The sequence below is a fragment of the Malaclemys terrapin genome, chromosome 1, assembly GCF_027887155.1.
Source record: "Malaclemys terrapin pileata isolate rMalTer1 chromosome 1, rMalTer1.hap1, whole genome shotgun sequence".
NCBI lineage: Eukaryota > Metazoa > Chordata > Testudines > Emydidae > Malaclemys > Malaclemys terrapin.
The window spans coordinates 209,031,075-209,103,163 of NC_071505.1; positions in this window are offsets into that span (position 1 = coordinate 209,031,075).

The window sequence follows — 72,089 nt, forward strand, 5'->3', positions numbered from 1 at the left end:
GTCAAGTGTCATATTTAGAGAAGCAGTTTCTCAATGTCTTAAGTGACTAATTCTTGGAAGAGTAAGTCATGAGAGAGGAGGCGCTTTTCTTGACTTAGTTCTAAGTACCACTTAGGAGTTAGGTCAAGACTACATTTGAGTCACTGAGTAATAGTGACCACCATATAATTACGTTCTATTTCCTATGGAGAAGAAACACACCAAAAACGAACAGTGACACAAAACTTCAGAAAGGGGAATTTAAAACTAAATGAGAAAGTCAGTCAAAAAAGATCCTGCAGTGAAACATAAGGTAATTTACATTGTTAGACTTAAAATAGAGGCTCTTTAAGATGTGAAGACATAAAATGAAGTCACAGAAGGCATGTATTCCCCTAAACAAAAGGTTTGTTAAATGAGGTTATTGAGCCAAATAGATATCCTTCAAATAAATGGAAAATGTAGCCCAAGTGAAACCACTAGGAAGGAACATGAACTATGGCAGGAAAAAATTTAAGATGAAAACTGGGAAGCAGAAGAAGCAATTTGAATATGAAATAGCTGGCTAGAGACATTAAAACAAATAATAATAAACTGTTTAATTATATCAGAAGTAGGAAGCCTGCAAGACAATTGCTGGGTCCACTGGACTGCAAGGCAGTGAAATAAGCATTGGATTTTACACTGAAGTTAAATGATTTCTTTGCCTCAGTATTCACTAGTAGAGAGGATGCTGGGGAAGAAACTTATCCCAGACCCTTTCTATTCAGGTAATAACAAGGAACTTGAGATATCAAAAGAGGAGGTGCTGTATCAAACTGACACACTTAAGAGCAACAAGTCACTAGGAATTAATGGGATTTATTTAAGAGTTCATATAAATGCCACTCCACCTTTGCAAGAATGTTATGCTCCATTCAGAGTATAGCACAGCAGCATTAACATCCCTGCTACCCATGCAACCCAAGGCTCCCCAAACCAAACAAAAAGCCAGACAAACAAAAATAATCAATCAAACAAACAAACCAACCAACTGATGCACAACAATGAATGCCCCGAGTCCCAAGCAGAGGTTTTATACTTAAAAGAGAGAATAGTCTTTGTGATGTCTTCTAGGGAATTCTCTCCCCTCCCCCACCCCCCACCCCCACACGTTGCCTCTGGTTAGAGTTCCCTTGGATCTCACCAGGGATTCCATGGAGGGTGACACTGAAGTGGAGGAGAAACCAGTGTCTGAATGTGTACAGAAGTTTAGAAAGGAGTTAAAGTACGTGATGGAGTAGTTCAAGTGAGCCTCACTAAAAGCTAAGCTGCACTGAAAGCATGGTATAACCAGGATGCCAATGAATACTCATTTGAAGTGCAGGGTGTGGTACTGATGTGACTCCCTGTAAAAAGCCACAAAAGGCAGAAGTTATGGGATGGACCTTATGAGGTTGTAGAAAAGCTTAATGAGGTTACTTTCAATATACGGTGACCCTGCAGCAAGGTTGCTCCATGAACTGTGCATGTTTGCATGCTGAAAGCCTCCCACAATAGATAAGTCAGTTGTAAGCATTGTACATTGTGCTGAGAACATAAGAACAGCCATACTGGGTCAGACCAAAGGCCCATCTAGCCCAGTATTCTGTCTTCCGTCAGTGGCCAATGCCAGGTGCCCAACAGGAATGAACAGAACAGGTAATCATCAAGTGATCCATCCCCTGACACCCATTCTGAGCTTCTGGCAAACAGAGGCTAGGGAGACCATCCCTGCCCATCTGAGCTAATAATGGACCTATCCTCCAGGAATTTATCTAGTTCAGGGGTCGGCAACCTCTGGCACGTGGCTCACCAGGGTAAGCTCCCTGGCGGGCCGGGCCAGTTTGTTTACCTGCCACGTCTACAGGTTCGGCCAATTGCGGCTCCCACTGGCTGTGGTTCGCCTTTCCAGGCCAATGGGGGCTGCGGGAAGCAACGCGGGCCGAGGGATGTGCTGGCCGCGGCTTCTCAAAGCCCCCGTGGGACTGCAGCGGCGAACCACGGCCAGTGGGAGCCACGATCGGCCAAACCTGCAGACGTGGCAGGTAAACAAACTGGCTAGGCCCACTAGGGTGCTTCCTCTGGCGAGCCATGTGCCAGAGGTTGCTGACCCCTGATCAACTTATTGTTTGAACCCTGCTTTAATCTTGGCCTTCACAGCATCCTCTGACAAGAAGTTCCACAGGTTGACTGTGCATTGTGTGAAAAAAATACTTCCTTTTGTTTGTTTTAAACCTGCTGCCTATAAATTTCATTTGGTGGCCCCTAGATCTTGAGTTATGAGAAGGAGTAAATAACACTTCCTTATTTACTTTCTCTACACCAGTCCATTTTATAGACCTCTATCATATCCCCTCTTAGTCATCTCTTTTCCAAGATGAAAAGTCCCAGTCTTATTAATCTTTCCTCATATGGCAGCCGTTCCATACCCCTAATCGTTGTTGCCCTTTTCTGATCCTTTTCCAATTCCGATGCATATTTTTCAGATAGGGCAATCACATCTGCACGCAGTATTCAAGATGTGGGCATACCATGGATTTATACAGAGGCAATGTGATATTTTCTGTTTTATCATCTATCCCTTTCTTAATGATTCCCAACATTCTGCTTGCTTTTTTTGACTGCTGCGGCACACTAAGAAGATGTTTTCAGAGAACTGTCCACAATGATTCCAAGATCTCTTTCTTGAGTGGTAACAGCTAATTTAGACCCCATCATTTTATGCGTGTAGTTGGGGTTGTGTTTCCCAGTGAGCATTTATCAACATTGAATTTCATCTGCCATTTTGTTGCCAAGTCACCCAGTTTTGAGAGATCCTTTTGTAGTTCTTCACAGTCTGCCTAGGACTTAACTATCTTGAATAGTTTTGTATCATCTGCAATGTTTGCCACCTCACTGTTTACCCCTTTGTCTAGATCATTTATGAATATATTAAATAGGGCTGGGCCCAGTACAGACCCCTGGGGGACTCCACTATTTACATCTCCCCATTCTGAAAAAATGACCATTTATTCCTACTCTTTGTTTCTTATCTTTTAACCAGTTATCAATTCATGAGAGAACCTTCCCTCTTACCCCATTACTGCTACTTTGCTTAAGAGGCTTTGGTGAGAGATCTTGTCAAAGGCTTACTGAAAATCTAAATATGCTCTATCCACTGGATCCACCTTGTCCACATGCTTGTTGACCCCCTCAAAGAATTCTAGTAGGTTGGCATGATTTCCCTTTACAAAAATCATGTTGACTATTCCCCAATAAATTATGTTCATCTATGTGTCTGATAATTTTGTTCTTTACAATAGTTTCAACCAATTTGCCCGCTACTGAAGTCAGCCTTACTGGCCTGTAATTGCCGGGGACTCCTCTGGATCCCTTTTTAAAAATTGGTGTCACATTAGCTATCCTCCAGTCATTTGGTACAGAAGCTGATTTAAATGATAGGTTACAGTTGACAGTTTGTAGTCCTGCAATTTTACATTTGAGTTCCTTCAGACCTCTTGGGTGACTATAATCTGATCCTGGTGACTTACTACTGTTTAGTTTATCAATTTGTTCCAATACCTCCTCTAATGACACCTCAATCTGGAACAATTCCTCAGATTTGTCCCCTAAAAAGAATGGCTCAGGTTTGAGAATCTCTCTCACATCCTCAATTGTGAAGACCGATGCAAAGAATTCATTCAGTTTCTCCGCAGTGGCCTTATCGTCCTTGAGTGCTCCTTTATCATCTTGATCGTCTAGTGGCCCCACTGGTTGTTTAGCAGGCTTCTGGTTAATTGTATATTGTGCTGAGGAGGGTTCTAAAACAGCTTTTCTCATTGATTTGATAGCTGAATGCCATAATGTTACATCACTAGGGAGCAATGAGATAAGTAAAGAGTTAATAGACTGAAAAGGCAGAAATTCTGGCTGTGCTGCAGAAACACCCGTGGGTATTTTCCAGCAAGCTAGAGTTAACTCATAAGAGGGTCCATAAAATTAACACTGTAGAACCAGAGCTTGCTCCTAGCAGAGCTTACCAAAATACATAATATGCTGGAAATGGAGATAATTAAAAAGTCTGACAGTCCCTGTGCCTCACCAGTCATTATGGTTCCTAAATGAAATGGGACTATAAGGTTTTGTCTTGATTATAGAAAACTTAACACTGTCACAACAATTGAGGCTGTTAAGGAAATTAGCAAGAATCCCTCATAGTCATCATGTGAGCAATAAAGAGGTTGAGTTTTGCAATTGACTTAAATGGATACAGGCTTTCACCCAAAATTCTATCATGGATTAAAAAGTAAGTAAGAGACAGAAGATGAAGGATGGGAATCCATGACTAATTTTCCACATGAGAAGAGGATTCTCCAAGGAACCGTAAAAGGACTGGTGGTGATGATCTAGAGAAGAGGGTAATCAAATAGGTGGCGAAATTTGCAGAGGATACAAAAATTATTTAGATTATTTAGATTCTCTACACTAGAGAAGAGTTGTCACTAGGCTGTGACTACTTTAGAGGGACTTAAATAGGCAGGTGTGCAGTCTGATGGCAGGTGAAATGCCATAGACAAAGGCAATGCAATGCACATTGATGGGTCTTAAATTAACTGAAACAATTTAAGAAAAATACAAGGGCATCATTGTGGAAAGCTTAATTAAAACTTCTACTCAATGATCAGCAGTGGTCAAAAGAGCAAACTAAATAATATGATACAAAATGAGAGATAACATTAAAATATTATGCACTTATATTCATGTATGTTTAAAAGTATTATTGTGCTTAATTCTGTTCACCCCATCTCAAATATGACATCATACCAACAGATAGGGTCCAGAAACAGGTGGCAGAAGACACATAAATGAAGTGTGATAGAGGCATTTAAATTAATGAATAGAATATAGAAGGTCTTTTCTCTTACTACACTACAAAAGGAAGTAGATATTCAGTGAAACTGAAAGGCAACAAGTTTGAAACTCTTAAAAGGAAATACTTTTTTTTTATATGATGCTTAATCAACCTGTAGAAATTGCAGCGAGTGCTAAAGTAACATGTATCAGTGAGGCCAAGATTTTAGTAGGATTTAAAAGAGAATTAGACAGTTGCATGGATAACAAGGACATCCACAGAAACAAAGGACAGCACAAAAGTATCCCAGGGATATTAATCATCATGATTAACCCCACTAACTACCTTAGATTTGACAGAAACTTTTCCCATGGATAGATTACCCCATAATTTTACATTACAGGAATTTTTATATCTTCCTCTGAAGCATCATGTATTAACCACCGTCAGGGATGGGATACCAGACTAGATAGACCATTGGTCTGGATCTAGTGTGGTAAATACTATGGAGAAAAACAACAAAAGGGAAACATGCTGTTACTTCCTCAGAGATCACATTAAAGAGTCATCTATGTTTGGTTTGTCAATTTTTTTCTACCTTCAAAGAGGTGGACCCATCCTGGGCAAACTTTTGCAATAACATATTAGTCAAATTTATTAAGGCTCCATTGTCTAGTCATCTGCCCATCTTCACTTTTAGGCACCATTTGCTAATAGTGCATCCTCTGAAATATCCTGCTTGCTTCCAATTTTAGAAAGCTAAGGATATTACTAAAATAGCACTAACGAGCCTACTGTCTTTTCATCCTTCTCCAATGAACACTTATTTATGAAACAAATCTGTCATTTAACTAACAGAAAACATCCTCTGCAGGTGCCTATGCAGGACACTAAGAGCAGATGTCAGGCCAGATTTGAACAATTTGTATGTGACACTAAAAATTTGGAGGAGGAGATACTGGAAAGGACATATGCTGCTGAGCATTCCATGTAGAAGGAAAAAAGCTTTGAAAACCATCTTTTTATAACAATGGGGAGAAGGGAGAGGAAGTTCACACTTGATCTGACAAATCACTTGCAGCTGGTGGCAAAAGCACCAGGATGTTACGGACTAATCTGATAGTGTAACTTGCTACATCTTCACACAGTGGATATGTCTGAAGATATTTCCTGCATTTGCAATAAGAGAGTAAGTTATGGCAAGCTTCCAGCCTACCTTGGCACGTTTAAAGTTAGATGCTATGCAAAATGCTACTGGTGGCTAGCTGAAGAATGACAGGGCCGTGTTTCTCTACCCTTCCGCACAATAGGTAGTACCTTATTCTATGAGTAGTTCTTGGAGATCAATGGGTCTACTGGAAGAGTAAGATATTACTCACTGTGGGAAAGGTGGCAGAATCTAGCCCTTAGCGATTGCTTTGTTCAACACCAGGAACTCTTTTTCTTCCTGCCTTCTCCTCCTCCACTTAACCAGTTGTTTCAAATCAAAGAGTTTGATTTATGAATGAAAATCACTAGGTATTGTAGAGCAGGTATTCTATGTGACAAGTTTAATGTGTGTGTTAGCAGTGGTCACCATTAAAATCTTTACAATTTCCAAGCTAGGTTCATCCACCTGAACTCATGCTGACTGGGACTCCAGGAGTTATCCCATTGGAATAAATGGGACTACTAATGGAGAAAGGCACGATTCAGCACAAGAGTGACAGAATGTGGCCCTCTGCTTGACAGTCATATTATGGTGGTATTCAGAGACCACATGATCCCTAAGCTAAGGGAACATCACAAACACCACATTGCATTTAATTAGGAGAAGGGTAACATCGTACCCATTATAGTGGTAGACACTGTGCTAAGTCTCAGTCACAAAAGTAACTTGGTCAGTTGTGGTGAAGACTAAATAACTTGATTGGAACGTCAGTGCTCTCTCTGTTGTAAAGGAAGTTAATTAGTGCCAGCAGGCTCCTTTCTGAATGCAGAAACCTGAGTCATCTGAACAATATCTGGTGGCTACTCCTGGTAGCTAGTGAGTATAAGAACATCACTTACAGCCGCCAGGTATGCCACTGCTGCCCTATCTACACCATGCAACACATCAATCAATGGCGTTATGAGCAGTTTAGAAAGGGGGATTTTTTAGGGAAGAAATTCATACACAGTAAGAAACAAGAAAAAATTTTCATTTTTGGCTCTGTTTTTAAAAATATCTTCTCTTTCCCCAATGTCACAGGGAGTGTAGGGAGAAGGGGCTTCTCTTTCCTGTGTACTAATACGCTGAATATTGCAGATATAATATTCGGTCCAAACCCAGACAGTCATTTTCAAGTAATTACTTGGCATCATGATGGATATTAAGAGCTCTGCATTCAGTGCTGGTAGACGGCTAAAAAACAAAACGAACAAACACAGACTTTAATGTATTATTCCATAGTCAGTAAAACAACAGACTTAAGTTGTTTTATTAAGGGAAATCATTTAAATGATAGTATAACTAGACTTGGGATGAAAAGGAAAACAATCAAACACCATAACTCTCAGTGCAGGGGACACAGCAGAAGGTCATGCAATGCAGAGGGAGAAATAAGAGCTAATGATAATTACTTCTGAACTTCAACCACTTATGCCAGAGAGCAATGAACAATTTGGGGGAAAACAGACGATAGAAGATACCACATACTGCAAAGATTAGATGCTATGGGAACACTTGTTGTATCCGGTGGGTGGCCCACTCTTTTGACATCAGTGGTAGATGGAATGTTTTCTCAGGCTGGAAAATGTTTTTCTCCTTTATAATTCTCCATTTATGTTTATTAAATTTGTTTAGGCTGCTGAAATTGCCACAACTAAAGACAGAACACTGTTTCAAAATCACATCCCTGGGTTCAAGACCCCACTTACCACTCCATACTCCTCAAAAAACCAAACAAACAACCCATCTCAGAACAAAACCAAACAAACAAAAAAACATCCTTTGCGGAAGGTTAGCGCCATAATCCACCATCACAGCAAGTTCCAATAGGTCAACCCCCCAAAGCTGATATTTGTGAATGTTAGAGGATATTGGATCAGAGCCTAGTTCTGAAGCCTGTTCCTATTCTACATAAAATATGAAAACCTGGCTTCCTTCATACCAAGTAATTTCTTTCAGGGTGGGTATAGGTTTCACAGGAGTGTCAGCATTGAAGCTTTCACAATCACAGACATGATAGCAGCATTTTAAATTGAAGGTTTCAGAAGCTAATGTGGATAAAATTCAGAAACAGAGAGTTCTAGGGGTCAGGAAGAGGTTCTGGGATGGAAAATACTGGGAGCTATAGAGCTGAGATAAAGAAAAGGAATGTGTCAATCGCTGTAAGAATATGTTTTTCAGTAAAGAGAGGTACTGTCTTTTCTAGTCCTTTCTGGGATTCCAGCTGACAAGTTATCCACCATGGTTACTCCAGCCAGTTTCTCTATACCACAGATTTAGAAGGGGGTCTTCTTTAATATTTGAAACAGTTTTAGAAGCCATTTTATTTCAAAAGAGAGGCAGAAAGCTGGCTAATATGACAGAAAGGAAGTTACAAGTATGTGGTATTAAAAAAAAAAGTATCAACTGAATTTCCAGAAATCTAGTGATTATAGTTAACACAAATGCAATGCCACTGGAATTACCCAGATAATTCTCTTCCTACCACAGCTATATATTTTTTTCTTAAAAAAAAAAAAAAAGAATTAGCTTGTTTGGCAAAATAATCTTATCTTTATCTGAGCAGAGAGAGTTTCAAAAGGTTCTGATAAAAGTTCCCTCTAAAACTAGCTGCTGTTCTTCTGCTTTTTCCCACTTGCTTGATCCCGCGTGGCATTTGGTTTTGGGGCCCTGCTGAGTGCCGTCAAACATCCTGTCAATTAGATTTTGCTACACATAGTTTATGTTTCTGTTTCAGGAAGAAGAAAGAGCCCAATGGTATTTTTCAACCTGAGACTATGTATTCTAGTCTACGTTGGTTCATATACTGTGCTCATCACTAGTATCTGAGAATCTTTCAGTTGTACATTAGGCAACACGAGTGCACATCTGTCCATAACCACAATATATTGCTCCATCTTGTGCAAAAGAGGATAGTATAGTTTCTTGAAATTTCTGGAAATCCTCTCCTCAACAACCCTCTCTATCTATATCTCTCTTCCTTTCCCTTTCCCTCAATTCACTCTTCCTGGGGAGAAAAAAAAAAAAAGCCCCAGTGATATGTTCAAGCATTTCTCTTATCAATATGGTTTAGGTTATGCAATCAGGGAGCACAAACAGTAGCATGTGACTTAGCTAGCAAACCACATGTAGTGAATTATAATGAGTAACATAGCATAACATCCACTGGAGGAGGCCATATGGCCTGACCTGTTGCTGGTGCTGCAGCAAATTCTTCATCTGCTGCTTCCTAGGGTAATTTCATGGGATGAGACTCCTCTGGGTTAATTCATCAATGCAGAGTCTTAGCTCATAGAATACAGAGGGGACATGAGATGCACCACAGCCAACATACAGGAGGACACCGTAGACCAGACAGAAAGAAATGAAAAGCTCATTGAGAATTGATTGAATTGACTTGTGCAATGCTGGTGAGGCCCATAAGGGTAATATACACATGCTAGCAGTACATTGAGAGCTTCCTTCAATGCCAGCATCCCTAAAGGATGGTATGAAATTAGCCAGTATCTTTATAATTATATACAGCATATATGTAACAGACTAACATGTGCTGGCCCATACAAAGTGATTTTTCCATTGCTATGCTCTGTTCATAGACATAGGTATGGTACTGGGAAAGACCTAAACCTTCAAAAGTCCTGGTTGCTATGTATCACTTTATCCAGGTTGTCCCTAAGCTGATCACACAAATCTATGAGGGCTTGTGGGGTGAATTTGTATTGTCACATAACCCATGTCTGTGAGTTAAAGGAAGGTCTGCTTTAGGTTTTTTTAAATATGTTTAGGAAAATTTCAAAGCAAAATGTCATTTCAAAAAGTAAAAACAAATCCAAACATTTGAATTAAAAAAAGTCAAAATGTCAAAACTTTTTCAAAATTTCTTTTTTCAGGCTGAAACAATTTGCCGAATTCAGCATGAAGTCACAAATAGTTTCAGTTGATGTGAAACCTGCATTTTGGGCGACTATAATATTTGTCTGAAATTTCATTGAGCTTTAGTTGTAAAAAGACTGGCTGAAAGGCTTACCTTGAAACTCTGATTTAATTATGCCATGGTAACACTAGACCAGCTACCTCGGTCTGCAGGTGAAGTATCTGACACTTGAAAATCCCAGCTGAATAGACAGCACTTCATTATGTGTATCATAGCATTTAGGACCCCCATTAATGAAACAGGACCCTATTTTACTAGTCCACCATCACTCCTCTTCCAAATAGTGTCACAACCAAGTTTCCTGAGCTCAATCCCTGTACTGAAAACCCATGAGTGGGCACATATATCTTTAGCCACATTTGGGTCATAGAAGAGACCATTTGCACCCACTCACATTTCTGACTATTTCCAGAATTTTAAGGTCAGTCAAAGAATCATTGGAGCTAACAGCTGAGTGTATAATTGGTAACAGCTCTAAGGAAAACAACAATGATGAGCAAGACAATGAATCTATTAAAATTTTAATCAGGAATGGGAAATCAGAGGTCAGCTGTAAGGAAACTGTCAGAACAGATCATGCATAAATGAATGGCTCCTCAGTACTAACTGATCCTTTAAAATATATAAAGTTGCATCAAAGGATAAATGGAACAGCCCCCCCCCCCTTTCCCCATCCCACCCCCAAAAAAGTGAGTCTCTGTGCATGAAGTCTTTGTCCTGCTATGAGAGTGTGTAGTTGAGTACACGATTGAAAGTCAGGCTTGACAATTGAGAAAGAGAACCTTTCTGGGTCTATTTCTGCAGTTTCCAGTGCAGGGGTCGGCAACGTTGGCATGCGGCTCGCCAGGGTAACCACCCTAGCGGGCTGGGCCAGTTTATTTACCTGCTGATGCTGCAGGTTCGGCTGATCGCGGCCCCCACTGGACGCAGTTCGTCGTCCTGGGCCAATGGGGGCGGCAGGAAGCCGCGGCCAGCACATCCCTTGGCCCACGCCACTTCCCGCCGCCCCCATTGGCCCGGGACGGCGAACCGTAGTGAGTCGGGGCCACAATCGGCCGAACCTGCCGCGTCAGCAGGTAAATAAACTGGCCCGGCCCGGTAGGGTGCTTACCCTGGCGAGCCGCGTGCCGAACGTTGCCAACCCCTGTTCCAGTGTATAGTTCCGTGGTCTCTCTTATATAATAACTTCTGAAATTCTGATCCTGCAATGCAGGATATGCACATTAGTACTAATAATGAACAATCTCAAAATTTTTGAGAGGCAAATTCATCAATAGTGTTATCTGAATCAACACCAGTTTCAGAGCACTCCTAAAAGGAACCCAGGTGAGTTAAGAAATACTGTGATCAAGTGAAGACTGTTCTTTTTATCTTCAAAACATTTGTTCTCAATACTCAAATTTGTAATCTTGTATAGATTATACTTTTAAAAAAAACTGTTGAAAATAATTGGAAAAGAAAACTTTTTTGGAAAAAGTCTTGCATCAAATAGAGCAAATGTGAGATTTAATAATAGTGAAGGATGCAATTGACTGGAAGTCTACCACCTTTATTTGGGAGTACTACAGTCAAATATCTTATCCGCTGCTCAAACTGATCAGAGAACAGGCCAGACCAAAATGACACAATCAGAAAGTCTAAGGCACAAAATGAATTACACCTAGCAATGGACATAAAATACAAGAAGAGGAGGTCTTTAAATACATTAAAGGAAAAGAAAGAGGATGGAAAAATAAGTGGTAAAGGAGAGCTAATGACATCCAGAAAGCGGAAGTTTTTAATGCCTATTTTGCTTCAGTCGTCACTAAAAAGGTTAATGACAACCACATGCTCAACACAATTAATACTAAAAGCAAGGAGGAAGAAATGCAAGCCAAATGCAAGGGAAAAAACAAGTTAAAGAATATTTAAGAAAGTAAATTAGCAGGGCCTGACAAAATTCATCCTAGGGTACTTAAGGAACTAGCTGAAGCAATCTTGGAACCGTTACCAATTATCTTTGCAAATTGCTGAAGGATGAGTGAAGTCCCAGAAAACCAGAAAAAGGGCAAATGTAGCACCTATCCTTAAAGCAGGGTGGGGAGGGGCGGGGGAAAGGGGGAAGTATAGACCAGTCAACCTAACTTAGAGACCTGGAAAGATACTGTCACAAGTTATTAAACAATCATTTGTAAGTATCTAGCGGGTAATAGGGCTATAAGGAATAGCCAGCATGGATGTCAAGAACAAATCATGACAAACCATGCTAATTTCTTTCTTTGACAGGGTTACTGGCCTAATGGATGGGGGGGAAGCAGTAGACATGTTATATCTTGATTTTAGTAAGGCCTTTGACACAGTCCCACATGACATTCTCATAAGCAAACTAAGGAAATGTGGTTTGGCTGGAATTACTATAAGATGGATGCACAATTACTATAAGTTGGGTGCACCATACTCGAAGAATATTTATCAATAGTTTGCTGTCAGACTGGGAGGGTATATCTAGTAGGGTCCTGCAGGGGTCAGTCCTGGCTCCCCCAGTATTCAATATTTTTATTAATGACTTGGATAATGTGTTGGAGAGTATGCTTATAAAATGTGCAGATGACACCAAGATAGGAGGGGTTGCAAGGACTTTGGAGGATTCAAAAGGATCTTGACAAATTGGAGAACTAGTCTGTATTCAACAAGATGAAATTCAGTAAAGACAAGTGTATAGTACTTCACTTAGGAATGAAAAATCAAACGCATAGTCACAAAATGGGGAATAACTGGATAGGTGGTGATACTGCTGAAAAGGATCTGGGAATTACAGGGGATCACATATTGAATATTAGTCAACAATGTGATACAGTTGCAAAAAAGACTAATATTCTAATGTGTGTTAACAGGAGTGTCATATGTAAGACATGGGAAGCAACTGTCCTGCTCTACTCGGCACTGGTGAGGCCTCAGCTGGTACTACATTTGAGGAAAAATGTGGACAAATTGGAGAGAGTGCAGAGGAGAGCAACAAAAGTGATAAAAGGTTTAGAAAATATGACCTCTGAGGAAAGATTTAAAAAAAAAAAACCTAGTCATGTTTAGTCTTGAGGGGAAAAAAAGGCTGAGGGGGGACCTGAGAATAGTGTTCAAATATGCTAAGGACTGTTACAAAGATGACACTGGTCAATTGTTCTCCATATCCACCAAAGATGAGACAAGAAGTAATGGTCTTAATCTTCAGCAAGGGAGATTTAGGTGTGACATAAGAAAAAACTTTCTAATTACAAAGGAAGTTAGGCACTGGAATATGCTTCCAAGGGAGGTGGTGGAATATGCATCATTAGAGGTTTTTAAGAACAGGTTGGACAACCACCTGTCAGGGATGGTCTAGGTTTACTTGATCCTGCCTCTGCACAAGGGGTTGGACATAATGAATTTGAGGTCCCTTCCATTTCTATGTTTCCATGCCTTTCAGTAGATAGTGACAAATCTTACCTGGAATGTATAAAAAGGCTGGACCTATGGCTTATTCTTATCCAGTTGTGAAATGGAAAATTACTTATGTATCCAATGAAAACTACTCAGATTTTCAATTAAAAATGTCAAATTTGGAACCAACTGCTTGTCAGCAACCACTAGTTATTCCCAGAAATTATAAGGCAAATAATTGTGTAAAAATGAACACTTAAGAAAATTATGTTTTACTCATGAATAGTTTGTGAACAGAAAAAGAGACATTTGTTGAATAACGTGTTGCAACTGAGTTTGTTCTTTTTACAAAAATAAAAATAATTTTGCTTGATAGTCTTTTAACCTTACTGAACTAAAGTCTTGTCCGTATTTTTTAGCTACTTTTCCAATGTGAAGTTTATCTATATCTATACCTCAGTCTGAAAACAAAACAACATTATGTGAAGGGACTTGATTTGGGCAGTTACTACAACCACGATTACATCCAAAGATAACAAAACAGTCTGGCTTTATTTTTCCATGACTGCACCATCAACAGACAGTAGAAAAGTACATGCAGCTCTAAAGGGATTTAGTCCTCCTGTCTTTTGTTCAGGCTCATTTTTCCATCTGGCCATCTTAGCTTTTTCAATATTTTTCTGCACAGTACCATTCCATTTATAAATTTAATTTCCAATCTGCCACAGAAATGTCAATTGTTGTCCTGCCTCAAGGGTGTAGGAATGGCTTTAAAGTTGGAGATACAGGCATCTGAAGGGAGAGTAAACAGTAACTTGGTAATCATTATTCTATTTGTTTTTCTTCAATTTATTCTAAAAAAAACCAACAACCCAGGATCTTATTTCTTTAGAGTCAGTAGATAACACCTGTCTAGAAAACAGAATGCAAAAAAAGTCCATTCAATACCTACTTCCACAAGAAGTGAACCTATTTTGTTCCAAAAGGCCTGGGCACCTCATTAAGACACTTCCATGCTGTGTGGTGTGATGAGCTTCACACCTCAGACCTCTCACTGAGATGAATAGGATCCAACCATTCAGTTGGGATGGTAAGAAGTTCCTTCAAGTTCTCATTTTAATTTGTATTTCCTACATAACAAATCTTTGCTATGTTTCTCTCTATTATAATTATTGAAATAAAGACAGAAAATTATCAAACTATTGTCTTTTCTTGTAGTTACCTTGTGATAAATCTCTGACTTGTCCCTCCTTATAAGGCATGTCCCTTATTCCTCATTTTAAGTTTGGCTCTATCCCAGGGTGATCATACTTTTATTATTGAAAATAAATTGAGTTTCATATTGCATAATTGTGACACCATTCAGGTTAAAAAATAATTCTCCATCAATATAAGCCTCCTGCAGTACTATTTATTTTTCTATCGCACTTTGACCCTCTTTCCCATATTACAGTATATCCCACATTTGTGTGTTTGGTTAACCAGTTTGGTCAAAATAAGTCAGTTTTGTCCCAAACTTTCATCCACCTATCAAACGATTTCTGATGTTCAGGAATGAGCTATTTATAAACAAACTCTATATGCATTTACAAACAACATTAGAATGACCAAAATGTGTCCAAGTCTAATATTAGCATATACAAACAAGATCTCCCCTGCCTAACTCAAGAATTTTCTGAGCACCCTCAGTGGACCTTCAGAAAATGTCTGGCTAAGCAGATAGGCCTTACAGTATGCTGTGAAGATGAAGAAATTCAAGCTCTGTGAGGCTAATGGAGAAGAAAGCTACAGAGATGATGGTCCTATACTGAGAATTTGGTGTCCCCCGGCACTGAAGTCTAAAGTTTCTCAGAATGAGGTTACAACTGATCTTAATTTATACCTACTATAAAGCTCTATTACACTGCCAGAGTCCTGTAAAATTGCCTTAATATAAATCAAGAAATTCAGGCCCAATAAGTGGATCAGAAGAAAAAGTAGGTTACACCAAACATGATTCATTAAAGTTTTTGTTTGTTTGTTTGTTTGCTTCACTTCCTCGGACTTCAAAGTTGGGCTAGGGATATAAGATATACTAACCATTAAAGTTTTTGTTGGTCAAAAACAATATTCTGAATTGCATTCAAAAATGAAGCATAAGTCTACACAGTCCTTGGAGCAATGGTGTAATGTACTTCCAACAATAAACACCACTAAAGCCTGGTCTACACTAGGAGATTATGTCGAATTTAGCAGCGTTAAATTGAATTAACCCTGCACCCGTCCACACAACGAAGCTATTTAGTTCGACGTAGAGGTCTCTTTAAATCGATTTCTGTACTCCTCCCTGACGAGGGGAGTAGTGCTAAATTCAACATGGCCATGTCGAATTATGGTAGGTGTGGATGGAATTTGACGCTAATAGCTCCGGGAGCTATCCCACAGTGCACCACTCTGTTGACGCTCTGGACAGCAGTCCGAGCTCGGATGCTCTGACCAGCCACACAGGAAAAGCCCCGGGAAAATTTGAATTCCTTTTCCTGTCTGGCCAGTTTGAAACTCATTTCCTGTTTGGACATCGTGGCGAGCTCAGCAGCACTGGCAACCATGCAGAGCTCTCCAGCAGAGGTGACCATGCAATCGCAGAATAGAAAGAGGGCCCCAGCATGGACTGATCGGGAAGTCTTGGATCTGATTGCTGTGTGGGGCGATGAGTCCGTGCTTTCGGAGCTGCGATCGAAAAAACGGAATGCGAAGATCTACGAGAAGATCTCCAAAGCCATGATGGAGAGAGGATACAGCCGGGATGCAACGCAGTGCCGCATGAAAATCAAGGACCTGATACAAGGCTACCAGAAGACCAAAGCGGCAAACGGACACTCCGGATCCGAGCCCCAGACATGCCATTTCTACGAGGCACTGCATTCCATTCTAGGTGCGGCCGCCACCACTAACCCGCCACTGACCGTGGACTCTGACGATGGGGTATTGTCGACGGCCACTTTCTCGGAGATGTTCACGGACGGGGAAGATGAGGAAGGAGATGAGGAGGACGAGGCAGTCGACAGCACATACAACGCTGATTTCCCCGACAGCCAGGATCTCTTCATCACCCTCACAGAGATCCCTTACCAACCCTCCCAAGGCGTTAACCCTGACTCAGGGGAAGGATCAGTCAGTAAGTGTTTTAAACATGTAAACAGGACAGGAATGGAATATTAACAATGGGTTTTTCATGATTACTTTGTCCTAGGTGCTCTACTTTTTAGTCCTTGCCAGTGCAGCTACTGGAAAATTCTGTCAATATGTCCGGGGATAGAGCAGAAATCCTCCTGGGACATCTCCACGAAGCTCTCCTGGAGGTAATTTGAAAGCCTTTGCATTAGGTTCCTGGGGAGAGCGGCCTTATTGCGTCCTCCATGGTAGGAAACTTTTCCGTGCCAGGCTAGCAACAAGTACTCTGTGTGGGGGGGACAGGGGCAGAGTTCATGCTGGCCGGATTGCCGGCAGCAGGAATTGGCCAACGCTAGGGGCATTACTTTGAACATGAAAGGAGGGCACTGCTATAAATTAAGCTTTCAGCAGCCAAAAGTCTATGGCTTACCATGTCCGCCTGCTACCCAAATTGTGCTGTCCTGCCCCGCTTGTGTGATCTGTACTCCAAGACCCCAGGCACTGAATGGGAAGGCCAAAAATTCAACCTTGTCCTGAGTGCGCATGTGATAGGTGCTGTGTATGGTCTTGTTCACAGAGAAAGATTATGTTCATTGTTCACAAAAATGTATCTTTGTGAGAAATTCACTGCCTTTTTCCCATCCCACAGCTGCGAGTGTCTCCTGACCTACCCCGGCATCCCCCTCCCAGAGGCTGGCGCAGATTAGGCGCCAAAAGAGAAGGACACGGGACGAGATGTTCTCCGAACTTATGGGCTGCTCCCGAGCCGAAGCGGCACAGCAGACCTAGTGGAGGGAGAACATGTCACAATACCAGTGATCACACAGCGAACAGGAGGACAGGTGGTGGCAGGAAGACCAGCAGGCAACTCAAACACTGCTTGGACTAATGAGGGAGCAAACAGACACGCTCTGGCACCTTGTAGATGTTTTGCAGGACCGGAGGCAGGAGGACAGAGCCCCTCTGCAGTCTATCTCTAACCGCCCTCCCATGCCACAAAGTCCCATCCCCCCCTCACCCAAAGTCCCAAGAAGGAGGGGTGGCAGGGGCCGTGAAAACAGTCACTCCACCCCTGCAGACTGCTCAAGTACCAGACAGCTCTCATTCCCAAAGTTTTGATAAGTCCTTTCCTTCACTCCAAAAGCACCTCACCCAAGCCCCCATCCCAGTGTCATCCCCTAACTGTGTAGTTGTTAATAAAAAATATGTTTCTGTTAATTGCTGTTTCCGTCAGGTTCTTTTAGAGGAGAGTGTGTTTGAAGGGGGGAAAAGGGGTTGGTAATTGGAGAGGACAGTCACCTTTACCAGGGTACAGACACGGGGGCAGGTTCAGCAGCAGGTCACACACACATTGCAGTCACTAGGCACCCTGGTCAGTCTGGGAGGTGGTTTTCATGTTCTGTGTGGGGGGCTATGTGAGTTTGTGGCGGGGGAGGGCGGTTACAGATCTTATGCAGCAGTCCTTAGCCTGGATGACAGAGCCACGCAGCAGGGGATCTGTAACCGCCCTCCCCCACCACAAAGTCACATAGCCACCACACACAGAGTCCCGAAAAGGAGGGGTGGCAGGCTCCATTGAAACAACCAGTCCACCACTGCGGACCGCTCTAGGAGCATGAGCCTGTCATTCCTCGAGTTTAGAAGCGTCCTTTCCATCACCACACCCGCTCCCCACCACAGTTTGCGTCCCAGTTTCAACTCTTTACCACAAAACCCTTAATAAAGAAAACGGTGTTAATGAACAAAGTTCCATTTATTTTATTTTTAAAGGTGTGTTGGAAGGGGGGTAACGGGGTGAAGGGGGTATATAACTGGAGAGGATAGTCAACATTAAGTGGGTAAAGAAACGGGGGCAGGTTCAGCTTCTCTTTAAACAAACTTAATAGTCACAGGTTACCCTGCTCACTGTGGAACCTAGCTTTCAAAGCCTCCCGGATGCACAGCGCGTTCCACTGGGCTCTTCTAATCGCCCGGCTGTCTGGCTGGGTGTAATCAGCAGCAGGCGATGTGCCTCAACCTCCCACCCTGCCATAAAGGTCTCCCCCTTGCTCTCACAGAGATTGTGGAGCACACAGCAAGCTGCAATAACAATGGGGATATTGGTTTCGCTGAGATCAGAGCGAGTCAGTAAACTTCTCAATCTCCCCTTGAGACGTCCAAAAGCACACTCCACCACCATTCTGCACTTGCTCAGCCGGTAGTTGAAGAGTTCTTTTTCACTGTCCAGGGCGCCTGTATAGGGCTTCATGAGCCAGGGCATTAGCGGGTAGGCTGGGTCCCCGAGGATGACTATAGGCATCTCCAAATCCCCAACAGTTATTTTGTGGTCCGGGAAGTAAATACCTTCCTGCAGCCGTCTAAACAGACCAGAGTTCCTGAAAACACGAGCGTCATGAACCTTGTCCGGCCATCCGACATTGATGTTGGTAAAACGTCCCCTATGGTCCACCAGTGCTTGCAGCACCATTGAAAAGTAGCCCTTTCTGTTAATGTACTGGCTGGCCTGGTGCTCCGGTCCCAGGATAGGGATGTGAGTTCCATCTATAGCCCCACCGCAGTTTGGGAATCCCATCGCGGCAAAGACATCTATGATGACCTGCACGTTTCCCAGTGTCACTACCTTTGAGAGCAGTAGCTCAACGATTGTGTTGGCTACTTGCATCACAGCAACCCCCACGGTAGATTTGCCCACTCCAAAATGGTTCGCGACTGACCAGTAGCTGTCTGGCATTGCAAGCTTCCAGAGGGCTATGGCCACTCACTTCTGGACAGGGCTGCTCGCATCCGGGTGTCCTTGCGCTTCAGGGCAGGGGACAGCAACTCACAAAGTTCCAGGAAAGTTCCCTTCCGCATGCGAAAGTTTCGCAGCCACTGTGATTCATCCCAGACCTGCAGCACTATGCGGTCCCACCAGTCTGTGCTTGTTTCCCGGGCCCAGAATCGCCATTGCACAGCATCAACATGACCCATTGCCACCATGATGTCCACGGCGCGGGGTCCCATGCTTTGCGAGAGGTCTGTGCCACTCTCAGACTTAATGTCCTCACCACGCTGCCATAGCCTCCTCGCCTGATTTCTCAGAATCTGCCTCTGAAAAAGGTGGATGATAAGGTGCGAGGTGTTGACAATGGCCATAACTGCAGCGATGGTCGCAGCAGGCTCCATGCTCGCAGTGCTGTGGCATCTGCGCTGTCAGAAAAGAGCGCGAACTGATTGCCCGCCGGTGCTTTCAGGGAGGGAGGGTGGGAGTGACAGTTGAATGACAACAGTTACCCAAAACCACCCTCGACACATTTTTTTCCCCAGCAGGCATTGGGGGCTCAACCCACAATTCCAATGTGCAGCGGGGACTGCGGGAACTGTGGGATAGCTGCCCACAGTGCACCGCTTCCAATGTCGACACTTGCCCCGTTAGTGTAGACTCACAAAGTCGAATTACTGTTCTTAGTGTGGATACACACGTTCGACTTTGTAATATCGGTTCCATTAATTCGATTTAAGTAAAATCGAACTACTCTCGTAGTGTAGACATACCCTAAGTAAATGAATTGCCACATTCTGCTCCACCTGAAATTTCTGAAGAGATCTTGAAGTGTGTTCATGAGCAAGTATCTAGGGACACTGAGGCACTAACAATTCATTTCTTAAGAGATTAAGTACCTTGCCCTTCTGCAGCGATGCATGGCTGATCTCTGCTAATAATGGATCCAATATTCTACATGACTTTAAGGAGCAAGAAGGATGTGTGTCAAAATTATAAATGATATTCCAAAGTTTCTCAAGTACTCCCAGAATTTCTGTGATGAACTGGCCAAACCCAAACAGAAACAATTCTCCCCCCCACACAAACATAGTTCTGCCACCATGGAAGCCAACAAATTGCCTTAATTCCAAACAACCTAATTCGTGAAGCAGAAGGAAAACTCCTCACAGTGAGAAATACTTGACTCTGTGTGAAAACAATCAGGAGATTTGCCAGGCTGTTCACCACCAAACATAATTCATCACATGGGATTTTGCAGGTGCTGAAGGATAGATACACTCTTTTTCATCTGCAGCACATCCACAACATAACATTGTCAAGGAATCATTATGTCATAATTGATCAAACTCAAAATAAAGCTTCTAAAACTAACACTATATGTTCCTTCATTCATACCACATTTGCTCTATGCCTTCTTGTGATGAAGTGGCCACTCCTCACAGGATTGGAAGAGGTTAAGATGGCCAGGCAGGCCAATTAACTCCACAGGCTGCACCTGGAGGAGGAGTCAGGCAGCAAAGAACTAATTGAAATCAGGTTCAGCTGCGCAGCAACAGGCTGGGCCTGTATAAAGCCAGATAGCTGGCAACAGACAGGATTATAGGAAAACAGGCAGCAGTCACTTCCTGGAAAGAGAGTTAAGGGGAACCACGTGTAGTCGAAAGCAGACCAGGGAAGGAGCAGTGAGGGCTAAGAGAGGAAAGCCTGGAATTGTTGAGCTGAGGGTCCATGGACAAGAACTCTGAGTAGAGGATGAGCCTGGGTTCCCCTACCAGCCACTAAGGTAGTGGCACTGAAACAATGGAAGGAAGGCTGCCTAGAAGTGCTAGGGAGAAGGGACTTTGTTACCCGGGAATGGGGGAACACTGAGTTACTTGGCTGAAAGGCAGAGTCATGAAGAGAATTCTGTGGTTCCTGGAGTGAGAGGGGCTGCAGACCAGAGGGAGAGAAAAAGCAATGGCAAGCAAACCATGGAAGGGGGCAGTGACCTTAAGAACTAATCCCCAGAGTGACCAGGAGTCAGATGTGTGGTGCATCTTGTGAGAACATGGTGGAGAAAACAGGTACATGGCTGTCCCTGATGCAATGGGAGGTTGAGAGATTGTGGAAAAAACTGTACAAAGGGAGTAAAGAGACTAGAGTAATGAAACTTGAAGCAAAGAGATGATGGAGCCACAGTATGTGGAAGCTTTGTTTGCAAAGGGCACTTATACCCAGCCAGGCTGAACTCCTGAATTCCTGCCCCTGCAGAAGGGAGGGTGAAAAATAACAGGCACCGAATCAGGTCATGCTGTGGAAGGTGCTGGAGAGACAGCAGAGGCAATGGGAGGCACATTGGCACTTGGCCAAATAGCAGCAGGCTCTAGTTAAGCTGCTGTGTGATGAAATCAGCAAAGGCTACAGGGAGCGAGATTGGAAGAAAGATACCAGGAGAGCTGAGCCAAGCCATGAAGAAGAGACAGCAGTCCCTGGACTGAAGTGAGAGGGCCACAGGACAAGACAACATGGAAGGATGACACTGCCAGAAGGGGACTGCAATGCCTGTCAGAATTAATTCCTAGGACAGCTAGCAGAAGGTGCCACTAGCAGTGAGTGAACCCTGTGACACTTCTATATACCAAAGCATCCTGTGATGATGACACAGGTGAAGGAGTAGGGTGACCAGATGTCCTATTTTTAAAGAGACAGTCCCGTATTAAAGCCCTCCTGCAGGTATCCTGACTTTTTTCTTAAAAAATGGGCAAATTGTCCTGAATTTTCTGTTTCTTCCTCCCCCCCCACTGGCGGGTGCTGCTGCTGGCTGGATTCCTGTTTGCCAGCCGCCTGCCCACCAGCAGTGGGGGGGATCCAGTGGCCGACGATGGGGGTGGGTGTGCAAGGCTGGTGGTGGGGCGAAGATGCAGTATGCGGGGCCAGCTGTGTCCCTGCTGGTCTGTCAGTGCAGCCCCCACTGTGTGCTGGCTCTCAGCCAGCTGGGCCCCAACCCCTGTCCCATTTCTGACCAGTGCTGGCTGCATACTGCAAGCTGCGGTGGATGGTGAGTGCAGGCAGGCGCCAAGGGGTGGCCAGTTACGTATTGTCTTTGCTGTCCAACCATCAGCCATTTACATGATCCCACTGTTGCTGTCCTCTCCCTTCTTTGTCCCTTCACCCCCGCAGCCCTGCTATTCCTCCATATTTTCCCCAGTGGAGCATATCCCACTCCAATTGCTGTTTGGAGAACCAGCCCCTGGTTGGAGCGCTAAACTCACCTACAGCCTGGCTGGCAGGTTCCTTCCTTGTCCCACTGCCTCTGGCTGGGCCGGCACCCCAGGAAAGTCCAAAACCCTCTGGCCCAGGGTGCTGGCCAGGAGAAGCTGAGCCCTGCATGTCCCAAAGACCCACACAGCTCTGGTACAGAGAAGCCTCTCCACCCCTCAGCTAAGCTCTGGAGTGACGTGGGGAGGAAGAGATTTCCCACCTGTTCGCACCCTGGCCCTGCAGGCTCCACAGCAGCCCTGGGGCAGGGGCTTATCACCCTCTTCATGCAGGGAGTGTGGGGCTGCTCTATCCCCAAGGCACCCTCCCTCTCTGGACGGGTTTGCTGAAGCCCCTGCAGTCAGGTTCCCTGGGCCCTTGCTGTAGCCTGGGGACAGGAGATGTCTGGTTTTGAAGGTGGCCAGCAGCAGCTGCCTGGAGGTGTTAGCTGCCTTGTGGGCAGAAAGGGACAAGCTGCTTCCAGCCACGCAGGGGGAGGTGGAGAAAAGATGAGCTCTGCAAAGACATGGGCCAGGTCATCCCTTCTCCTGCCGTCACCTCCCCTGAGGCTGGAAGCAGCTCCCATCCCTTCCCTCCCTCAAAGTGCTGAAAGGCTGCCGCTGGCTACATTCTGGTGAGAACCCTGGCAGAATGTGACCCTGAATGCCTTCTTTTTGCCCCCCTATCCCCATGTTGACTCTGGATGACGTGGTGCCAGGTACCAGGAGAGGCAGGTACATCCTAGGGGCCCAGCCAGGCATAGAGTATGGAGAGGGAAGGAGGTGTAGGGGAGTGTGTGTGTGTCACCCCTCCCCATGTGAACCTTAAAGAGAAGAAGGTAAATAAAAAAAATCCAAACACGTAGTATTTCTTTTTAACAGTGGCTTAGTCAATTTGATGTTAATTTGAATGTTTGTACTGCACAGCTCTGATTGATTGCTGTTGAACTCGCTTGAATACAAGTAATTTTACCAGATGTCCTGTATTCAGCACAAGGAAATGTGGTCACCCTATGAAGGACTAATGAGAAGACACGTTATGATCTCCCATAGTCTATGTTAACCATGCCTCCATTACACTGGTTCATTCCTCAGTCATCTGAAACTTATTTGGTGCCATTTACCTCTGAAGGTAAACCAATAAAATAGGACCCCTTGAGGCTTCTCTCTATGCTAAAAAAGGAAACATTCCTTGCTATTCCATATCAAAATATATGGCAGTCACACTCTTGGAAGTTAGGTTGGGGACTATAACCACTTCTATGGGTTGCATAATATCAGGCTGATAGTATGGATGTGGTACTGGAGAGGTTGGAGAAAACCTGGTGAGGTCTTGTCTGGAGAGGATATCATTTCCCATGAGTTTTCTATATCTCATGTGACTGAGATTTGTGAAAGCAGGCTTTTTTCTTTTGGATATCTGTGGCCGATTATAGGGCTGCTGGTTTGTCTCCACAGCCCAGGAAAGACTAATCATGTCCAGAGTCTCTTCAGGCCTTCTTCAAACACAATAACAGGGCAACATAAGTTCCACATATAAACCTGATCTTTCCCATACCTGGGGTCTTCCTTGGGGTCTCAGAGGTCTTTTCTTCTGTATCCATATCCACTCATGCTCACCACCCACTCCAGAGCCTGCTACAGAAACCACAGTATTTCCTATAGTTCCTCTCTTCAGGTGATCTTTCATCACTTTATAGGAATCACTTGACCCCTTCCCAGCTGAGTTTGATAATCCCTTCTCCCAGGCCAAAACACACGTCTTATTTATATATAAAAAATAAAACAAACAAAAAACCCTCTCTTAGAACAGGGCTGGCTAGCTCCCCACTTCCCCACCCCCTTAAGGGGGCAGACCTCAGAGCAAGTCCCATGTGCACAAATGACACATCAGCCAGTGCCCCCTTGTGGCTGGGCACAAATTTATCAGTCCGTCTCATTGAACATCTCTTCCTATTGATCATCACTATCTGCACCTTCTGTGGCTTTCTTCTCTGGCCAGGTCACTTACTCAATCCCCATCCAGACTATTCAAATCTAGCTGTAACTGTTCATGCCTCCAGCTGGCTTCTCCCAACTGATCCATTCAAAATTCCCTTTGCACAGCTGTCTGCTGGGCCAGCAACAAAGTTTGTCCAAACAAAACTAAATTTCACTCTACTCTCACAGAGCAGCAGGTCCCAGGGCTGTTCCCTGGACCCCTCAGTAGAACACCAAAACTTTAATTTTGATTGTAATTTTGAAGCATTAAAGTATTTTTTCAGCCCTCATCACTTGTGAACTCCTCTTGAGCTCCCTTTTTCTCCTGTGGAACACTGATCCCATGCCTGGAACTTTGCTCAGGACCATGGGCGCTGACTCTGTGGGTGCTCCATGACTGGAGCACCCACAGAAAAAAAATAGTGGGTGCTTAGCACCTACCAGCCACAGATCTTCAGCGGGGCCCTGCCAATCAGCTGTTTTGTGGCTGGGGGAGGGTGGAGAGCAGCAGGTGGGTGGGACCTTGGGGGAAGGGCAGGAGTGGGGGCGGGGCCTCAGGGAAGAGCAGGGGTGGAGCACCCTGGGGGAAAAAAAAATCAGTGCCAATGCTTAGGACCCGCCACAGGCATTAGTTCAACTGCTTTTCTCCACAGCCAGCTGCAAATGATTAGGCATCATCCCTTTTCAAGTGCTATACCCAGCACAGGTGTGGCGGAGGAGGTCTAATGAAATAGGGCTGGCCTGGAACTGGCCAGCCCACCCTGTTCCATAGGGCTAAACTTATTTATATATCAGAATGATAGCTGATGAATTTGTATCTGCAGCCTTCCTGGGACTGTTTGTTCCAGAAGTTTGAGTAATGCTGTTCTGGATTGAATTCTCAACATACAGCCACTACAAGTAAAAGTGAAATTTACAATTAGTATTAATATTTGCCAGGTGCACTGCTTAATTTGTAATGAAAGATATGCTGGGGTTCAAGCAATTTTTTTTACATTCAAAACTCATGCAGCAAGCCCAGAGGTGCCAGAGCTATGAATTGCCAAGCCTAGAGATTCCAGTGCTCAGCACTGGCACAAATTAAGCACTGGCCAGGTGCACATTTTGGGTTCGATCCTGCTCTTATTGAAATCACTGAGGTTTTTCATTCCTTGACCTCAACGGGGGCAAGATCTGGCCTAGTATTAAAAGCTGGTCTCCACAGATTTATACTATCCACTAGTAGTTATCATAGGAGAGGTGGCCTAAGTATGTTATCATTCCACTGGCATCTCACAGAATGATGCTTTGCAGCGTAAAACACTTTAAGCATTCCAAAGATAATAACTAAGAGTTGCTTTTATTGGGCCAATCGTACTGCAAGTTGACATTGCCTTTATGGTTACAAAGCAAAAGAAAACATGCCAACTCTCTGCTGAAACTGCTGAGAAAGCAAAACATTTTCCTGAGAATGGAATGTGGTTATTAAAGTGGTAATAGTCTTAAGCTTACTGAATCACTTCCCCGCCAAAAAAGTCTGTTTCACGATCAACCAAAGAGCTTGCCTCATCAAACAGTAATGCCTACATTAAAGAAAATATGAAATATAATGTTACTAAAGTATGGTTTAGAATCATACAGCATCTTTTATGCAGTATTTATACAATATGCTGTAATCCACTCATGATAGGATATCCAGGGTTTGATTCTTCATCACTTTCTCCTTTGTTTTGAGGCTTACATTTGTTCTGAATGAGTGCCAAGTAGGCGTAGATAGCTCCTAATTCAAAATATTTATATACTGCTCATTTTGCACAGATGCAAATCACTAGTCTATTCCATGTAGGTTCTTACAGCATACTCCTCACCATAGTGTTTGAACACCTTCCAGGAGTGCATTAAGCAAAGTGACTATGTCACAAACAAAGGTACAAGGCAGTGGGGAAAAAGGTCCCACAGGTTTTCTTTGAGTGTCATTCCCCAAATGATTACTTTTCCCCCCCTTTCAGCTGACTTTATATGAAAATAAACATGTATAAACATTAGGAACAATTCTGATCTCACTTAGACAGATGTAATTCCAGAGTAACAACAGTGGAGTTACTCCACATTTTACACTAATTTAATTGAGATCAAAATCTGGCTCAGAGTTTTTTTAATTTTGTCTTTTTTTTTTCTAATTGCAAAGATAAACAGTGGTGACATTAAGAAATCCAGGGCCTGATTCTGAAATCTCTGCATGCATGACACTGAGGGCTTATCTAAACAAACAGCTAGTACACAGCAAGATAGGGTGTAAATCCATAGTGCACTAGACTATGGTGCAATAACTGTCCCTGTGCACCGTGCTACTAGTCACTAAAATTTCCCAAACAGGAATACACCTCGATTTTTAATAAGGGTAATGAGCAGCTTTGGGGCAGTGGCTGGGTGGATAACGGGAATAAGGATATGGAAGCAGAAAATACCACATCAGAGGTGGAAGCCAAACTCAAACATCTTAATAGGACCTAATTGGAGAGCCTAGATAATCTCCATAATCTCCATCTAAGAATATTGCCTCATGAAATTGCATGCCCTATAGTAAGGATTTTTAATGAACACGTAAACTCAAGAATTGCACCCTATGACTGGAGAATTGCAAATTGGTACCTATATTTCAAAAAAGAAAAAAACAGATACAAGAAATTACAGAACCATTAGTTTGACCTCAATTATATGCAAGGTCTTAGAGCAAATTTTAAAAGAGAAAGTCGTTCAAGATATAGAGGTAAATGGTAATTGGGATAAAATGCAACATGGTTATACAAAAGGTAGAACATGCCAGACCAATGTGATCTTTCTTGGAAAAGATAACCCATTTTCTAGACAAAAGAAATACAGTAGATCTACTGAACCTGGTTTTCAGTAAAGTATTTGATACAGTTCCACGTGGAAAATTATTAATTAAATTGGAGATGGGGATTAATACGAGAATTGAAAAGTGGGTGAGGACTGGTTAAATGGGAGATGACCATGAGTTATACTGAAAGGTAAATTGTTAGGCAGGTGGGAGGTTTCTAGTGGAATTCCTCAAGGATTAATCTTGGGACCACTCTTATTTAACATTTTCATTAATGAATTTAGCACAAAAAGTGGAAGTGTGCTAATAAAATTTATTGATGATGCAACTTGGGAGGTTATACCAATATGGAGGAGGAATGGAATATCATTTGAGACAATTGGGACAACCTTGAAAACTGAAGTAATAGAAATGTAGCCACACAATGTGCAAGGTCATACACTCAGGGACTAACGATTACAGTTTTTGCTTAAGTTGGGGACTTTCCGTTGGAAGTGACAGAGGAGAATGACCTGGGTGTATTGATCAATCACAGGATGACTATGAGCTGCCGATGTGATGCAGCCATGAAAAAGGCTAATGAAATCCTAGGATGCATTAGAGGAGGTATTTCCAAAGAGATAGGGACCTGTTATTACCATTGTGCAAGGCACTGGTGAAACCTCATCTTGAACACAGTGTGCAATTATGGAGTCCCATGTTCAAGAAAGATAAATTCATACTGGAACAGGTGTAGGAAAGGCTATTAGGATGATCAGAGGAATAGAGAATCTGCCTTAAGAAAAGAGATGTTAAGAGGTTGGCTTGTTTAGCCTAACAAAATCAAGACTGTAGGGAGACATAGTTGCTCTTTATAAATATAGTGTGATAAACACTAGGGAGGGAGAGGGGTTATTTAAGTTAAGGGCCAAGGATGGAACAAGAACAAATGGTCATCAACAAGATGAAGGATTCTAACTAACAGAAGAGTGAAGTTCTGGAACAGCCTTCCCAGGAGAGTAGTGGGGGCAGAAAAACTAACTTGTTTGAGGTCTTAGTTTATTAAGGGATTGGTATAATGAGGTTGCCCACAATGGTGTATGGCCCATCCATGACTGCAAATATCTCCAATGGCTAGAGATGGGACACTAGAGGGGGAGGGCTCTGAGTCAGTACAAATAATTCTTTAACTGGAGTCTGGGTGGTTGATCTTGTTGACATGCTCGGGTCTAGCTGATTGCCATATTTGGGATCAGGAGGAAATTTTTCCCCAGTCAGATTGGAAGAGATGCTGGATGTTTTCACCTTCTTCTGCACCTTCGGGCATGAAATACATGCTGGTTTGAACTAGAGTAAATGGTGCATTCTCTGTAACTTGTAGTATTTAAATCAAGATTTGAGGATGTCAGTAACACATCCAGAGGTCATAAGCCTGTTCTAGGAGTGGGTGGATGACGTTCTGTGGCCATCAATATGTAGGAGGTCAGACTTGGATGATCGTGATAGTCCATTCTGGCTTTAAATGCTATGAGTCTATGAACTTTTAGTGCAAGTTATCTGTAACTACATAGACAATTAGTTCATGTCATATTACTGCTCCGGAGACTTACACCCCAGCTTGCTGCAGACTAACTGTTCATTTAGAAAAATCCTGAGAATTCAATGGGACTTGTGTGGATGACTTGCCTTGCTCTTAGGATCCAAAAAATTTGTTCTTATTGAAGGGCCTGAGGAGGAGGCAGGAAGCAAAGTGGCTTCACACCACCTCTGTGCTTTCCATTCCCAGAACTGCTGGGGATTTGTTTGGTACCTGGTGAAAGTTAGAGCAGCCTTCAAGATTCTCTATCTTCTGCCAACTAGTAACAGCCCTGAAGAGGTGATCATGCTGATTAGGGATTTGCAGCATGCAGCAGTGTTCCAGCAACACCCCCAACATATTCCCTATGTCAAAGGTTTTGAGAGGGGAAGCAGAGAGCCAGCTAAGCTCCCTCATGCTATCTGGAGATTTCCCCATACTTACACCACTAAAGTAGCTCAAAAGACTGCAAAGGATCTTGCATCAAATTTGAGATTGCCCAATAAACTGGCATTTTTGGACTATAGAGGATATGTCACTATATTTTCCTAACTAGATATTTCTTGATATATACATAACTTTACTGGTCACATATTACCTTGAAAATTCTGAGCACTGAAGCAGCAACTTCAAATGCTTTTTTGACTTTCCCATTTAAAATCCCTTTTCTAGAGCTTTGATTACACTGCTCTACAGCCAAAATGTTTCTGAAATAAATGTAGTCAAACTTTACTAATTCTGGGTCAATGAGAATGAAAATGATGCTTAAAATTTTTGATTGGCTCTAGTTTTCAAGATATGCTATTGGGCCAGTATATAAGACCCTTGACTTGGGAATGGCGGTGGGTAAGTGAGTTATAAAGGGAAGGGATCTCAATTTAAACCAGAAATGACTAAAATACATCTTTGACTGGATCTATGAATAAATCTATGACTGGGTTTGGACAGTACTTGCTTTTTAGGCAAAACAATGAATGATGCAATCTGAAGCTGGTATTGCGTCATACATGATATGAATTGCACCATGTTATTCCTAGAAGTCATGGATGATGCAATCATAATGAAGCTTACATCACTCTGCTGAACAAATTGCCCTATATCAGCTCTAGAAATCATACAGTGTCGTGCTCTCTTATTTGTCAGTGTTTGATTTTGCAAAGGGACACATTTCTGTTTAGCCAAAGAGAGCAGAGATGCCTTGTACTTGTGTGAACAGTGCAGATAACTTCTGCTATGTTTGTGGTGAAGTGACTTTTGCATCACAAAAGCGCAGTATAACCACTATGGTTAAGAAAGCCTATCACCTTTATTTTGGCTGCAAAATTGGAGATCAGGACAAGAGGTGGGCCCCACACATATGCTGCAACACTTGCGCAACAAATCTTTGCCAGTGGTTGAACAGGAAAAGGAAATCTATGCCTTTTGCAGTGCCAATGATTTGGAGAGAGCCAACAGATCATACCAGCAACTGTTACTTCTGCATGGTGCCTCCGTTGGGAAAGGTGTGTCAAAGAAGAAAAAGTGGACTGTGCATTATCCAAACATTCCATCAGCTATATGCCCAGTACCCCATGGAGAAGGACTGCTGGTTCCTGATGCACCAGAATCATTCTCACTTGAGTTAGAAGAGGAAGAGGAAGAGGATGAAACTTCTGGTCCTGAACCATCAATGTCACAGGACCCACATTTTCTCCCATCCTCCTCCTTTGAACCATACCTCATAACACAAGGTGAACTGAATGACCTTGTCAGGGATTTGGAACTACCCAAGAGTAAGGCAGAGCCGTTGGGCTCCAGACTACAGCAGTGGAATCTCCTGGCAGGTGATGTTAGGGTTTCCAGTTAATGGCAATAAATTTTCTCGGAAACAACAAGGCAGACACCTACATGTTGTTGGTGGAAAACCTCCTCAAGGCATACAAAAGCCTTGGTTGCAACATGTCACTAAAGATACATTTTTTGCACTCTCATCTAGATTTTTTCCACCGAACTGCGGAGCAGTGAGCAGTGAGCGATTTCACCAGGACATTGCAACAATGAAGAAATGCTATCAAGGCAAATGGAGCCCATCAATGCTTGCAGACTATTGCTGGACAGTGACAAGAGATGTTCCATTTCATGAATACAAGAGACAAGCCAAGAAGCGCCGAGTAGACACTGAATAGGACTAAACTATGTACATAATAGTTTTTTTGCCTTTTGTTTCATAATAAATTTTGTTTATATAACCCTTTTGCTGATTTTTAAAGTGTTACATAAACAGGACAGGTGAAATATTATCATGTAAAGCAACCATAAACACATGAAAAGACCTAGGTTTACAATTTATGATTAAAACTCTACTATCTACACAATATACATAGACATAAAATGTAAAAACTTAAATATCTTAGAAACAGTAGCCAATCAGTTGTTTTAATTGTCATATTTGAATTCAGCACATCAAAATACATAATAAATAGCACATTTTATCTCTGAAGCAGACGACTTCTCAAAAATTGTAGACCAGTGTTATACAACTAATTATTAATTTGTTTCAGCTACCACTTTACAAGAATTTAAGTGGTAATAAAATTAAAGGAAAAAAAGAAACATACAAAAGTTATCGTGCCAAGCTGCCAGCATCCATATTAATAATGACGGATTATTATTTGTAACCATGCCAAATAAATCTATTGCTGAAATAAAATTATTTGCTTATAAAATCTAAGGTCTCGAAGGGACTTTGAAGGATCTCCAGCCCCTGTGCTGAGGCAGAATCAAGTAAATCTAGAACATCCCTGACAGGTATTTGTCTGGCCCAGCAGTGGGCAAACTGTGCCCTGTGGGCCGCATGCGGCCCATCAGATAATCTGATTGTGGGCAGTGAGATAGTTTGCTGACATTGACTGTCTGCAGGCACAACCCCCCGCAGCTCCCAGTGGCTGTAGTTCGCTGCGGGAAGCTGTGGCCAGCACATCCCTGTTCTTAAAAACCTCTAGTGATGGGGATTCCTCATGCCCCAGGAAGCCTAGTGCACTATTGAATGATTTTTATAGTTAGCAAGCTTTTCCTTAATATCTAACCTAAATCTCCCTTGCTGCAGATTAAACCCGTTACTTCTTGTGCTACCATTAGTGGACATGGAGAACAATTGATCACTGACCTTTTTATAACAGCCTATAAACTATTTGAAGACTGTTTTCAGGTCCCTACTCAGTCTTCTCTTCTCAAGACTAAACATGCCCGATTTTTATAAATCAAGTTTTCTAACTATATTATCCTTGTTGCTCTCATCTGCACTCTTTCCAATTTGTCTACATCTTTCCTAAAATAGGGTGCTGAGTAGAGTGGGACAATTACCTCCATGTCTTACATACAACACTTCTGTTAATGCACTCAAGAATGATATTAGTCTTTTTTGCATCAGCATCATATTATTATATAGTAGGGCTGTCAAGCAATTTAAAAAAAATTAATTATGATTAATCACACTGTTAAACAATAGTAGAATATAATTTATTTAAATATTGTGGATGTTTTCTACATTTTCAAATGTATTGATTTCAATTACAACAGACAATACAAAATGTATAGTGCTCACTTTATATTTTTGATTACAAGTATTTATGCTGTAAAAAAACAAAAGAAATAGTATTTTTCAATTCACCTAATACAATTATGGTAGTGAAAAATCTTTATCATGAAAGTTGAATTTACAAATGTAGATTGTTTTTTTGAATGCAGTTATGTAAAAAATTTTTTTACATTTTTACATCCTGCAAGTCCACTCAGTCCTATTTCTTGTTCAGCCAATCGCTCAGACAAACAAGTCTGTTTACATCTGCAGGAGATAATGCTGCCTGTTTCTTGTTTACAATGTCACCTGAAAGTGAGAACGGGCATTCTAATGGCATTGTTGTAACTGGTGTCACAAGATATTTATGTGCCAGATTTGCTAAAGATTCATGTCCTTCAAGCTTCAACCACCATTCCAGGGACATGCATCCATGCTGATGACAGATTCTCCGTGATAACCATCCAAAGCAGTGCAGACTAACACATGTTCATTTTCATTAGGTAAGTCAGCTACCACCAGCAGAAGGTTGATTTTCTTTTTTGGTGGTTCGGGTTCTGTAGTTTCCTCATTGGAGTGTTTCTCTTTTAAGACTTCTGAAAGCATGCTCCACACCTCATCCCTCTCAGATTTTGGAAGGCACTTCATATTCTTAAACCTTGGGTCGAGTTCTATAGCTATCTTTAGAACAGGGAAACCCAAGGAGTTCAGCAACAAATTTAATGTATGCATTATTTTTTTAATAAGCGTCATCAGCATGGAAGCATGTCCTCTGGAATGTTGTTCAAAGCCTGAATGGGCGTACAAATTTTTAGCATATCTGGCACGTAAATACCTTGCAATGCCAGCTACAAAAGTACCATGCAAATACCTGTTCTCACTTTCTGGTGACTTGTAAATAAGAATAGGGCAGCATTATCTCCTGTAAATGTGAACAAACTTATTTGTCTAGCAATTGGCTGAACAAGAAGTAGGACGGAGTGTCCTTGTAGGCTCTGAAGTTTTATGTTGTTTTGTTTTTGAGTGCAGTTATGTAAGAAAAAAAAAATCTACATTTGTAAGTTTCACTTTCACGACAGAGATTGCACTACAGTACTTGTATGAGATGAATTGAAAAATACTATTTATTTTATCATTTTTACAGTGCAAATATTTGTGATAAAAATAATATACACTTTGATTTCAATTACAACACACTATAATATATATGAAAATGTATAAAAACATTCAAAATATGTAATAAATTTCAATCAGTATTCTATTAACAGTGTGATTAAAACTGTGATTAATTGCGATTATTTTTTTTTTTAGTTAATCGCGTGAGTTAACTGTGATTAATCGACAGCCTTTTGTGTAGCTTCTGGATAACACATTCTCAAATTTTATCTTGCGTCTCTACCTTAAATGTTTGAAAAACATATGAAGCTCCCTTTAATGCACCTTGCAAGAGAAAAACATTGCAGTTTTGTGTCTGTATAGATCTTTTATGGTGGTGATCTCAGAATTTAGAGCAAAATAGCAAGTGTAGAAATCTAAAACTATCTACTCTCCTATTATTCTTACCCTATACCATAAGCTATGTCCATCGATATGGGACATCATTTCATTGGCAGGTTTTTTGTGACCATTGTGGTAACTTCACAACGTTTAAACCACAGAAAAAGCAATATATATTGAACTGTTAGCAGAAATTGACAAAGAGATGGAGTTGCCAGGTGCTGAGGAAATAAACTCCTTAGAGAGGAAATAAAAATAAAGATACACTTGCAAAATATAAACATTTAGTCATATCTATAACAATAAGTCATGGAAAAAGAAATACTAAAAACATGACATTTATTACTATATCATTTTTTCCATTATCCTTTCATAACTCGTATGCATATCTCCTTGCTGCATTGATGCTACAAAAGGGCAATAGAAAAAAAAATATTCTCATCTCTTGCTAAGGCTGTTTGCACTGGTTGGGTGGGTGGAGGAAATCAGATGAGCAACACTTCCAGGCAGCATACAGCTAATAACATGCTGCCAAGCGCTTAGCAACTTTAAGGATTCAGAGTGTTAACATGTGTATTTTAAGGCTCCATTAGATGCTGCTGTCTGAAAGACAGAAAATGTTTACTTGTTTTGTGCTGTAGGGGTGTTGAACTAATGAAATGCATTTTTATTGCCTCCCTTTCTGTTGGCTGATGAGTTTGTAGTATGCTTGCAGCATCAGTAGACAAATTTCCTATTGAATTTATACTGTGATTACTATTGGAGCAAACAAGCCCTTTTCCTATTCTTCCTAGCAGAAAATTAAACAATGTCATAATTTGGAATGGTTATGACTTGACAATTTCCCAATGGCTTTCACCAGAATATAATAGTTAAGGCAATGAGCAATGGTCACTGTTTTTCATAAAATATTCTAAAATAAAAATACATTATAACTTGTCTCAAATCATGAATCAACTTTGATCTAGGAGTCTACCATGGGAAAGATTTATTTTCCCTAAATTTTCCTCTTGACATAAATGCAGGAGAAACAACATATTCTTTACTTTTAACTTCAATATAGTTTTATGAAATGTCTTTGAATAAGCAGATCAATTCCACCATGGCTAGAAGATGCTAGAGATGTGAACAAAAGAGTTAGTGAGGTTTAGGTAAACACCATTCTCACTGAGCAGTACTTCTTTCCTTGTTTATAGGATTGTGCAGTCCTTGAAATGCTTGTTTTCACACTGGGCTTTCTCTTTTAAGATTGATGTTAATATTCCATCAGACTTACCTCTTTTTTTCAAAGACTGACTTGCTTTACTGGGAAAATGAATTTTTATAAAGAGATTTTAGAGGCCGATGGAGGCAACAGCTGTTAGAAAATAAAGAACTTGCATCATCTTGCAGATGTACATGGTATTTTGGACTTGATTCAGGAAGGTACTCCGGCACATGCATAATTTTAACATTAAATTCAATGGGTCTCTTGTCTTGATATGCTTAAAAATAAGCATGTATTAAATAACACCTCCTCTGTGAACATACAGGTAACATTATAGTAGGCACTGGTTTAGTCAGCTATAAGTGAAATGCGTGAACTTCAAAAATGTTACCAGCTTGAAAAGATCTACCACTTACAGCAAAATTGTCTTGCTATCTAATACAGGGGTGGCCAACATGAGCCTGAGAAGGAGTCAGAATTTACCAATGTACATTGCCAAAGAGCCACAGTAATACGTCAGCAGCCCCCCATGAGCTCCTCCCCTCCCCCTGCTCCCAGAGCTTACTGCCCACCAGCAGCCCTGCTGATCAGCACCTCCCCCTCCCTCCCTGCACCTCCTGATCAGCTGTTTTATGGCATGCAGGAGGCTCAGAGGGGGAGGGGGAGGAGCGAGTGCTCGGCAGGTTCAGGGGAAGTGAAGGGGTGGGAGTGGGGGCACAGCCTGTGGCAGAGCCAGGGATTGAGCAGTGAGCACCCCTCGGCACATTGGAAAGTTGGTACCTGTAGCTCCAGCCCCAGAGTTGGCACCTATACAAGGAGCCGCATATTAACTTCTGACAAGCCATATGTGGCTCCGGAGCTACAGGTTGGCCACCTCTGATCTAATAAGTAATTCTACTAGAAATGGCAAAATCTTTCAAGCTTGGACACATTTTTTTAAGGAAGCTCATTACAGCTAAGGTGGCAAAACAGCTTGTATTATCACAGCTTTTTTTTCTTCCAAACACTCCAAACTTTCTGATATTCCAATGCTTGCTTTCTGCTAAAAGATCTTTTTATTTTTTTATTGAATGACAAAGCAAACACTATTTAGTCATTGCTAAGTGAAGAGAGACCTTAAACGTGTGTTTTTCCTGCTGTGAAAAAAATATAACCTGCAGGAAAATGTCTGAAGGGTGAAAGTTTAAACCTGGCATTGGCATAAAAGATATTTACTGATTTCTTGGGTTAATATACACATAGGTAACTCAGCCAAGTTTATAAAGCTGTATAGTGTAAGTGCTGAGTTGTGGTTAAATTAGGTCACACAATTTCAAATGTCCAGACAGAGCCAAACAAAGGTAATGGGAGGGCTTCAGGAGAATGTTGAGAGGAAGGATAAGGATAGCAGTAGTAAGAAAGATGTATTTATATATATTCTATATGGAGCAGAGTGAAAAATAAATTTCTAATTTCTGCTGACAAAGACAAATCTGAAAAGAAATTAGATTGTTTCATCTGATTTCTTTTTCTTGCCAAAATGCCCACTTTCCGCCCACCAAAAAAAAAAAAAAAAAAATTATTCATTTTGAATGAAACATTTCAAACATGGTTTGGAAATTACATTGTTTAAATGAAACATTGATTCAAAATGTTATTTTCAAATTAAATGTTTTGTTTCAAATGAGACGTAGAAAAGGTTCATTATGAACATGTCAGAACGAACTGTTTAAACTTTTTCAAATTTTTTTTGCTATTTTTTTTAATCAGGCAAAACTATTCACCGAACAGACCCAAATTTGCAAATAGTTTAATTTCCCCCAACTGCATTTTGTGGTTCATTTACTATTTGACTAAAATGTTTGCCTATCTCCAACTAAGTACAGAACTTGATGGTTCCAAGTCATTTAAACTTTTAAAATATATATAATTGATAAACATGGTACAGCCATAATTTTTCTCTAGGTAGGCATCATATTATATATCAATTAAAACATACCTATTTTGAGCATTGACTGGTTTCCTGGTGTATTTCATCAGTAACAGGTGGAATTTTTACTACACACAATATGGATTACTATGTATCACAAGTAATTTCCTTGCTTTTCTCCTTTTATTTTTCTTTCTGTCTTGAAGCTTCTTACGCTGTTATTAATAAAAGAGTAATGAAATATAAAAACCCCCATGCAATATTAAGGAAATGACAAAGTGGCAAAGGCAATAAAATCCTGAGTTTAGAGGCTGTCACTCTTTCCTTATTAACAGAATCTACTATGCCTATATATTGTAACACATATGGAGCCAAATTCTAATAAAGCTGCAGCCAACAGTGGAAGCATGGGATGGAATTTGCCCCTCCTTGCTGGGTCCCTTTGAAACATCATGAAGAGTCTGCTCTACTGACCCTCATTTAAAGGGACTCCAAAGAGTGTAACATGATGCATCTAAGACATCTGGAAAGGGTCTGCATACTCGTTCACCTTGTATGATACACTACACTTGTACAGCCCCTTCACCTACTGATTATTTCTAGTTTTGGCAATTGATTTTGCAGGTACTTGGGCATGGGGTTGCTGACAACCAAAATATGGGTACAGTTTACCATGCAGCATATATGTGTGCTTGATTTTAGGATACTTATGCGACTTTCCTTACACTTTTAAAGAATTTGTCATGGCTATATATCAGGGATCGGCAATCTCTGGCACGTGGCTCACCAGGGTAAGCCCCCTAGCGGGCCGGGCTGGTTTGTTTACCTGCCACGTCTGCAGGTTCGGCTGATCGCGACTCCCACTGGCCGCGGTTCACTGCTCCAGGCCAATGGGGGCAGCGGGAAGTGGCGGCCAGCACATCCCTCGGCCCGAGCCGCTTCCCGCAGCCCCCATTGGCCTGGAACGGTGAACCACGGCCAGTGGGAGCCGCGATTGGACGAACCTGTGGATGTGGCAGTAAACAAAACGGCCAGACATGCCAGGGGCCTTACCCTCGTGAGCTGCGTGCCAAAGGTTGCCGATCCTTGCTATATATGATATCTATTAGGTGTCAACTGCCACAAGAATCTGGTGTCATAGAGGTTTCAGAGAGAGGCTGATATGGCCAGTTCTCTCACCCCTGCTGGGAGGAGAATGATCAAAGTGGGGTGACCAAAGGTCACTGGAGGCCCAGTGCCATTCCCATGGAACAGTAATCCCACTATTTGAGACCACCAGACACCGCCCCCGCTATAAAAGCTTTCCCGCTATTAGCACCAACTTTCCTTAAGTCCTTCCTGACTCAGAGCTCTCATTTATTTATAATTCTTGATCTGATTTTTTTCCCATCTAACTGGTCAAGTGCCTTGGGGAAGAAAGATGTAATTGTGGTATTACATATATAGCCCTTTCTATCCATTTTTAATATATAGTTACTGACCACTCCATTCCAGGTGCTCAGTCGAGCTATTGTTGCTTAGCTAATTTCTAGTAGGTGTCATGGTAACAGAGTCATCAAGAGGGACTTGTTTTCCTAGGTTGCAAGAGGAACCATTTTTCCCCAGCTGGAGGCTGACTCTCCCTTTGAATAGAGATAATTTATTTTTAAGATAAAATTGAATAGAAAAAACATTTCCATCATATTTTCTGATATTGCCTGCTCCTGCTAACCTTGATGCACTCACTCAACCCATCCCACTCACTCATGCAGTCTCCTCTTTCCTTCTCCCTCCCCTCCAGTTATTCACTTTCTATATTCTTTTTATGGTACCTATAACGTTTAGAATCTAAATCCCATTGTATTTTTCAACCAGCTAGTCATTCACTCACTACCCTCAGCCATACAGAGCAGGGCTATAATGAAGCTGTTGGATTATCAATAGGTTTCCCACCCCCACCCCCATCCCCTCCATAGAATGAACTGGAAGAAAAGGTTTGAACATCAGGATATTCTGGGTGGAGCAGAGAATCAGACGACAGAGAGGCATTGTGTTAACTGCAGTGACCAAGGCAAGGATGTGTCATTCTGGAGACAGAGAGCATTAGGCACAGGGAGACAGAGGACTGGTGTGTGTGAGCAGTGAAGTAGGCAGTCTGGGAGCTTGATGTGGAAGGACGTTTAGAGGGAGTGACCTCAAGAGAGCGGCAACTGCTATAGCTGAACAACAGCAGGATAAAACAGTGGGATCCCCAACAAGACCACTGATAATAGAGGGCAATGGTCAATCAGTCCAATAAGAGCTACTAGAAGAGGCACCCCAACTAACCCCATAGGCCAAGGTTAGCCCTGTACCCATGAGCTAGGATTAAATGTGTTTGTCTTTTATTAAAACTGTTTAAGCCATTGCACATAAGGTTTTTGTACCCTTTACTTTATGCTACCCTGAGATTTTTTTTCTTTTCTAGCCATTCACATAAGTGCTCACTGGACACCTATCAGGTGCTATTACCTATAGCCTAGCAGCTGGAGCACCTGCACTGCTTGTCTCTTAGCATATGATACACCTGGAAAACCATCAAGTAGTTTAAAATGGATGAGTGTACCACAGTGACTCCTTGCAGTGGATGTGATTAGAGTACTTTAAGTCCCTCAGGCACTAATCCCCTACTATCACCCACTCTCCCACCTCCAGTCTCACCCACCCACACTAATTATTTTTCCTTGTGTTCCAGGGTAGCATCTCTCCTTATAGGTTACGGTAGAAGGATCAGGAGGAGGGGGGATCAATGAGAATATTCACCCCTATTGACACACAGAAATTCTTCACTGGAAGCCTGAAGAGAGGGGTTATGGCTGATCCAACATGTGGGAACTGCACTTTCCACATATTGAATGGTAAACATGGGCAGAGCCTGCATAAATATGGTGGGTCCAGTCAGAGACCAGGCGGAAGTGACACATATAGAAAGCCCAGGACTAGAAAAAGAGTAATCCAGGAACCTCTTGTTGCTTAAATTATTTCCTTGTGGTAAAAAATCCTATATATGAAGGGGATCACTTTTTTTTATAGAATTATTGATCATCATATAGAAATCTATAGCAGGAATAAAATTCTTTACTAAATATCACAGGTTGGTTGAAAAATTTGATAGTCAAGATATATTTCTCTATTACATTCTATATACTTTTGGAATAACTTCTATAGAACTCTGAGTTCCATTCCTATTACATTTTATGACTCTTCTCACTAAGAGCACACTTGCTGGGATCCCTGTGCTCCCTTCTAAGCTAGAGCCTGGGACTATCTTACCACCTATGTCCTGGGAATAGTAAAGAGAGTCAGTAACAGCATACACTACCATTGGTCTGAGTTTTCTTCAATATACAGGTTAGGTGCAACAGGATGATCGAGAATGAGAAGACAACTTTAATCATCGTAGTGCCAGGCTTTTTCTATCTATTAATCAGAGCCAGACATTGAACACTAATGTAATATAGTTTTCTTTATTTCATACATGGAAAATGAATATGTAATCATAAATTAACAAACCTAAGACAAATCTTCTCTGTAACTAAACCTATATGACCGGTGAGTTATTGAATATTTTTAAAAAGCGGTGCATGTGTATGAGATAAGCTAGGGTGCCCTTGAACTCATTCAACTGTTCAAAGCTTTGCAAGGTCCAGCGGGCTGTAAATTGCAAAATGGCAAATCCTGACATTTCCTGATTATAATGCAAACTCTTATTCGAAATACTACCATATACTTAACATAATGCAAAGTAGATTACTGCAATCTGTCAAATCATATTACTTAAGATAAATAGGCAAAAATTGCTTATAGAACATACCTGTATTGAGCATGGACAACAGGAGACCCACACCGGATTATATTGGCTCCTAAGTGTTCACAGAGGGGGAAAAAATCTTCCTCTTCCCTATGAACAGGACTTTTTTCACATTGTGAAATAATGACATTTTGCTTTGTACACTGAGAAATGTGGAAATCAGTGATGCTCTTCACAAATCAAGGATGCTTGCCAAACACCTGCTTTTTAGAACTGGTGATAAATTGATAAAATGAAAAGAAATCTCCACCCTTTTTTTCTCTTTTGCTATCTTTTCCTTGTTGCACAACCTTTAGAAGCGTAATACAACAGGGGTGGAGAGGAGAACATTAAGAAGGGTTAATATGCATACCAATATATTAAAATAAACACATTTAGTAATTAAGAGCTGTGGTTAAAAAAAAACATGTTTGATATTCTGGATAAATGCATGGGTTTACAAGATATATGTAAATGAAAAATTGTTGTTCTATAGGCTGAATGAAGAAAATCTTGAAGAACTAATGACATAAATGTAATAAACCTATTTTTCACATTGTAATATCACTTTGAGTGGCAATTTTGAATGTCATTCTGATGTAAAATTTCTTCAGTGTTAAGTTTTAATCAGCTGAAAAGATGAGGTTTCATTCCAGCCACTCACAAGGCTTTCCATGGAACAAAAAGTCCTGGAGGTGCCTAGTAATATCAAGGGACTTCTTTCTTATGAAATCTCTGCCTTGGAGATTAAATGATTGAAGGTGCATAACAGCACCTTAGGAATTCTTTCTAGCTTCTTGACAGGACTATCTCAAAGTCCTCTCTTTGTTAGAACGACAGTAACCTCTCCTCTGTATTTTGGAAAATATCCAAGAGTCAGTCCCTTGTGTTCTCAGTCAAGTGTTTTGTGCCATGCAAAGTATTTCTATGTCTGTTATTTCTCTTTAGTTGCCTTCCCCTCCCTTCTCTCTGGTTAGCTCTTTCACTGATTACTAAGTTAGAAAGAACAGATTTATTTTAAAGAGCATTTTTAAGTCTTTGTTCATGGCAGATTTAAAAAACACAATGACCCATAAAAAATCACAATTAAACAGCTTAAAGCAGTATTTCAGTGGCACTTGTTTATGACCTACTCTAAAAAACTGAGGAGTAAGCATGAGAGGAAAATGAAGGTTAAAGTGTGATTATGTTCAACAGCCTGCTGTAAAAACAAATTTGTCTGCAGTGTGGAGGCGAAGTCGAGATCCTCTCCAGCAGTTGAGCTCTGAGATGGAACTGTGCAGGGTGAATTCAGGGGGCATTTAAGAGGGATGGTCATGGGATAGGGAAAGAATCACAGGATGTGAGACTGTGTGGATCCTGTAGTCCAGACCTACAGCTAGTTAAACTGCTTGTTACAAATAATTAACTTGCAATGCTCTGAGCATGTGTTTGAGCAGCAATCAGCCCTAGCACCCATTGCAGTCACTGGAAAGTGAGAAGGCTCCTTACTTCCTAAAGCAGCTCAGAACTTTATTTTCCATGTTTTCTAGTTTCTGAAGTATAACCTTTTTTTACTGAATTCTCTGAGAGCAAGAGAGCTTTCAGATTCTCCAGTTCAGTGATCAGAGACTTAGAATTTTTTCATTCACAGGGCTTGATTCTGATTTTAGCTTTGCACATGTTTAGAACCAAAATTAGAATACACCTCTACCCTGATATAACACGACCCAATATAACACGAATTCTGATATAATGCGGTAAAGCAGCGCTCCAGGGGGGCAGGGTTGCGTGCTCTCGCTGATCAAAGCAAGTTCGATATAACGAGGTTTCACCTATAACGCGGTAAGATTTTTTGGCTCCCAAGGACAGCCTTATATCGGGGTAGAGGTGTAGTGCAAAAAGAGCTAGAGAAAGTCTCCACACTAAGCTATTGCTCTGATATGCCATAATATTATATGATATAATCTCCTTATACAGCATTGAAAAGTCCATTTGTAAGGTGCTGTGCAGCAAGATCTGAAAGAGCTCTTATCTCATTCCTTGTGCTTATAAATGACTTTTCTGGAATCTGTTTATTTGTTATAGACATAGTACTACACTATACTAGAAGAAACCCTTGTGTAGTTAAGGTTGTAGAATAAACTGGTGTGTGTAGGGAATAGTGGGTAGAGACTATTATAATACATATTCAAAAAGAGAGTAGAGTCAAGTCTCTGCATTTGAGTAAAGCCGGTTCGAAAATTGGGGGAAAATGTGGCAGATAGGGGAATAAAACTTGTTGGGTTTCTTTTGTCACTATGTTTAGATCAGGTATAGCATTGGTCAGAAAATATTAATGACAATGAGAATTCAGTGAAAAACCAAACATTTTTCAAACACATTATTTTTTTGGTCAAAGTTTTCCTGCCAGCCCTATGATAGTGCTTAAAACAATCATAATGTTCTCAACATAGTGTCTTTTTTTGTGGCACATTAATGGGTTAATGGATGCAAAACCACATAAACAATAAATGATGGTACACATACTCCCTTCTGCATACCAGCAGTACAAAATAATGTAATGTGCTTTCTGGAATAAATTACACACTTGTTTCCTGAGATATGCAATCAATAGGGATATATCTGATTTTACACAATTTGCAGCTTGCTCAGATTCAAATGGAAACTTCAGCACTCTGAAGGATCATATGAATGTATGATACTCTTTGGGACTTTTGGTCCATAAACCAACTAATGAATTAGTCATATATTGCACATGTGTATATACATTGTTTTAATCATTGGTAGTTATCTGTAGTATTCTTTGTTTAATAAGTAGTCCAAGTGAAATTCAAGACAGGTTTCTCAAATATGTTAGAAATATTCTTCAATATACATAAATAATTCAAAATATCATGAATAACAGAATGCAACTAAATGGAAATAACCTATACATAATATGAGCGGGAGCAGCAGCATTGTGTGATGTGTGGCATGCCAGTCACTGAAATGAAAGGCATGTCACACTCTGTGTTTTTCTTTTTATTTTTTTTCCTTTTAGCTGAAACATGCAACCAAAGCTGTGGGATGTCAGTCAAAAAGATATCCTGAGATCCACTTTTCACTTAAGTGAGAGGCACATCATATGTCACAAAATGCTGTAATTTACTAACATTATTGTAATGCAGTGCATGTTACGGTGTAGTTATATAGAACTTAAGATTTCAGCCGTTACAAATAGAACATAAGCAATGTGAATAAACACTGTACATAGGTACATTGTATTTCTTGTTCTTAGCTTATATATACAGGATTTTTGGGAAACAGAGTTTGAAATGCATATATATTTAATATCTAATTTAGCATCAGTAACTATGAAGATCTGTGTCCAGTAAATAAACCACAAAGCCTGCCATGGATCTAAGACAGCCAAAATGAGACACATTGTAGGCAAAAATTGTGTAAGTCAAATACATATATAGATATAGATAGGGTAAAAATGTGCAAGAAAACTAGACATAGAACCATATCCATAGTTTGAATGCACTTTTTTGCAAGACATGTATAGAACTATATGATGTAAATTGTAGTGGTCTTGTATATATTATAACTGAGACCATGGGTTGCAATTTTTTATGTATGTATTGTCCAAGTCCAGTAATTTGCAGTGCAAAAATTTCTAGTTTCCCTTGCTGCGTCCTTCAATTTCTTCCAAGAAAAAGGAAATAATTCTAGCAAGCTGTTCAAACTCTATTAAAAAAAATCCCATCCAACTAGTAGTCTACTGGGGTACATACTGGAGCAGTCATTAGAAATCAGGAGGAAAGGCACGGAAAAATAATCAGGATTAACCAAACAACTCAGATGTGTAGAGGTTGTTCACTCCCAATATACAGATACACTGTGCCTTAAAAGAGAATCAGAAACACTGCCTGCAGTCTGATACTAGGATTCAATTCCTAGAAGTACTGATTTCCAGGAAATGTGTACTAAGTGTAGATATCTGAGATAATGATGGCAAGGACTGGTTTTGAGGCAGGTGAAGTAATCAACATGTCTTCCTGACCTGGGGTCCCCAAACATTCCTGTATTTTTTTTATGGAGTAAAGGTCTACAAGAGACTGATGATGAAAGGCCAGAGTAAACCACAAGGATGTAAGCATAGAATTCTTCAGGGATTGAAATTTACTGTCAGTTGAAGGAAAAATACAGATCAGAGAAGCTGTAAGAAAAAGGGACACACTGAGATTGTGTTTGGAGATCTGAAATTCTAAAAGTACTTCTTGGAAAGATCGAGACCTTGGTCCAAATTCTACTGATACTGAAACTTGGAGTAAGCCTGTCAATCAGACTCAGAACACCATGCCTGAAAGCACCATATAGCAGCTAATGTGCATCCCAGAGACACAAATAAAGACCAACAAGAGATGTCTTTGAGAAGGGCAATAGCTTGATGAATCATAAAATTGAGGGACTGGAAGGGACTTTGAGAGGTCATCTAGTGCAGTCCCCTGCACTCCTGGCAAGACTAAGTATTATCTAGACCAACCCTGACAGGTATTTGTCTAACCTGCTCTTAAAAATCTCCAATGATGGAGATTCCACAACCTCCCTAGGCACTTTATTCCAGTGGTTAACGAACCAACCTGACAAGAAGTTTATTTTCCTAATGTCCAACCTTAACCACCCTTGCTGCAATTTAAGCCTGTTGCTTCTTGTCCTAGCCTCAGAAGTTAAGAAGAATAATTTTTCTCTCTCCTCCTTGTAATAACCTTTTATGTACTGGAAAACTGTTATCATGTCCCTTCTCAGTCTTCTCTTCTCCAGACTAAACAAACCCATTTTTTAAAATCTTCCCTCATAGGTCATGTTTTATAGACTTTTAGTGGCTTTTCTCTTGACTTTCTTCTATTCATCCACATCTTTCCTGAAATGTGGCACCCAGTACGGGAAACCTACTCTAGTTGAAGCCTAATCAGCACAGAGTAGAGCAGAAGAATTACTTCTTGTGTCTTGCTTATGACACTCCTGCTAATACATTCCAAAATAGTGTTCACTTTTTCTGCAACAGGGTTGCACTGTTGACACCATATTTAGCTTGTGATCCACTATGACCCTCAGAGCCCTTTTCACAGTACTCCTTCCTAGGCAGTCATTTTTCATTTTGTATGTGTGCAACTGATTGTTCCTTCCTACCTGCAATACTTTGCATTTGTCCCTATTGAATTTCATCCTGTTTGTCCAGATCATTTTGAATTTTAATAGTATCTTCCAAAGCACTTGCAACCCCTGCCAGCTTGGTATCATCCGCAAACTTTATAAGTGTACTCTCTATGCCATTATCTAAATCATTGATGAAGACATTGAACAGAACTGGACCCAGAACTGATCCCTGTAGGACCCCACCTGATATGTTCTTCTATCTTCACTGGGAACCACTGATAACTACTCTCTGGGCCCGGTTTTCCAACTAGTTATACACCCACCTTATAGTAGCTCCATCTAGGTTGTATTTCCCTAGTTTATTTATGAGAAGGTCATTCAAGACAGTATCAAAAGCCTAACTAAAGTCAAGATATACCACATCTGCTGCTTCCTCACATCCACAAGACTTGTTACCCTATCAAAGAATGCTATTAGGTTGGTTTGACATGATTTTTTCTTGACAAATCCATGCTGACTCTTACTTATCATCTTATCTTCAAGGCATTTGCAAATTGATTGCTTAATTATTTGCTCCATTATCTTTTCAGGTACTGAAGTTAAGCTGATTTAACATATCACATTTCCTTGTGATACACAAAAATAAGGGAAATATGGAAGGGATGAGAAAGGGGCTACAGAGAGGGAGTGGGGCACAATGGACCAGCGTTAGCGTGGTGTCTAGGATCCTGCATCACCTTATTGCAGACTGGCAATAATAAACTTTTATGGAAATTCTTGTTATGGATTGATTTTGCTGCTGAGGAGGTGTCTATGGCAGCTTTGATATACCCCAGTGTTTCTAAATTGAGACCATCTTCCAAGTTGAACAGTACGGGGTAGATGGCAAGATGAGAAAATATATCTTTAAATACCTGCACTATAGAGAGAGTCCACCATACTAAATAGAGTGCATTGGAACAATAATTTATTGAAAATTGCAAAATGCTAGGTCTGCTAACCTTATCATAATGATTTGCTGTGACAGCCCTTCACAGAGTTTTATGTGGACTGAGTCTGAACTACCCAAAGGTATTTTGTATTGTTGAAACTTCAAAGTTATTGCTTTGAAGTGGATGCAGCTTTTATGATACGGTCCAGCTTACATACAGAGTGTGAACAAACTTACAGGATATCACTCATGTCCTGTTCTTTCCCATATAACAAAGAGTTAGTTTGCAAATGCAGATTTTTCCTCTGATAGTTCTAATAAAACTGTAGAAGTAGCTCTATACACAATGGATTGCCATGGGAGATACCCATAACTGGTCTCAGTTGATGGATTCCAGCAATCTGGAGAAGCTGTCATGCAGTAAAATCTTCTATGAACTACACCTGTGTTTGGCAATTGTGTCTTAAACAGAAGCATTGAAACGCCAATAGAAGTCGTTTTAAAACATCCATATGACATTTAAAGAAGGATATAGTTACCTGTCTTAAAGATCTTTCATTTAAGATTCCAATATTGGCTTTTGCAGCCCCTGAAGTGATGTACTTGTACAAGTTTATATAGCCATGCCAGTAAAATCTATAGATAAACTTCCATTTAGTTCTTAAATCTAATCCTGAGTTTGAGCCTTCTCTGACTTCCTCATCAATGTTGCTCTTTAGGTATGTTCTCTAACCTGAAGAAATATTATTTCAAAGTTTGAAGATAACAGGCCATGGTGTCTTGCGTATGGGAAAGATTTTTGTTTTTTGGGGGGGAAAAACACATTTTTTGGAAATTGTAATTTTATCTCAAATCTCTTGGTCTCCCGATTTGGTTTATTCAATCACAATCATTGAGAACTACTAATCAATCAGATTTTTTTTAAATGAAAAATGTGTCAGATGGGAAGTAATTTTAGAATTAAGAACAAAGACTCCATGAACCCTTGAAAATAATATCTGGTCCTAAGGAAACTTTAATATTTCTGTGGTTAATCCTTTGAGTGTCACAACCATCGTTTTATTTATTTTAAGGATGGTTTCCATAGTGAAATTAAAAAAACAAAAAACAAAAACCCCCTAAATATTGATGTTAAAAGTTTATGATGTGTTCTCGTTTCCATTCATTTTCCAGTAATTGTAGCCCTTTCATTTTCAAGGCCTCTCTCTCCTGCTGGAGCCTTGAGGGACAAAGCCTGGGACCAGTGGGTGCACTGTACAGCATCCATCCCACTTTCACAGGATGGAATAGGCCATGATTTGTCCTTTAATGTCCACCCTATGTATTAGATCATCTAATTAGTGTCAGTTCTTTAATTGTAACTTCAGTAAGAGATTCAGGGGGAAAAATACAATTTTATTTCTTTTATCTACCCAGTGTTCCTTCTGTCTATAATTTATCTCATTTTTAATTAAAACTGTAATGTTACTAGCATCATGATCCACCAATTTATTTTTCTCAGGGCTTTATCAATGTACATTCTGTCCTCTGTTTATCTGAGCCTTTGGTTCCTGCCAGCAGTGTCACACAGGTTTTTGGATAAAGCCTGGATCCGAAGAGCTTGGATTTGCTTCAGTGAAAGTAATGTTGTTTTGCAATAACTTTCTTTAATGTAATTACCATCTTTGTCACTGCATTATGATATCAAATTTCCTTTTTGATGTCCTTTAGGTTTGCTGATGAGGTCTTCAACTTTCATCATTTTAGTAAACAGCCACGTTGTTTTACTCTTCACTGAAGTATAAGCCCATTTCTTAATTAATTATTTCCATAAATTCTATGGAGACCTTTTCGTCCTGGAGCTGTGGGGTGGTGGCCAGCATAGAGAATTATGAGTTCGTCAATGCAGCACTCACTTGCAAAAATAATCCGTAAGTTTTGTGGTTAATTAATTTATTTACATATATATTTCATTCAGTCTTTCCAGAGCATCATGATGTCATGACACATTTGTTATCGCAATTCTAATTTTTTTTTTTAAAAAAAGCACCATAACTGTCATATTTGTTGCAGTTTTTAAGAGCTCTACAAACCTGAATCTTCATTCAGGGCTGGCAGGCTCATCACCTTTTTGGAACATATATTTTGTACTACATCCACGGATTTCACATTTTATATAGGAAAAGATGAATGGACTGTTATAACAGGGCCAGCTGCCACCCAAACACCCCCTCATGGCTCGGGACACCTCTTTTCTTTGCCCTGACTTTCAGCAGAGCTCCTCCAACAAACTCCACAGTCTCTTTCAAGAACTGTCCTCTTACGGTCTTGGGTTTTTTTTTTAATTAAATTAACAATATTATCAATCAAACAAGCAATCTTCCACCCAGACTTATGCTGGGTATGTCCACTCCTTCATAAAGAACTGCTCTTCCTCAGGACCACTGCAGGAGAAGACTTCCATTCCCTGCTGCTTCACTCTGCAGTTCCCTCACGTTAGGAGCCTCCTTCCTGCAGCTTTCTACTTCCTTTTACCCTGGGATCATCTGATTCAACCCTGGTGCGGCTCATGCTGGCCTAGCCCCAGACACTCCAGCACCCTAATACACTCATTTATACTTACTGGTGATATGCAATAATATTGTACATTTCATAATCTGAATGTAAATGTTCAACATGTTTGACATGAAGGATTGGGTTGTAGAGGGACACAGTTTTTTGCGATGGTTGGAACAAAAACAGGGGACCCAGAATATCTAGGTTCTGTTCCCGTCACTTATTTACTGTGTGATGTTGAACAAGTCACTTAACCTTTTAATGTCTCATTTCCCCATCAGTAACACAAATGGAAGTTACATACATGCATAAATGAGAAAATATGTCAGCTGCATGGAATTCAACTATTTCATTATTAGTTGATTGAACTTTCAATACTGATCTTTCTGTAGCTATTATTCAATATATTTTAACATTACAGCAGCTTGTAAAATCTGTTACAGTCATTAAACACAGAAACACGATTTCATTTTATTTTACATTTCAGAACTCAAAGAACGAATTGACTACTTTTTGTTGTGTTTTTGTAGTTTTATTCAAGTACTTAGTAAAATAGGATATTATTTGTTTAGACCAATGTCTACTTTCCAATAAGATACTAGAGAACAATTTAATATTACAAATATATGCAAATAAACTTAACATACAAAAAGCAACAGAGGGTCCTGTGGCACCTTTGAGACTAACAGAAGTACTGGGAGCATAAGCTTTCGTGGGTAAGAACCTCACTTCTTGCATCTGAAGAAGTGAGGTTCTTACCCACGAAAGCTTATGCTCCCAGTACTTCTGTTAGTCTCAAAGGTGCCACAGGACCCTCTGTTGCTTTTTACAGATTCAGACTAACACGGCTACCCCTCTGATACTTAACATACAAAGAGACACATGCATATACTATTCATAAAGGAGAAATATTCCTTTTTCCCCACAAACACCTTTGATGGGGTAATTCAGGAAAATGGAAAGTCAATATTGATACTTTCATTTTTAGATTAGCTGTTCAAATCCACCCAAAAGTCACCACCATTGAAAAGCCCTTTGTTTGCCTCTGCACCTGAGTTGGTGGACCAATGTTCATAGCCCAACAAAATCAACATCGAATTCAGGAATCACTTGTATCTCCAGAAAGGCCAATTATTGATGAGCAAACTGAACTAATTAGTGGGGCTTATTTAATAATTTATTCAACTAATTTTGCCTCTTTTTTTGGTCAATCAGAGTGTTTTTGGAATTCAACCAGCTTTAATCATTTTGCTTCTTTCCCCTAGAGAGGGTCAGGATTGATAGGGGAATGTGGGGAAGCTTAAATTTTTGTTGCACATGCTGTTCCTGTAAACATAGGATTAATATTCCATAAATGTCCTCTGTGTAGCAACTTTCACTATTACTTTTAGTATGGGGAAAAAAAGTATTTATCACATGTTTAGAGCTGAAGGGATGTATTCTCTCTTCAGTTTATTAATATACTCGCAGTAATGGGAATTGTGCATATGTGAGTCAAACTGAGACTATAAACCAGAATGTGCCTTTTCCATAATCGCAGAGGTACTCATTAAAACAATACTTAAACAGGCAGGGTTGGCTCAGCACCGAAAAACACTTTTTACTCTGAATATGTTTAGAATGATACCAAGATTTGTACATAATGCTGTTGAACTACTATAAATATGATAATTAAATTTGAATGGTTCAGTACCTGTGAAAGGGAAAAATGCTCTTTACAACTTTGCTTGGTGACTCTCACTTCTAAAATTTTGCTCTCTCTACATGCACTGAATACCACAGATGTAACAGGAGAAGTTTGCCCTCATTCTGCCTCTCAGCCATAAGGAAACAGCACAAACAATGTCTACTAGATTGTAGAAAGGTAAGAAGAAACAAGGCAATGACTAATGTTATGCCAATTTTTAAAAAGAGTAAACAGGAAGACCTGGTAGTTGTATGCCTGTCAGCCTAACATTGATCCTGAGCAAGATAATGGAGTGGCTGATAATGGAACTCGATTAATAAAGAATTAAAGAAAGGTAATGTAATAAATGAAAAATCAACATGGATTTATGAAAAATAGATTCTGTCTAACTTGATACCTTTTTTGGATGAGGTTACAAGTTTGGTTGATAAAGATAATAGTATTGATGTACTACATTTAGACTTTTCTAAGGTGTTTGATTTGGCACTGCACAACATTCTGATTAAAAATTAGAATATAAAATTAACATGGCACATTAAATGGATTAAAATCTGATTTCTGGTCTCAGAATGTAATTGTAAATGGGGAATCAGCATCAAGTGGATCTGTTTCCAATGGGGTCCCGTAGGATTTAGCATTGGGTCTATGCTATTTAACATTTTTATCAATGACCTGGGTGAAAACAAAAAATCATCAGTGATAAACTTTCAGGTGACACAGAAATTGGGGCAGGGCTAAATAATGAAGAGAACAGGTAAGTGTTTCAGAGCAATTTTGGTGGTGTAGTAAACTAGGTGCGATCAAACAAAATGAATTTTAATACAGCTAAATGTATGTAAATTTATATATCTAGGAACAAAGAATATAGGCTATACTTATATGATGGGGAAACTATCCTGAGAAGCAGTCACTCTGTTAACTCTGTGATTGTGGTAGATAATCAGCTGAACATGAGCTTCCAGTGTTACGCTGTGGCCAAAGGAGCTAATGTGATCCTGTGATGCATAAACAGGAATCAAAATGGGATGTTTGTCTAAAAGATACACTCTAGGAATTGTTTTGGGGAAGTTGTATGGTCTGAGTTATATGGGGGATCAAACTAAATGGTCCCTTCTTTCCTTGGAATCTATGAATATAAATGACATTGCAAATTAGACTTCCATGATAGTCCAGGGTGCACACTTTCTCACTCAAAGAACACAAGGCAATACAACTGTCAGGACTGAGATCCCCACTTTGAACTTTAGGGTACAAATGTAGGGGCCTGCGTGAAAAACTTCTAAGCTTAACTACCAGCTTAGCTCTGGTTCGGCTGCCACCATCAATGGATTCCCTCCCTGGGAAGCCTTGAAAAACCCTCACCAAATCCCTGGTGAAAACAAATCCAAAACCCCTTGGATCTTAAAACAAGGAGAAATTAACCATTCCCCTCCTTCCTCCCACCAACTCCTGGTGAATCAGTTCCAACCCCCCCCTGGGATCTACAACAGGGAGAAATTAACCATCCCCCCTCCTTCCTCCCACCAACTCCTGGTGAATCAAGATCCAAAACCCCTTTGGATCTAAAACAAGGAAAAATCAATCAGGTTCTTAAAAAGAAGGTTTTTAATTAAAGAAAAAGGTAAAAATCATCTCTGTAAAATCAGTATGGAAATTAACCTTACAGGGTAATCAAACTTAAAGAGCTCAGAGGACTCCCCTCTAGTCTCAGGTTCAAAGTACAGCAAACAAAGATAAACACTCTAGTAAAAGGTACATTTACAAGTTGAGAAAAACAAAGGAAAACTAACACGCCTTGCCTGGCTATTTACTTACAAGTTTGAAATAGGAGAGGCTTGTTTAGAAAGATGTGGAGAACCTGGATTGATGTCTGGTCCCTCTCAGTCCCCGAGAACGAACACACTCCCAAACAAAGAACACAAACAAAAGCCTTCCCCCCCCAAGATTTGAAAGTATCTTGTCCCCTTATTGGTCCTTTAGGTCAGATGCCAGCCAGGTTACCTGAGCTTCTTAACCCTTTACAGGGAAAAGGATTTTGGAGTCTCTGGCCAGGAGGGATTTATAGTACTGTACACAGGACAGCTATTACCCTTCCCTTTATAGTTATGACAACAACTATTCACTATGCAGCTATATTAGCCACACATTATGCACAGTACAGATTTAGAATGTTGGGTAAAAGAACTACAAATGTACTCAAAGCCCTGTGCTCATTGAGAAGTGCAATTTTCAAACTCTCATAACTCTATCAAATCAAAACCAATTGTCACTGGAACACTCAAAGGCACTTCTTCTCCATGAGGTCAAACTTCAACTTTCAGCTCCTAATTGTTTTGACACTAGAACTATTTAAAAAAAAAAACCCACACAATTGCAAGATTTCTTTTTTTATATATAATTGGAAAAGAAATGCAGCCAACAAATTTAGCAGCTGAGGTGAATCTCAGTACATGCTGGTCCCAGGGAGAACAAGAGAGCCTGGATTCAGAGTCCTGAATCTATCAGATGCAAGTTGTGAAAAGGACCAGATAAATACAAAAAGGTTCTGTGTTTAACAAGTGTGTCGTTATTTGGTAGACTATTCTCATAGTAGTGGGACAATGAGAATTGGCTGTATCTGCCTGGACTGAGGTTGGCTTTCAAATAAATCACTGAAGAAAAGTTGGTGACATGACTGAGGCCCTATCTACAATGGATACAATCAGTTATATTTAAATCAAGTCATGAAACATAGTTGTAGCACAAGTGCCTTATATAACAGTTTTCTTCTTGCCCACGTAGACAAAAAAAAGTAATTATTTTAGAGACCTATGTTATCTACCATGGTTGAAAATGTTTCTCTACCACATATTTTTCTGTCCACTGTGCAAGAACAAACACATTACACCATGTTTGGGTCAAAACCATATTTCACAACTTAGTTTAAATTGGGTTATTGTTGATTGAGTACATGGGAGCGGAGCATCTAACGCCAGCCAGTGGTTGCTCAGAATGATCTCATGAAATTTGGAACTGTTTCTCTAACCATTATTTCTCACGTGCATTCCTGAATAGCTGAAAGCTGAATAACAGTTGTCTGACAATCTGTATTATTTGGCCAGTGAATTACAGAAAATATCTCTTACATTTGGCAAACGTAGCACCCAGTTTACCTACCTCTACTTGCAAGTAGATGCTTGGTTGATGTACAGAAGCTGTTGGTGCTGTTATTAGGGTTGTCATGTCTGAACAGACTGATTTTTTTCATCAGCATCTCACACTTTCACTTTGAGACATAATTCCCGAATACATCAAGGATAATGTGAAAACATGGTAGCACCCATCATTTTAAAGTGCTTGGGATTAAAACTGGGCAAACAATGGATATTTTGGATTCCTGTTAATTCTGAAAAACTGATAGGAAAAAAATGTTGGGGGCTGAACAGAAAATGAAATATTTGGTAAATTGTAAAGTAAAAACAAATTCCTTTGGGGTAAAACAAATGATTTGTTCAAATCAAAATGAGACATTGTTTTGATTTTCAGTAATTTTTAATGTTTTCAATATTTTAAATAAAATGAAAGGAAATTTCAATATGAATCATTTTGAATAAAAAATGGTGTTTTTTTTTCCAATGGAAACAATTTGGTGAAAACAAAACTAATTTGTTAAATGTTTCAGTGTCACTGCATCTGCAGTTTTCACAAATAAATAAATGCCCATCTCTCTCTTGGATAAACCCAAGGACCACTCTTCGGTGTAGCCTATTCTAAATACCCTTCTATTTCTTTAAAACTGTAAAAGTGATTGAAGTGTCTCTTCAATACGAGACAAGTTTGATTCATTCAGATCAGTTTCTTTAAAAACATCAAATTAAAATGTAAATTACATTGATCTTACAAATACTGTAGTAAGGGATACGCAGACATCTGGGTAGCAAAACAATTTAACTCGGTTTGATGATACATATGTTATCAAAGCAGAATAAGCAGAAAATCATGTGCAATGACACAGGAGATGAAATGCAAATGTAAGCATAAAATGTTTCACAAAATAAGATGAGGTTTTTAGGAATGTATGAAATCAACAACCTACAGGGGGGAAAAGACCTCTTGTTAGAAAAACAGCATATCAAAACTTTCTATTTCCTATACTCCTAGCTATAAAATATATTTGTCAGGTATTATTTTGGTTATTACTTACTTAATAGATACAAAATCCATAGTAAACAGCAGGACTTCAGTTCCTAATTTTACTTATTACCATGGTAACAGATCATTCTTTAGGCTATCTTACCACCCTTAAGCCACAAGCCACAGCAGATGTATGTGAGAAGAAGGACCTCAGTAGTAGGAGTCATTGGAATAATTCTAACTGTCTCATCCAGGGGACATGGGGGAGCTACCTGCCTATCTATATCTTAGGGTTTTATACTGTCACCCATAATCATATTAGTTGAAAACCTTCCTCATAAAACAGACGAGCAATAGCAAAGTCCCCAATGACCCAGCTTCACACCACACCTTGGTATTTCTTCTAAAGAGTTGAATGGAGACAGCCATTCTAGAATCTCCTAGCCCCTAAACTCCTTAGGTTGAATCCATCAAAGTTCAGAGTGCTTTCATCTCCAAGTCTTCACAGGAGATCCTCAGCATAATTAGACCCAGGGAGTAGTCCCAAAGGCTGGCCCCCTGCTCAATGATACAATGGAAAAGAAGGAAACGATCTTTTGGCCACCCTTGAGCCTTGTAAAAGTCCAGGAGGTCAGTCAAATTCTGTCCCTTTGTATTTTGCTCAAAGCAGTATTTTAAAAGTATGACTTCACTGCTACCATTTAAACTTTCTAACACATTAAGGTTCACTTTTCACTGGGGTATTTGCCTGCACGTGGACAAAAATGCATGATATCCTTTAATAGCACATATGCACATCAACAACATAACACTTGGTTCAAAATCAATGTGTCAGGCATAGACTCCTATTATAAATTCCAATATTCGTCCTCTACAAGGAGATTTCGTTTCCCAAAGTGGCTTACAATTAATAATTAATAATATAAAGTAATGTAAAATCTGCAGTTGGATGGGTTGTGATACACACTGAACAGAGCATAACTTAATGCAAATCCAGAATATTATTTTTAAAGATTTGTGCTCACTGATTGGCAGATCCTGCCCCATCTCAACTCCTGTGCCCATGGGGTCCTCATCACAGCTGAAATGGTATAGTTCTGGGGCTGAGCCCAGCATATTTGAAGTCAATGGAGGCTTTCTGATGGTTTCAAAGTGGACAAAAATGCAAACAATATTTAGAAGTGTTAACTGAACTCTTTGAAGTTAGGCTCTGAAGATTTTCAGTTGAGGTTAAATAAAGGGAAAGATACTTCAGAAAAGCTACGGTCTTTTCCTTCCCTAAGGGCTTGTCTACATACAGAAGATTCGCCAGTTTAATTAAAGGTGTGATTTTAAGACAAGGTAGGTAAACCACGACTATTGTATGTGGACACTTTACTTTGGTTTTAATGTGGAATACATTGGTTTAGGTTGGTCCATCAATGTAAGTAAGGTTTAAGCCAAGATGTGTTCACATACAGCATTTCACAGCTTTAATTAAATCAATTAAACATTACACGTTAGTTAAACAGGTACAACTTTTGTGTATATCAGGTTCTTTTCCTTCCCAATTTGCTTCTTTTCTCTCTTTTTTCTTCCTCTTTACTCCTTTTACACTGTTGTGAATGTGCAAGGCACTTTAAAACATGAGAAGGAGGGAGATGTTGAATGGTTCAGTTCAGTTAGGTGCCTGACTCCCATTGAAAGACAATGGGAATTTGGTGTTTAACTCTCATATCTGCCTTTGTAAATTTCCCCACAACCCACACATCTGGCCCTATGTGATTTAGCCTAACCATTTCACTCACCCGCAACTCTAATATATTCGAGTTGTGAATTATAGTATAATCTCTAATTTAATCAGTTCCTCAGGCTAAAACATTTTTTATATTTCTTCTTATTTTAATTCTACCCAACTCTACATGTTTCAATAAGCATTTAATTACCCAAGTGAGAGTTGCTATATAAAACCCTAAATAAGATAGATAACGTTGACTTTTTGTTGAGCAGTAGCAAATTTTAAGGCCTTGCAGGTTGGCTGATGGTTGGACGAGAAATCAGTTACATGCAATATGGGTATTTTCTAAGTGTAACTTGCTTTATTTACTCTCTTTGAACAGCAGTGGTCATAAACAGCCTGCAGGCAATCCTCGCTTTCAGAAATCTCAACCCTAGCTCTAGTATTCATTTCCAAGGAAGAAACTCTGCCCCCAAAAATGATTATAGTTAGAGAGATCAAGGCAGAAAGCAAACTCTTGTTGTTTGCAACACCTTCTCCAAAAAGAGCCCACATCCCAAAACGAATAATAGATCATTTCTTCGAAGACTTTATACTGCTTGTATGCTAAGAAAATCATTGGGTAAGACTATGTAATAGCAGCATTTAGTCCTACATTAACAGTACAATAAATAGATAATTGCTTTGTGATATTAGTGCTTTTATTCATTTTATATTTAACTATCAGCTATTTTCTGACATCAAAATTATGGAATCTGCAATAAAACAACAAGTACTTATACAGGACAGTCATTCACTGACACAATATATACACAAGTGAAGGATCACCTTACTGAATACATTTGATTCTGTGTCTTATAACTTGACCAAAAGTGGTTAAATCAGTTTCTTAAACAAATGATCAATAAAATCCATGTTTTACTTAATTTCTTGTGAAATACAATCCTCTTTCTTCAATTCAAAGAATCTGGCAAAGCTTTAAAATGTTTGTACTATTAATAAAATAAGTTTCCTTGATATATTGAACTCTTTATTAATTATTATCATCATCCCTGAACCTAGGACTTTAGTCATGAACCAGGACCCCATTGCGCTAGGCATTGTACAAACACAGAACAAAAAGACAGTTCCTGCCCCAGAAGCCTACAATTTAAGAATAAGCCAAGAGACAACAAATAGATAAAGGCAGATAGACAGGGAGTACAAGGAAATAATGAGACATATTGTTGATCATAGGCAGTGATCTCATCACATCAAGAGCCTAACTGTAGTCAAGTTTCCTGCCATTGGGTAGCATGGTGAAAAGCATGAAGGTGCTTATTTGAAAATGTAATAAATGGGAAACAGAGGCTGGTATTGTGGGCCAAATGGAGGTGAGCACTGACGGCTCGATAGCAAATGAGAGATGATAGGAAGGGTGGAGCTATGCCATGAAGGGCCTTGAAATTGAATATAAACAGTTTATATTGGATGCAATAGAGAAGGGGCAGCCACTGTAGGGATTCAAAGAGAGTGGTGACATTACCGAAATGATGGGCTAGGAGAATGATATTTGCAGCAGCAAAGATCTTTGACTTTTATATGGAAAATGATGTATATCGTAGCACAGAAAACTATAGTTCACTGATAATAACCATACAAATAGGGTGAAATAAACCCCTGGTGTGAAGGACAAACAGCATAATAAGCCACAGATGTAGAGCTGGTTGGGAAATTGTTTTCCCACAAAAACGTTTTGTTTTTGTTTAAAAAGTCAATTTTGGGAGCAGGGCTCACCGAAACCCTCCCCCCCCCCCAAAAAAAAAAAAAAATGAACCATTTTATTTTTCCAGATTTTTGGCTTTTGGATGAAAATTCTGAAATTTTCAATGAAAAGATCTCTTTTGGTGATGAAAATATCCATTCTGTTACAATTCCATTTCCCTTCAGAAGTTGTTTTGACAGAAATTTTTCGATCAGCTCCATGCAGATGGAGCAGCTACACAGGAGATTTGATGCCAGATCTTCAGCTAATGTATCATGTCCTAGCTCCATTGGCTTCATTTGAGCTATGACAGTTTATACAAGTTGAGGATTTGGTCCTCTCTGCAGAAGAACATCTGCATTTCCTGAATGTAGCTATGTGGACAGTATACTGACCAGGAGTGCAGGAAGCACCCTAAAAGTGTGTGTGTGTGTGAGGGGAACAAGTACCCGAACAATGGCCCCACCCCTCCGCTCTGCCCCCGCACCACCCCTTCTCCCTGAGACCCCGCTCTCACATCTCCCATTCCCTCCAAGGCCTCTGCCCCCACACTGCCTCTTCTCCCCGGGCCTCCACCCTCGCACCATCCCTTCCCCAAAACCCCGCCCACCGGTCGCTCCTCTCAACCACCTTCTGCCATTGCTTGCCCTTACAGCCAGTAAAAAGTGGAAGGGCATAGCCTGTTCTGGCACCCCTGGCACAGACCCCAAATAGAGTAAGGGTTGGATTTGGAAATGGGACCATGGGATTTTCTATTCTTAGAACTGGTGCCCATGTAGTGGTTATGGAGCAGCAGCAGCTACAATTACAGTCCATATATTGGAATAACAGATATTGAGGGGCTTTTCTGCCCAAGTTTGGGGGGCCATGAATTCCACTAGCACCGCCCCATGGTGCAAATCCCTCCAGGAAACTGTAACTTTGTGTGGGGATAATGAAATAAACCCATAAAGAGCTGATTTTGCCAATATTCATGCTGATCACCTAATTTGTTCAACTAAGAAATTGCTCTTAAAATACCATATTGTTTCTTACCTGATGATAGAATAGAAGTACCTGTACATTATTTCGCCTGGAAAACGGCACTTCAGAAATGTTCTGCAAAACTACTAAAATGGATGTTAAAGGTATATTACATCCAAAAATCTATGTTTAAAAAAAAATAAAGGTTGTGAAGTGAAGCACTCAAAAGTTAGGGAATACCAGAATTAAGGTTGCACATGCATCTGTAATTTGGCCTCTTTGTGAATATGCATTAAAATACAGTTTTTAATAATATGATCATATAGTATGTTTTCCATGGGACCCCTGCCTCATTCAGAGGAAGAGTAGTGATTCCATATTTCTGTTTATCCTCCTCATTCAATGTGTGGCTCTAGGCCTTATTTATCATACATCATTCAAATCCCACACTGAATAAAAAAATATTCATTTCCTCCAATGTCTGTTTCTGGTGCTCTTACCTTATATCTCAGACAGACTTCACAGACAGTAATGAATTTATCTTCACAACACCTATGTGAAATTAGGTGGTATCATTGTGCCCATTTTACAGATGAGAGTACTGAGACACACAGAGATAAAGGCCAAAATTATCAAACACAGCAACCTGCTGAGCATCCATCAGGGGATCTCAGACGGGGATGTAACAGAACATATTTACCTAAATATATATGATGATGTACTTAAGATAAGTGTCACTACTACTTTAGCTGCCATAAGCAAATGTATGTTGTTTGACTAGGTTTCATACCTAGTATCATCTGAAATATGATACTGTAATATGGTAACATATGATTGAGATGTTTTCATTTTGAAATTAGAGCATAATCCAAAACTCTCAACTAATTTATATGTGACACATTAAAATAATTTCACTCTGATAATGACCAAAAACTAAAGAGGTCTCTTTATGGGGAGACATTCTGGTGTACCTGAAAAATCTCATCAATCTGATCAGAAAGTGCCATGGGCATTCAAAAAAGTGATACAAAGAATCAAACAAATACTATGATTGCATCACATTTCTCTTACCTCTGTCTCTTGCATATCGGCAGCTGGCAGGATAATGAGAGATATCCAAGTAGCCCACTAAAGCTTCAGGGATCCCACTGAGAAGCTGGAGGGATCTCATAGTGCATCACATGAGTCCCCTGTTAAAGAACCAATCTATACAGTCTCATGAAGGAATATTTTAGCTTTCATGACAAAAAAAGAGAGAAAGTCCCTAGCCTTTTTCCTTGGGAATACAGTCTTGAAAAGATAAAGTGAAATAAACTACTGCAAAAAGATTACTAGGGGAATGGCAACAAGCAACTGGGCTCCATTTCCATTGGCTGAGGTGAACCTAGAAGCACACACAGATACACACACTTTTGATGTAAGCTTGGGGTGTATATGCCCCTCTTTCCCAAATCTCTTTACTAACCCTCCTGAAAAATTCTTAGACTCACCCTGTGCATGATGGTGTGATTATAGTGAACAAGATTTGTTTGACTGGATGTGGGTAGGAATACATACAGAGTCTGCCCCAAAATGGTAAGGACAGATGTCCTTGTGTAAATGTTTAGTGCCTCTCTGGGAATGGCAGCAAGATGGCTGCTCTCTAGGCAGTGGTTGAGGCACTAGTGCCCTCCCACTGCTGTAGCAACTACTGCAAAGAGAACTTCCTGTTAAGAACTAATGTCAAGAATTGCACGAAGACGCCATCTGCACAACAATGACTTAGACTGTAATCTCTTTGCAGACAGGAACATCTTCTTGTAAATGGCCTACCACAATGGAGCCATCATCCATGACTGGGGGTCCTGGGCACTAATGCAATGCACATTCAACTCAATAAGCATCAGGGGAATGGGCCATGTATCCCCTCCTTTCCCTCAGCCAGTCATTCCAACAGTGCCCAATGAGGTGAAGATTGTGTGGGTACGGGTGAGGAGAAATGATTTTGATAGCAGGGGAGAAATGGTGCAAAAACTGACTTGCATTGTGGAGTGAAAAATGAACCTTTGCTGGTGATTAATTTAGATGTGTGGAGGAGAGTGGGGAGGGGAATAGTGAGTATGCTGGAAAGTCATTATAAGGAAAGTGGATGTTGAATGTGATGGTATGGAAAAATTATGTTGCCCATGATGGAATCAGTCCCAGTCTGGAAATGAGCAATAAATGAAGAAGGTTTTGGTTTGACAATGGTAAGAGGACAGGTGACCCATGTGATGGCTTTAATGCAAAGAAGTTTGTGAATCCTTGTACTAGTCCATATTGCTTTTGGCAGGCATCACCACCTTGTACTTATTCAACAGAATTTTTCACAATTGACAGGTATGAATTTCCGACCCAAAAATAGCCTTTGAGGTTGTTACAGTGAGTATTTTCTTCTGGATTTTTGTCTCACTACATCTATGCTGCAGATATTTTGCAAACTAAAAAAGCCAGCTAAATATCAATGACTATCTCACTCTAGTTATTTGTAACATGAAGCAATAAAGATTTGTTATCTAAAATACATTGTCCTGCCTCTCTTTATTGTTAAGCAGAATTGCATTACTAAAGACCATAGGAACATTACACTGCCCTTTGACTAGATGGAGTTTTTCAGGGAGGTTGTTCTTCTCTGTAAACCTAATTGATGAACAATGCTAAGCTTGTGTGCTTGTAGGAGAAAGGGGGTTCACCAAAGCAAAAAACCCAAGACTGGTCACCACTCTCCACAAACTTTTAGAAGACTGAAGCATCTGGGTGCCTACCCAGCCAAGCTTCAGACTAAGTCATTGTAAAGAAACAGCACAAATTATGGCATTCAGTGACCTTCTCAGCACAATGGGTAGAGGGCAGATACCTTTGCAAATACTCCTCTGCCTGTCAGCAGCTTTCTACATGGTCAGCCCCACCAAGCTGCTGACATGGCTTTAAGAACAGGCAGGGATGGACAGAATCAATGTAGATTGATTCTATTTGTTCTTTTCTGATGATGGGGACTTCCCCTCCTCACCAGAATCTTTTCCAGTTGGTCACCTCTTAGTTCCATAGCTAACTGGCAAAGATGGAGGCAGCAGAGAAACATGGTGTTTCTTCTCTTTTACTGACATCTTGAATGGCTTAGATACAGCCTTGTAAAATATTCATCATGATCGTTGCCAAATACCATAAGTGCTTGTAATAAAATAATGATAAATAATAATAATTAATAAATAGCAATGACACAGTAATGACAACAACTAAACAAGTCACATTTGGCTTTACCAAAATGGTATGAGAGCAAACCTGGAAAATTATTGAAGAAGACACAGAGAGATGAGTGTCGTATTTCATTACACTGTGAAAACAAGATGAAGGAAAAATGTTAGTAATTTGAATATACAACCAAAGACCAGACCAATCACCAAGAATCAGGATCCTATAATTTATTGAGTTTATGTTCTAGTATCTATAATACTAACTTAGAATTATCAACCACTTTGGGGGCTAGATTGTACTTTAATTTATACCCCATTCAGCCAGTGGAACTGCATGTGGTGTGAGTAAAGGCAGAAGTTTTTAACCACGCATAGTAACTGATCCAACTCCCCTGAAAGTAAAAGAAACACTCATATTACATTCATTAGGAAATGGATCAGGCCTTAAATTTTATCTTCATTCTGTGCATGTTTCAATTTGAAATGTTTCTGAGGTGTAGCCTCATTTAAATTTCATAAATAGTCATCAAGGCCCAGATCCACAAAAGATTCTGAAATCTCAGGTTTAGGTGTCTAAATTCCAATTTTAGGATCTAATGCAATCCACAACATTCCCACTTGGCTGTGCCTAAACTCAGTCCCTAAATGTTCAGGGTCAAGGTTCCCTGGGCAGCTAAGTTTTTTCCTCTGGGCATGCATACTGATGCTGCCCCCTAGACATCCAGACATCTATCTCCTGCCTCAGTCCCAGCACAATCCACAAACTGGGGGAAGATAAGCATTTATCCATCTGTGGGGCCTGATCCAGGAGGCATGCTCAGAGGTTACGAACTGGATTAAAAAATGACTGAGGAGGAACTGCTGCCACCATGCACCTTATAACATTTAGCCCCAGGGTTAGAGCACTCACACAGAATTCAGGAGGGGCAGGTTCATTCCCCCCCTCTGCTGAGATGGGCAAAAGGATTTGAACAGTAGTCTCCCCCCTCTCGTGTAAGTGCAATAGCCACATATCTATGGGATAATCTGATGTGGGGTGCTCTCATTCTCTCCTCTTGAAGTGGTTCCACTCTCAATAACTAATGAAAGAGTCAGTGGAGCAGAGGGACTGGACTCTGGGTCTGCCACCTCGGTACCCTATTCATCAGGCTATAGAGGAGTTCTCATGCTCTTTCTACCCCCATGACTATTTAAGTGTTTACAGACAGTGGAACCGCTTCAACAAGAGGGATTAAGAAAGACTCACACTAGAATATCCCAGAGCTCAGTGCTTAGAACCCTTTCCTAAGAAATGGCCAACCCCTGTTCAAATCTTTTCTTCCTCTCAGGCAGAGGGGGGAATTGAACCTGGCCCTTCCACATCCCAGCTGAGTGTTCTAAGCACTGGGCTAAAAAGCTTTAAAGTGAGCACTGCCACTACCTCCAGTCATTTTGTTTGGTATAAAGTGGGTGCCTAACTCATTCTTATAAGAAACTTACCTAAGCTGCCCTACTCCAAAAGAGGGGTTCCCAGCTGTAGATTGCAAGCAGAGTTAGGTAACTCTCTGCAGCCTGGATTTAGGCACCCAGCTCTATGAGAGGGGTGGGAGTTAGAAAACACTCCTCTTGTCAGCATCTCCCACTGGCTAGTTTAGGTGGCTCCTCACTTGGCATGCTGGCTTTGGCATTCTTAGGCATTTGTCTCCATTCATTGTATTGGGAGTTTAGGTACCTAATTCAGACTTTGTGGATTGCATTGTTGTTCCTGTAATTTTCTAGGAACCTAAAAGTTACGTGTCACAATACTGAGCACTGCAGTGCCTAAGTACTCTGTGGATGTGGACCTTACTGTTGAGGTGCTAAAGGCAGGGATAATCAGAGTTAGGTCTACATCTAAGGCAAATGGCTGCATTTCTTTTGCTGCCACAGCTGCTACCAGAGCATATAGAAGCAGCTAAAGATCTCACAAAAGCCCCAGATTGCAAACCCATGATAAACAGTGAACATATTGCCCCACTCACACAGTGTGCCATTAATCTCTCAATATCTGTCCTTATCTGAATTGCTGTCCCATGTCTTCTCTTGTTTTGTTTCCCTGCCTACCCTATATCATAACTCTCTGGGTCACGGAATGTGTTTTTTTTTTTCTGTGTAAGGTACAGCACTGTACAGATGAGCATTAAATACAAATACATTCATGCATAATAATGTTTTTTGAGGCACAGTAATTTTTGCTTGAAAAGGGGGCCTTATCATTTCTAAGATGTGCATACCTAAAGTCGGCTCTTTGTAAAACCTAGCCCATTAGATGGATACAATACAGTTGAAAAGATAGAATGCTTGGGTTTGGGAGAGGGTGCATGCTTTCCAAGCTGATCAACAATGGGAAATTAAGGAGCAAAGTAAAAGAAGAAGGAGAGGTTTCTTGCTTTATGGGAAGATGGAAGCTGAAAAGTATAAAAATACCATAGAGTCAAGAAAAAGAAGGGAGTAAAGATAGGAATGGTCAGAAAGTAGGCAAGACAGGGTGTGGAATGAAACAAAGACTGAGATTATCTAGTAAGGGGAGGAGCTGTCTAAATCTAACAGCTTGAATTTTCAGTAGATAGGGAAAGAAATCAAGTGAAGAAATTTAGGGTTAGATGCTGCAAACCTTATTTGTGTTGGGTAATAGCCAGGTAAATAGTCTAATTGAGGTGTGGAAGTTACATGAGTAACAAATAATCAGTGTGAATAAAGGTTGAAGATTATGACCTTTATGTAACATAAAGGGAGAAAAATGATTTCATCTGCATTATTTTAGATAGATGAGAAAATGTGAGAGGCAGAATGGGTGGATATCTGACAGTAATGTAGGTGAAAGATGAATAAGACATGGCCAAGGTCTTTAGAGATGAGGACAGAGAGGAAGTAACAGAATGTAGAGATAACGCAATGGGCAAAAGGGCAGGACTTAAAAGTAGCCTCAATAAATGGTCTGGAGCTCATGGGGAAGTCTAGGTAGTGAGAGATAGTGATGAACCAAAGGTGACTCTGAGGCTGAGAACTTTGGAGCCAGAGAGGTTATCAGTATGACAAAGAGAGGAGAAGGCCTATGACCAGAGATAGGAAGTTGAGTTCTATCATATTTTGTTGGAGGTGGTGTCACGATGTGCATGGGGATGTATGTGAATGACAACCGCAAATGCAAGATTAGGGAGAGGTCATTATTATATGTCCGTCCGTCCCCCCTCAATAATCTACAAAATTAAAAACAAACAAACAAACACAAAACTAAGAAAACCCACATTGCATGGCAGGAGAAGCAGCTTTCAATTAGCAACTTTTCAGCACACCTGATTTCTTATATTTTGCAAAAAAATTCTGTTCAAATCAGATTTGCTTTCTATAGTCCTACTGTTTACAAAGGGGTTTAGATTGCTACTTACTATGCTGCAATGAAACAACTAGTGCCTATTGTAGCATTTACAACACCACCACCTCTCAGGTACTGAGTACCTGGTTAAAGTAAATCTTTCAAGAATGCTTTAGGTATTTTCAGTGCAATCAAAGGGCTATATGCAGTATGACTCCCCATCGACACTCATTGACATCAGTGGAATTTTATTGGCAGGTCAAGTCTGGCATATGACATCATGAAAAGATGGGTTCATAGTTTTTTAAAGCATGTTTTTGAAAGTTTTGATCAACAGCAATGTTTTGTAAGTATTTTTTAGTATAATAAAATCAGAAGATTTACTGAACAAATATAAAAATGATGCAATTATATACATATGGGAGAGTCTGAAATTGTTGTAAGGGATAAATGTCTTGTGACAGTTCCCTTCTTTTGTAGCATTTTTGACAAGGGGAAATGCAAGAAAATGGACCCTTATTGCTACATTAATGCCTAAAGATCCTCATCGATTTCCAGCAGTAAACATGTAGCCAGTGCTAAGTCAAGTGATAAGGGGATGTTTCCTAATGCTGTTTTATGGATGTGCTGGCTTGTGCCTTCAAAAGTCTCCTTGGTTTTCTCTGGAAAACCACATCTATATTATTGGCCTCTACTGACATAGAAACCTTCTAAAATTTTACATTGTAATTTTCCATACATATTTTGTATAGATGGGGAAATTATAGAATTGTTTAAAGGAGAGGATAAGACAGAAAATAGTAATAGTGAAAAAGAATATGAACTTTTTTTAAAAAGTCCACAATGAAGTTAAGTGCTGAATTCTAGTGGGAAAATCTGGCTTATTTCTACACAGTTTTGCCCTTCAGCTCAGCTGTTGGCTCTGTATTAGCATTCAGACAGCATTTCTAGTGATTCACTGAGGTATTATGAATATGCAAAATAGCAGGAGCTTTTTATGTCTATGGTTTGTCTTTCTTAGATGTTTGAAGGAATAATTGAAGCCAATCAGCTACTGATAACATGCATATAGATGAATTTGGCTCGTGGAAGAAAAATGTTTTAATAATTCTTTTCATAGCAGCCCAAAAGGTTGATTTCAATCAGGTTTTTGAAAACAAAACCTCTTGGTTTTTTTTTCAATTACACTGATTGATTTACAGGTTAATATGTCATATCGTTGTTGCTTCTCAACTTATTATGATAGCATATATTTAAGAACTATCTATTCAATGAAATGTTTGGTTTTCTATTATTTTCTCATTAAAAAAAAATCAAGTTTGCCTCCTGTTGAGTACTGATCTGCCCTTCTAGGCTAAAACATTGATGTATTTTCAAAAAAGCATCTTATATCACACAATCAAATTTTGCTTCCCAGATGCAGGCAAGTTGCCCCATCAAAGCCACGTGAGGTGAACAGAATTTGACCCCTAATCAGTCCTGCCCTCTTTTCATAGTTATAACAATAATATTGTCATTAAATAGATGACAAAGATCTATTATGTGACTTAGAAAATGACTGTTTTTGTGACCTTTCTAGACTCTTTTTATTGTTGATGGAAAAACAATATTTATCAAGAGAAGGGAAGAGGATGATAAATAATTGCCCATTGACCAGAGCAGTGCCAGGCTATTTTAAATGTCAATACCAGGGTCAGGTAATTATAACTAATGACATAATTATTATCATTAATGATGTAATTTCTAACATGGCTGAGACTGTTTAAATATGGTACCTAATAATTCTGGCATGTTACATCTTGATTTGGGATTTATTGGTTTAATTTAATAATTTTAATTTCATTCTCAGGCTATGTATCAAAAACTGTGATATACTTCATATCTTGCCTGCATGTAGTGATAGCTTGTTGTGTGACTCACTAATCTGAATTCTCATAATGATGGCCTAATGCCACTTTATTTTCAAAAAGAAATGGTGACATTGCACTAAACCTCTGAATTTTCAGCTGGAGTTTTAATGTGTGAAAAATAGTCCCACCAAAAATGTGGATTTAATTAACCAGTCACTTTAGTTGTAACAAAAAAGATTCTGAGGCAAAATTGTTTTGAAGAAATGTAAATAAATAAATTGACTGTGTTGATTTAATTAAACACCAACAATTTAGCAGGGTTTGGGGTGCATGGGTTTGGGGTTGTGTTGGGTTTTTATTTATTAAATATATATATTCATTAATTAATTATATTATATTATATTATATTATATTAATTATTTATTTATGTGCTACAGGTACTAGGTCTGCTTTAGGAAGAGATCATTTTATACTTTAAACCAGTTGGCACAAGGGGCAATACAGAATGGCAACATCTGCGAAGTAGCACTGACACAATCTCAGAGCTGCTTTGTATCGACAAGGGCAGAGCAGTCTTTTCCAGTCATTAAAATGGAAGTAAATTAGGATGCAGGAAATTGTGGTCTGCACAAAGGCGGGGGGGGGGGGGGAGAAGGAGGGTGTCAAGATGACACTCCCTTCTCTCTGGCCCTCCACACCTTTTTCTTTTGAGGATCTTGCTTATAATTACATTAAAAAATTATTCACCTTTCTTTTGCACTTTAGCTTCTCATGTGATTTTTAGATGTCTATTGTTTGCAGGGTTAGTCAGCTAAGGATTTCAGAGTCCCAGTCCACACATCCCATCTCCCTGGATCTTGCCTTCAGCTGCATACGATTTCTGGCAGCACGGACATGGACGGACATAGGTCCTGGAATGGGTAGGCATGACTGGGACCAGGAGAGTAGGAGTCAGGAATGCTGCCAGGGCTAGAAAGAGGTCAAATCAGTGATGGGGATTAGACAGAAAAAGGTTGAGGTAACACATAAATTAGTGAGATTAGAAGGGAGACTGGTGAAATTATTGCAAGGGTGAGTAGTAAACATATCCCATCCATAGATTTTAAACTGTGTGCTTGAAGGCAAATTGTTTAATCATTAAATATAGTTGCAGGTTGCTAATTATTCTCTTTTGAAAATGGTATAATCTTGTCTGTCATCTTTTTCTGGGGAAAGGATGTAAAGAAAAAAATAGTAGTCGTAAACAAAAGGAGGGAAAAAAGAGGATTACAAATTGTCATCCTGTTTTTATTATTAATTATTGTTATGATTCATTTCTATTATTGTAGCACTAAGGAGCCAATGCCATGGAGCAGGACCTCCACTGTGCTAGGTGCTGCACAAACACAGAAGAAAAAGACAGTCCCTGGCCCAAAGAGCTTACAATTTAAGTTGTTTGCAGTGTTGTTGTAGTCGTGTTGGTCCCAGGATATTAGAGAGACAAGATGGGGGAGGAAATACCTTTTATTAGACCAATTTCTGTTGGTGAGAGAGACAAGCTTTCGAGCTTACTCAGAGCTCTTCAAGAGCTTCAAGCTGTGTACGGTCGAAAACCTGAATCTCTCACCAACAGAAGTTGGTCCAATAAAAGATATTACCTCCCTCACCTTCTCTCTACAATTTAAATAAAATACAAGAGTGAACAGATGGTGCAACAGGAAACACTGGGACAATATGGTCTCAGCACATTAGCAGACTAGCTATTGTCAAGGTTTATGTGAACGTTAACATGAATGAATCAGAAATACTTTTAATACCCACAATAGTACCATTTATGTATAGGTCATTTGAAGCAGTTCACCAAAAAGAAATCAGAATTTCTACGTGCAAGAAGGATTTTAAAATAGCATTAAAAAGAGCAGTTTATCTTAAAGACTGACGATATGTTCATATGGATGCACAGTCAGGATCATTCCTATGGTATATGTGTTCTCTACAGATCTTTGAGATGTCAGTTTACACCTCTTATGTTTGTCATTTTCTTACACTGTGAAGCTAAAACTCCCACTAAAAGCATGAGGGACTAAAACGGCAGTGTTAGCCACTTGTCTGTACATGCAAACCTTTCATTTACCAGTGAGTTGTATGCCACTCTAATATAACTTTGAATATGTCAGACCTGTTTGAATATATTATTAGTAGTATATATTCCACACCCAGTTACAGGGATAGACTATGGCATTTGTGGATGAACACCCAGAGATAGTGTCTCAGAGAGGCACAGAATCTCCCAGGGTTATCTGCAACATGCTTTCTCTGTTGGGATGAATCAGATTGCTCCCCACAGTGCACCAGCCCAGCTACATCAGCTGGGAGGGTGAATAGGGGCATGGCTCTTCCTGCTCTCCATCTGTTTGTTTGGAGTCTTGGTCCTTGGAGGGAAGTGCCCTACACTGCCTAAAGTTCACTGCTATTGTAGGAGTCTCTTGCATGGCTGTGCAAGCGAGGGGAAGACTCTTTACCTGACTCTTTCCCCGCCCTTGCAACCAGTGAAGGGCCATTATAGCATGGCTCACAATACAGAACTGACGGGACAGAAGTATCTCGATCAATTGTTTACCTCTGCAACATTTTAGAAGCCATTTAATAAATAGTTTATGTTTTAATTAAAAGTAGGAAAGACCGTCTGCCTGCAATATTACTATAAAATAACCTCTTTACTAGGCTCATAAAATTTGTGCTATAATCTCCTGGAATTGTGTTTATCTCATGAGGCATTAAAAAATAAAACAATAGCTCAGTGGCTTGAGCATTGGTCTGCTAAACCTAGGGTTGTGAGTTCAATCCTTAAGGGAGCTATTTAGGGATCTGGAGCAAAAAAAATAGTTGGGGATTGGTCCTGCTTTAAGCAGGGGATTAGACTAGATGACCTCCTGAGGTCCCTTCCAGCCCTAATATTCTAAAACACGTTAGTTCGTTGTGTTGCTTAGATTCCACACACCTCTTCCCCCCTGCACGCACACACAATACCTGTCCTGGGCCTGCAGTATTGCAAGGGGCAATGGATCTGTGTATAGAAGAGTTTTGATGTAGTTTTCTTCTCTGCACAGGTATATAGTATTCACTGTAACTCTACTGTATGCATAATATTTTAGATTAGAGATGTAGGGCCCGATTCTGCTCTCCTTTGGCTTCAATGGGTTTCCCCAATGTAAGTAGGGGAAGAATTAGATTCAGTCTTTTTTTCTAACATCTTGACAAGTGCATATAGTCATTTTATTTATGGTAAACTAATTAATGATACAATGTACAGACAGAAAGAAATTCTCTTAGCCTTCCAAATTAACCATGAAGTTACAGAAGCAATTTGAAAACAGGGAGTGAAGGTAGTTGACTATCAGGAGCATTAACTATGTCAAATAATTAAGTTCATGTTTGACTCATAACATGAAAACAATAGTAAATATAGGGCCATGAAATGTTATAAGAACTATGGTTGTGCTTTGGTTTATATTTGCTAGTATTATGCTATGTCATAACCACTATTTTTTCCTTCCATCCAGGCAAGTCTATTTCTGGGTTTATTGTTTCTGTGTATATTTTAAAAGGTATAAATTTAGAATCAGTCAATACCTGGAAAGGTAAATAATCTCTACACATTATTGTAAGTAAATGCTTACATGGGTTGGGTATCTGGGCCAAATTCAGCCTTTGTGGTAATCTAGAGGAACAACTATGCAACTAGTGTGACAGAGAAGGGCTCAAAACAGAAAAAAAAAATCTGTTTACGCCATAGCCACTTTTTATGCTACTGTCAAATTTGCTCCTTTGGTTCTGCTGTCTGAAGTCAGCAAATTCGGGCTGCAGCAGAGCTTAATGGCCACAGCCAAGATCATTATGCTAGGTGTTCTACAAATACATAATCAAAGATAATCCCTGCCCTGAAGAGTTCACCATCTAAATAGATAAGACACACAAAGGGCTGGAGTAGATGGGGAAGACATAAATTAGTGAAGTGACTTACCCAAGCTCACACATTAAGTTAGTGGGAGAACTGGAAATAG